Source organism: Coturnix japonica, chromosome 1 (assembly GCF_054131305.1).
Source record: "Coturnix japonica strain WE chromosome 1, WE-NBRP24, whole genome shotgun sequence".
Classification (NCBI taxonomy): domain Eukaryota; kingdom Metazoa; phylum Chordata; class Aves; order Galliformes; family Phasianidae; genus Coturnix; species Coturnix japonica.
This window is the reverse complement of record NC_140663.1, coordinates 25,150,702-25,221,869: the sequence shown is the minus strand read 5'-3', so window position 1 is coordinate 25,221,869 and position 71,168 is coordinate 25,150,702. Positions and strand designations below refer to the sequence as shown.

General features: G+C 44.3%; 2 protein-coding genes and 1 long non-coding RNA gene across 3 annotated transcripts; 1 reads left to right on the top strand and 2 right to left on the bottom strand.

Moving 5' to 3' along the window:
• The first annotated feature begins 18,139 nt into the window (after positions 1–18,139).
• On the top strand, positions 18,140–25,062 carry LOC146762331 (uncharacterized). The gene is made up of 2 exons (XR_014941205.1): positions 18,140–18,286; positions 20,198–25,062. It is a non-coding gene; the product is annotated as an uncharacterized LOC146762331 (long non-coding RNA).
• Positions 25,063–33,618: 8,556 nt separating this feature from the next.
• On the bottom strand, positions 33,619–45,013 carry LOC146762329 (endogenous retrovirus group 3 member 1 Env polyprotein-like). Its single transcript, XM_085533448.1, has 2 exons — positions 41,678–45,013; positions 33,619–36,126 (listed from the first exon to the last, which is right to left on the bottom strand). The coding sequence occupies exon 2, from the start codon at positions 36,058–36,060 to the stop codon at positions 34,498–34,500; it is 1,563 nt and encodes a 520-aa protein (XP_085389574.1). The 5' UTR covers positions 36,061–36,126; positions 41,678–45,013; the 3' UTR covers positions 33,619–34,497.
• On the bottom strand, positions 39,419–41,679 carry LOC146762330 (uncharacterized). The gene has a single exon (XM_085533532.1). The coding sequence runs from the start codon at positions 40,795–40,797 to the stop codon at positions 39,424–39,426; it is 1,374 nt and encodes a 457-aa protein (XP_085389658.1). The 5' UTR covers positions 40,798–41,679; the 3' UTR covers positions 39,419–39,423.
• Positions 45,014–71,168: the final 26,155 nt, after the last annotated feature.

The following is a 71,168-nucleotide window of genomic DNA, read 5'->3' as shown; positions in this document are numbered from 1 at the left end:
GTTCAGTTACATAGATATTCACTTCATTTGCTCATTTATATTACTGTAGAAATCCATAGTTATTTCACTGCTTTGTATAACTATGTAGCTATTTTAAATCCATCTGTCTCACTGACTACCACTCAATATACTGGTTCTTTTACCCTTAGATCTTCCTCATCACTATTGACTTTCATGCCAGAGTACATATGATTTATATTTCCTGAGCTATATTTTTATCATTTTCTGTCCCAGTTTTTGCAGTTATTCAGTCTGTTGTTAAAATGAGTACAAGTAATTATGTTTAATTCTGTAAGTTTTCTTAAAAACAAACAAAACTCCATGCGCTTTGTTTTGAGCCTGTCTTTAAAAATCTCTCCAGACCACTTCAAACATCAGATATGCCTCTGGTACACAGGCTCCTTCAGAAAGAAGGAAACAGACTGCACCAGTAGGTGAATAAGAAAAGCACTTGTCATAGTGATTCATCCATAGCTATCTTACCTTCTTATCAACAGTGTAAGTATTCAAAGGACTTTTGTCTCATAACTCTTCTTCTAAAGTCTAGGAAATATATGCAGCCCAAGAAGAACAGGAAGGAGTTGTTCTTTGTAGTAACACCCTTTACAAAATTTGTTTCAAGATTTAAAAAGCCCCTTGTCACATTCCTTCCATATTTATCTGGCTCTACATTCATGTTGAGTACCAAATACTGCTTCCTAAGAAGTTCTGAGCAGAAAAACATGTGTTTTCCACTGTCTGACAGAGAATTCATTCCTTTCTCATTAGGGCTCTAGTAAATAATCAGGTACATTGTACCTGTTTTTGAAAAAAATTCTGTTTACCAGTTCACAGGAAAAGATTTATAGCTTCCAAGACGTCAGGCTGTAAACCTTGTAAAGAAAAAGCATCCACAGGAAATGTGCATGAACAAACCATGAGAAAGGCTTGAGAGAAGACCTGTTCAATAAAGTTAAATGGCTAAATGTACATCAGAGAGGACAGGACAGAAAAAATGAGAGTGGTGTTTGTCTGCACTAGAGTTTCCAACAGGGCCAAAATGTGCAAGAGAGCCACTGGATGGTATTGAAGAAGCTGTATCATTGAAGTTTATTTTTTGAGACCAGCGGTACTGTTTATGTGTTGAGAAAAATATCTTTAGACAAATACTTAAAAAACTGTACAGTATTACAGAACACAGTCCTAAAATTTGTATGAGAAAAGCAGATGATTCTCAGAAGCTTTGGCTGCTAGGGAGGAATAGATATAAATCATAAGCAGAGGTAGTCATTTTTAAATGTAAACCTTCCACAGCTACATGTGAAAGGTTTTCTACAAACATACATGTTCTGAAAGGACCATAGATATACACATAAATTTGATGTTGTGTACACATAACTGTTATTTCTATTTCCATTTTAAATGGAAATTTCTCTATTCTTACTTCAGTCATTTACTGCATGGGGATCTTGGAAAAGATATTACTAAATAAGAAGCTGCTGACAGAGGACCAAATTTGTCATTCAGTCAGGCTGGGTGATGAATTAAGAGCAAAGGGTTATATAGAATGAATAAGAAATTTAAAATATAGCAGCACAGTGGCTTAAATTATCCCATTTTCTATCATTTGAAAATTATAAAGCAAGCTCACCTTCAAGCTTAGCTTTTGATTTAAAGACTCAAGAAAACCACAGCATACCTATTTCAAAGCTATGGGAAAAAGAATATTATTACTGTATAATGTATTATTTAATAGCTGTCCAGTAATGATCCAGTAACATTCTCAAGATTGGCACAGCCATTTTCATATTTAAGAAGTTCATCTTGAAGAACACTTTTTGAATTATTCAGAATTCATGAAAGGGGGTTCGCAGGTTCAGAAATGGGTTTTTATTGACCCACAGATTCTGAGATGAGGATTTTCATCATGCACATCAGTGTGTCACTTCCTGAACGAAGTAAATTATTTTAGTTCTTCCATTTTTATTCATAGCCTGTATATTCTAATGTCCTGTAAAATAGCTTACTTCTGTCCTACTGAAAAAGAAAGTTCTAGAAAAAAAGTTCTTCACATAGTGAGTGGTGAGGTGCTGGAACAAGCTGCCCAGAGAGGCTCCATCTCTGGAGGTGCTCAAGGCCAAGTTGAATGGGGCCCCTGGCAGCCTGGTCCATTACCACATCTGGAGGTTGGTGGCTCTGCCTGTGGCAGGGGAGATTGGAACCTGCTGATCCTTGACATCTCTTCCAACTCTGGCCATTCTATGATTCTACAAAATAAGACCTCCTTTGCTTCTATATTTGTTGCAGAGTAGAAGGTGATGGGTTGAAAAGCAAGCAGGGCATATAGGAACAATTGTACCAGCTTCTCTATATAAATTATCTTCTTAGCTAGAAATAAGGTGCAATATCGTTGTTTTTTTTTTGTTTGTTTTTGGCTTTTTTTTCCAATTTCAGTGTCAATATTCCATACTAGAAAAGAATTTTCTAGTCTTCAGAATTGCACAGAGACAAGCACAACTGTTGATGTTGACAAAATAATATAAGTGCATGTGCATGTTTATATGGAAGTTTAACATTCTATATATGTACTTTTCAAAAACAGCTGTTTTAAGACTAGGCTTAATAAGAATATAATCATACAGAATTTTACTGTACAGAATATATTGTACAGAATTGTATCATTACTGTAATTAGATTAAATATATAAATTAAAGTTATACTTTAATTAAAGTTACAAGAATAAACAACTTTGAAACAACAGAGTATTATAACCTGTTTGGGTTTTTTTTTGTTTTTTTTTTTTTTTACTCCTTACTCTATTTCATGCACGCAGTCAGCAGAGTGTTTCTCAAGACTGTGCTGTACCATCATCTCTCACCTACTCATTGGATGAAACTGAGTGTACTGCATATGGAATTGGCTGAAAGTGGCCAAGTAATGTATTTCAGACCCTAGAGTGGGGCTCTACATTTTTTTACAATTTGTGAAGCACGGCCTTAAGATGAAGGCACAGTACCCTGCCTACTGATGATCCAAAAGTGAAAGCAGCAAACAGTACAAGGTTTTGTAATTATCTGCCTTGATCTTATAACACTGTCCTATGGTGTCATATCTGATCTTAGAGAAATCAAAGAAAATAATTAATCTCTAATTTCATCATTGGATCATGAGTCTATCAGATATAAAGATGTAATTATATTCAAGAGAGATGGAGAGAAGTAAAATGAACATGGCCTGTGAAATGATTAATTTTGTGTCCTGGAGTCAATTAAGCATAGGATAACTGCAATTCTCTGAAATTACATTTAATGCTGTAATGCACTGTAACAAAGGAGCTGGTGGGAGTACAAAAACAGTACTGCATATGAAAAATTGGTAAAATGTGTACTTCACCATTAAATATAATAATAACCCTTGAATAACATTTGACTTCTTCATGAACAGGAGTGCATAAGTGGTGCTCTATCTGTGTGGGTCTCAGAGCAAAACACAAAAGAGGGATAAATAAGTCATGGTAGAAGGTGTCAAATACATAATAAAAATGAGAAACCTTGGTTACTACAATCTCTGCTTAATGTTCAGTGAACTATGCTGGAATCCTACCATATGGTACAGGAATTTAGCGATGAGAAGTTAACAGAAATCTTACCAATACTCCCCCAAGTAGATTTTTGCCCCTGCCACAGACAGAGTTGCTAATTCGTAGATCAGATTGCCCAGGGCCCCATCCAACCTGTCGTTAAACATCTCCAGGGACAGGACTTCCACAACCTTGCTGGGCCATGTGTTCCACCACCTGACCATTCTCAGTGAAAAGCTTTCCCTTGACATTGACTTGCAGAATCAAACTCCATAACCACAAAGTATTTATAAAGCTGGTATGTTTAATGAGTGATATGCATCCCCCCTGGTGTAAGGAGGATAGCTCCACCTCACTTGCACACCGTTAGAAGAAAGCTACAGATATAGGCTGAACTAATACATAATCAATAGTTTGCAGGAATTTGGATACATATTCATTACATTCCTGAGACCCCATTAGCATGTAGTACCTTCCACCTTGCCCCTGCAGAGTGAATTGTGGGGGAGGTTGTGGAATGAAGGCTCATTGTCTTCCTTGCTGCAAAGTTTTGACCCTGCGCGAGGGGCACCAAACCGGTTTGAACTTGCCCTGTGGACATCTAATCACCACACTGTTCTTGGGCTGTTCCACCCTTATCTCTATGGCCTTCATCCCCCTTGCTATTCCAGACCCAGTGTCTGCGCTCCCCATTCTTCTAACAAACTTTACATAATCTTTTCACTCCCCCTGTCCCAGTTTCTGTGACAGTTTCTTTCTCTCCCTTACTGTGGGACTGTTCTCTTATCCTTCAACATCTTACCTAAATCTCCCTTCCTTTAGTTTAAAACCATTCTCCCTTGACCTATCAAAATCTACCCATGTAAAAATTGGTTCCCCTAGGTTTATAAATTCACTTTAAATATTGGAAGGCTACAATGAGGTCTCCCCACAGCCTTTTCCAGACTGAACCCCAGTTCCTTCAGCCTGTCTTCATGGGAGAAGCTCTCCGGCCCTTGGATCATTCTTGTGGTCCTCCTCTGGATGCTCTCCAAAACTCCACATCTTTCCTGTGCTGGGGACCCCAGATTTGGACACATTTCTAGAACTGGGGCCTCATTAAGACAGAGTAGAAGGGGACAATCATTTCCCTCTCCCTGCTGGTCACTTCTCTTCTGATGGAATCCAGGATATCATTGGCCTTCTTGGCTGCAAACACACTGCTGGCTCACATCGATGTGGTCGAGGATAAAATCAAAGGCCTTCCAGAAGTCCAGGTAAATGACATCAGTTGCTTTTGCTTTTTCCACAGAAGCCAACAACAATCAAGTAACAACTCAATCAGTGATTATTTACACTTTTTTTTCTTTCTTCTGTTGTTGTTTTGATTTTGTTTGTTTGTTTGTTTTAATATAAAGCAATTTCAGTGTTCTGTATGTTTCAGGGTTGTTAATCAAGTATATTTTAAACACAAAGGACATATCTTACAGAGCAGAGAAAACATCTTGAGGTCTGCTATGCTGATTGTACTGGAAAGGTAGCAAAGGTTGTTTCCCAGTAATGACATTTTAATAGACATTTAATTGCAAAACAGACTTGGATCACCAGAAGATACAATTTGGGATTTCAAAGGCAAAATATAGTAATTTTGTCTCCAGAATAGAGTATATGAATATACAGCAGATGAATTATTTTTTAGGCATGAGATTTTTAAAATTGTAGTTTCTCCTCTTATTATAATGATGTAAAAAACCCAAACAAACATATTTTTAATTTAGACCAATGAATCACATACAGTGTGCTTCACATACTGGCTTTCAGCAAAAAGGGTTTTCTCCTTGCTGAGTAATAATAAATAAAGTAATTGAAATTCTCAAGTAAATGATTTCTGAATTCTTTGCCATGCAGAATTCCAATCACAAGATCATGGACAAGATACTGCCATTCATTATGTCTTCTTAATGATTAATCCTTACATTTAATGCCTGGTGGTAAATGAACTTTGCTTTTGTTGAAATTTCATTTAACAGAGTGGCTTTCCTGATGAGACCCAATTAACTAATTGTTGTCTAGAAATGTACTAGTGCTGCTCTGCTAGTAGCACCATTTCAGTCTATGGAAAACCTAAGTCCAGAAAATTAATTTCAAGTTATGAAAACGTGTGAAAAAATAAAAGTTTGAACTCTTTCCAACTTGTCTTCCAAGTTAATGGCTAATATTAGTTTTAAAACAATATTTATTAGAACAAAGGAATCTGTTTCCTTGGAGAGGAAAAAAAAAAAAAAAAAAAAAAGAAAAAAAGAAAAAAAAGAAAAATTGATGTCTCAAATGAAACATTTTCCTGAGATGTCACTGTTGATAGCATCTTGCAGGTAATATTTAATGATTTGTTATTGTAAATAAATAGAACAATTGTTAACTATGCTGTGGAGAATATTTGGTTTTGCTTTTTCTACAGTCGTTCTTAATGAGATTATTCCCAAGCCTTTGATAAATTCAAATAAAATGCTATTCCTGCTGCAAAGAGATAGTTACAGATAAAAGACACTGCCTGTAAACTGGTGGGTAGGCCAATTTCCTGACTACCCTAATTAGCTTTGCTTAATTTGGCACGTTACTTCCTGAAATAATGATTTAATCTAATTAAGATTCTTTCACAAGATATCTTTTAAATGAATTAATTAAGAACTTTATCTCCAAAGCCCAGAAATTAATATAACAAAGAATAATATTGGCATCTTTTGCAAGAGTAGCATTTTAGTTTCCCTCTGAACTGACTCCACTTCTTTCTTCTTCACTACCTTCGAGTAGTTAAGAAGTCAGATGAAATACATCCCCTGATTGCCCACTTCCCTTCCTGTTAATCTTCCCAAGACATGGTTTGCAGTCAACAACTTGCATAGCTTTCAACTATGAAAATGGAATTTGGTCTATCCTATCTTACAAAATACCATGAACACTAATAAAATCCATGTACAAATGAGAGAATAAATCATTATTTGATATTTGATATTGCTGATGAAATCTAGCTCTTTGAGGGTGGCAGGGAAGTGATAAATTACTATTGCTGTTCTGTAATGACGTGGTACTATTGTGGCTATGTTGTGAAATTTTGTTGTTTTTTGTTTATTCCTTTGTCTCCCAGTAGTGCTATTAAGTGGCTTGCAATGACAGAATAATATTTCATAACTTGGATGAATTCTCTGTCTATTAAAGAGAAGCTCAGAATAGCAGAATGAAGAATTATACCTTTCTGAAGTCCTTGGACAGTAGGTATTCAGTAACTGCTACCTGTTGTTCAACAAAATCTTCACTGATGTGTTTTAGATCAGATTCATCCAACTGGGTGAAGACATGGATAAAAATACATGGCTTTTAAAAATGGTAAGACTAAGTGTAAAGTTTATCTTATCTAGATCTTCAGCCTCAGATGAAAGCTGAATATATCCCCTCATTTACTATTCCAGAAGCAAAGCTCAACACATTCAATGGAAGTAAACTTTCAATTTTAACAAAATCTGAATTATGTTAAGAAGTAGAGAAGAACAGTTTTCAGATATATAGACCATATTATTTTATTCAGGTGAGTGAATGGCTTAAGTATGAATATATGAAGTGGAGCAGGATTTTTTTTCAGTTTTCAGCTGTTCTGCTTCTATTATGTCCCCACAGGGCATTTACCACCATCCAAGAGTCAGTACAGAGAGAAAATACTGGCCACTTTTCTCATTTAGCAGTATCTATTGGCAGCAGGATGGTTTTCTTTTCTGCAAATTGGCTTGATTCACCTTCTTTTAATCCTTCATCTTCCGATTTTCCTCCAAGCTATTGCAAGAGCTCTTGAGAATTCAGAATATCTTTCATATGTTCAAACTAGAATGCTCCTCTTGTTAAGTCTCCTGAATGGGTTTCAAGATTTGTTAAAGGTTAAATAATTATTTAAGAATACCACTGAGAGACCTGCCCCAAGACTGGTTAGTTATGACTGTCCGGGCATGTGGGATATTATGGGCAGGTATTTAGGATAGTGGGCAACTCCAGGGTTTTGGAACTTCATCCCTGAACAAGTACAGAATCATGAAAAACTGGTAAAACATTTGCAAAAAATATGCTGTCTGGCAATTTCAAAGACACAAATCACTGCAGAGTAGTGGGAGCCTAACCCATCTCTATCAAGACCTATTAATTGCTGTTCAAGGAGAGGAGGAAGACCTCAGGGCTCAGACAGGAACTATCATTGAACAAAGCGTATTGCTTCCTGTTTTCTAATGATTTATTATACAGTTGGGCTTATTCAGCTCACATCACTTCCTCTTCTAGTGATCTTCTGAGATCTATGTCTTCTGTCCAGTCCATGATCAGTTCCAAGATTCCTGGATATTTTTCTCTTTTATTGATAGAAGATCTCAGACTCTCAGCTACAGAACCCTACGGAACAACACAGAATCTCTCCTGGCTCTTTCTGTCAGAGTCTCCAGGTGCAGCCACCCTTCCCAGCAGCAGTGTAGACCACATTTCTAACATCTCGTGTTGACACCAGAAGCAGTGTAGACCTCATTTCTAACATCTCGTGTTGACACCAGACCAATAGCTACTGCATAAACTATTTCACATTTAATTTGTTTAGGAAGTTATCACTGCTTAGAACTCCATTTCTCGGAGGGTACTTACACCATAGTACCCTGTGGTTGCTTCTGTTAAGAGATAGTGAGTAGTAGCTAAATTGTACTTAGGAAAAATCAAGTGTTGAAATGTTTGTATTGGGTTTCACATTTTTATCACTCAAATATGCCAACATGTTTGGATAAACTGATGTTCTTGCTCCTGGCTGGCCTTGCTGAAGATTTATGCTGTCTGCTTGTTGGTGCAAATAATTGCTTCAAATTAAATCCTTCTTTATTTTAGGGTTTTTTTTTTGTTTTTTTTTGGTTTTTTTTTCCTTTCTTTTTCCAAATCAGTAAACAGTAAAAATTAATCTGCAACAAACATGCAGCTCTGCTATAGATCGCTTAATTTTACCTCATTTATAGTTCCTCAATGAAAGATACCCTGTGTAAGTATGCGACCAACTTTGCCATGGTTACTGGAACACCTCTGAAAGGTGTTCGCATGCATTTTTATTAACAGATATTTGAATTTCAGAGATCTAATCTGAAAATCCCCATGAACAGCTAGTGATTTCTGAAGAAGTATTTGATGAGAAAAATGGCTAGGGTTTTTAATTGACAATACAATCCTGTTTGTGTCATTGAAGCTAATGCAGATTTTATTTTCAGTTCCTGTTTTTTTGTTTTGTTTAAGCATAGTAAGGAATTTGGAAACTCTTTTAATGTTTCATAAACACTGCAAATCATCCAGGTTCTTTACAGAAATGCACAGTTTTAAGAAGTAGAGGTCTACACTGCAACTTTTAATTTCCATGTGAACAGTTAAATATTGATTCTGTGCCTCAGTGTTAAATTCCTGAAAAGCTTAAACAAGCTTATAACATGTCAGTGCTTTACCTACTTCATCTTATTCATTCACTCAGAGTAGTCTGAATCTTTCAAATCTTTTCCTGAGGGGAAAAGCTTACGAATAACCAACCCACTTTTACACTATTTCCTATTTTTTTCTACACCAATCTATTATCTCTTTTGTACTCACACAGACCTGTTTTTCCTAAAAACTTAAATGCTCTGACTGCTGAAAATACTATAATTTCACTATCTGTTAAATTTCATGTCTTCTATTAAATGTCTTAGATTTACAAAGCCAGTTATCGTATTATTCAGCATCAAACTAATTGATTTAAGAATGACATGCAAAAAGCAATACAACACAGAATGAGTTTGCTAAGCAGTCATCAGTGCACTAAATTTATGACCTGTTTTCAAAAAGGTCTATTTGAGAAATGACACTGGAAACATGTGAGCCTGGTTTGTTGGCTATTTCTGTGTATATATATATATAAATATATATATATAATATATATTCTGTGAATATATTTTTGACATATAGCCGTAGCGTTTCTCCATTTTCATACCTTTCTTTTAAGTTTCTAATACAACTAAAAATTATCAGAGGAAGGAATACATAGATAATTAGCATAGCTTGAACCTTAATAAATGTATAAATAAGTGTATACAAATGTAGGTGAGAAGAAAAAAGGTGCTTTTTACACTATTAATGTTTTAGGAATTACATGCAATTGAAAAGCAAATTTGGAGTGCCATGGAATATTTTTATTATTTGCATTTTGTGTTTTATTAAATTACACGTGACACAGACTTTTAGCAGACTTAGAATACATGACACAAAGTTCTATGTAAATTCAATGTTTTTAAAATTAATTTTATGGAGTATCAACACTCTGAAGTTAAGACAGTCACAGATGTCTCAGTTCTAATCAGGGCTGGTGATTTTGCGTGAAGGTGTATATCTGAACTGTTCACACACTGAGAGCAACCAACAGTAGCAGGAACAGCGTTTTTACATAAAGTAACAATGAAATTCTGACTACAAAACACTGAAGTGATAGACTAAGCTAAGAAAAACAATTCTTCTATTTTCTTATTACTACCCATTAAAACTAAGTCATAATTTCAGTTCTTTGAAATATCTTGTGGCATAATTTACATTACTGAGTATGCTATGTTCCATTGCAGTTATAGTATGTAGGCTTGTACATTAATGATCACTTATGTAAAGATCAAGGAAGAAATAACTACATGATTTTGCTTGAGGGTTGATATTAAAGCCCTAACCAGCACTGGATTAGCTCAATGCTGGAGCACAGTAACCAGCAAGACTCTTAAGTGTTAAAAAGAACTTTCTTGACCTCCTTTGATTACTGAAATTGAAGCAAACCCCATGACCATTTATTTTCTGTGAATCACAGGATTTTTGTCATGGAGTTTAACTTTCTAAATTGCTTTGCAGAGGAAAAAATCTTGAACTGCATTCACAGGAACTTGAAACTAAGCTAACAAATAGTACAGTAAATAAAACAAGCAAACAAGAAAGCAAAGAAATAATAATAATAAATCCCTAAAAATCTGCAGAACTAGAAATAGAGAAATGCTGAAATACATTCAGGGAAGACAAGATGAATAAGGCATATGAGGAAAAGCCAAGGAAACTGGCATTATTTAGGCTGAGAACAGGAGGCTGAGTGGAGACCTCATTGCTTTCTACCTGAAAGGAGGTTGCAGTGAGAAGGGCATCCATCTCTCTTCTCTGCTGACGAGTACCGGGAAATGGTCTGAAGTTACATCAGGGGAGGTTTAGATTAGATATTAGGACGAACTTCTTAATGGAAAGGGTAATTAGGCATTGGAACAGGCAGCAGAGTGAAGTAGTGGCATCCTCATCCCTTGAGGTATTTAAAAGGTATACAGATGTGCTGCTTAGCAACATGGTTCAGTGGTGGACTTGTTAGGTTGATGATCTTGAAGATCTTTTTCAACCTAAAGTATTCTTTACTTATGCCTATAATGTGAATAAGCATCACTGACACACTAAGGTGGCTGAATATCCTCCTCTTTCCTTCAATATCTTTTAAGACTAATCGTGAATCAAAAGTGTGCTATGATTTTAAGAGGAACAGAAAAGTAAGAAAGAGAACATTATGAGCACTCCTGAAAGAGTTAGTTAAACTGAAATGCCAAGCTTATAACTACAGCATGGGATATCCAGTTCTCAGGCCATGATAAGGCTTTGAAAGCTCAGAATAGAACCCCTTGCATGAGTAGAAGTATTTTCCCTTTTTTTTTTCTGACTTTGGTTGAACTTTCTGAGGTCACGGATTTCTCAACCTGATTTTCCCAAGAAAATAGGCAAAAATGAATATCTGATGGTATGGGAAGTAATTCTTTGTGTTGTCAATTTTTTGCATGTGTGCTAGAAGAAAAATATTTTAGCCTTGTTTTTCTGTTATTACTTACTCTTCAGCCTTAGAAATTTATTAAAGGAAACACTATTGTGCTTCTTTCATAATGTATTATATATATAATATATATACTTATGAAAGCTTCTGTTGACTTCTACTGAACTATTGGTTGACAGGTCAAACTTCAAGGCTTATAGTAAACAGGGTTTCATCAGGATGGTGACTTAAACCTAACCCTAACCCTAACTTCCTCAGGGGCTGAGAAGTCTTGAAGAGAGATCTTGACAAATTAGAGGACTGTGCAATCCAGCAGTTCCATGAAATTTAGCGCAAGCACCTGGAATTGGGGAACTCTGGCTAAACATACAGACTGAGGGATGAGAGGCTGTAATGGCCCAACATAAAGGGATCTGGATGTTCCAGTTTAGGGCAAGCTGAACATGAGTCAGCAGTGACCTTGGCAGCTGAGAAGGCCAACCATACCTTGGAGTTCATCAGGCTCAGCACTGCCAGCTGGGGGAAGGGAAGGTTTGTCCTGCTCTGTTCTGAACTGTGTGGCCTCACCTTGAACACTGTGAACAGTTTAAGCATCACAATATACGAAGGATATAGACGTTGGAGTGTTTAAAGTAGGGCTATGAAGATGGTGAAGAGTTTAGAGGGTAGTATGTATGAGGAGCAGCTGAAGCCATTCAGCCTACTGCACCTCATGACAGGAGTAGAGGGGCAGTACTGACCTTTCTGTTGACAGCGAAAGGACTCAAGGGAGCAACATGGAGCTGTGTCAAGGAGAGTCAGATTAGGTATAAGAAAAAGGTTATTCACCAGAGAGTGGTCGGGCACTGGAAAATGGTTACCTGGGGCAGTGGTCGCAGTACGTAACTGCAAGAAGTCAAGAAGCATTTGGACAGTACTGTCAGATGTATGGTTTGAATTTTGGGTGGTCCTCTGTGGAGCCAGGTCTTGTATTTGATGATCCTTATTAGTCTCTTCCAACTCAGGATATCTTACAATGTTGTGAAAACTATACATGGTGTTTCCCATATGTTGAGCCTTTTCTTTCATATAAATGTATAGCCAAAACATCTCACTTTATAAGATAATACAGCCATTTATTGCTAAAATTTGACAATTGGTGATTGAATCCTAGCTTTGAAATTACTGACCTTTTACACCACTGGAGTGTACTATGGGCCTGCCTGTAACTAACTGGGTTATACTGGTAAAGTTAAACAAATAATAACAAATGAAAACAGAGTTACTTTACCAGACACTGTCTACCCTTTCCTCCTGGTGACACTGTTATGGCTAAACTGTAAGGTGAAATTATCCTGGATGTTGGCTGGGGTAGAATCCAGGGGAAAATTCTTTGACAGGAGAATTACCCTCACTTTCAAGCTAGAGGGTTGCCAATTTTGCTGCAGGGATCAGAGAACATATCCAGCAACTCCCCTTGCTACAAACACACTCTGAGACTGGGTCTGTATATTGGAAAAAACAAAAAAAGGTTCCCTTGCAGGATCATTAACATTATGGATATATATACTTCATAGTTATATATAGTATAATTAACAGTATAGTTGTGGGGCTACCCTGGATTACTAGACAGGGCTCTGTCTCAGATGAAAGACTTTTGTAAAAATTTCAGCTCTACTGCCTTGTTCAAGCAAATTTCAGTCTTTTAGTGATGTTAGAAAACAAGAAGTCATGGTGACCATGAAAAGAGTGTTTCTTTTCTGCCTCAGTCCAAGCAAAACTTCTTTTATACTGGGATTTTCCTACATTTGAATCATAATTTTAGATGTACACAAAGCTGGAAAAAAGTATAATACTCTAGATATCTTTGTTTGAAATATATTTGCTTCACTGACATTTAGTTAATATGCTTCAGGTTTACTTTATTATGAAATCCTGGTCAGGGTTATAAAATTTTATGTCATATGCATTCTATTCATGATATGTCAAAGAGTTACAGGAAATAAAATGCAATGGTAATGGTATAGTTGCATACAATTACTGTAGAGATAGTATAAAATATTTCTAGGGATGATCTAGGTCTTCTGTAATAGATATTATTCAAGGGTACTGAAAGAGATTGGTTTCTGTCTTGGATAGTAAAAAACTAAATGGAAGTATGTAAATTTATACCTTATTACTCTCAAGACAGTTAATGCCTTTGTAATACAAAATAAACATTATATGAAATAAATCTAGATATAGCTATAGAGCAGCTGAGAGACAGATAACAGTTTTGCAATTATAGCTAGAATGTTTTGAGTCTGTCATTTTCAAGACTGGTACTAACAGTTACCATGTCAGTTATGTTGAGAATGACTACATACTCATGGTTGTGAGTCTTGCTCTCCCCTTGAAAAGTCTCTCTTCTTGAATACCAATAAATGCTGTTAAGATCATGTCATTACACTTTCCCTATTTTATAGTTCTTTTAGTGCTTTGTCTATTTAAGTAATCACTCACCTCTTGAAGCAGCTGTTCATATGGATAATTAAAACCTAAGGAAAATGAAAGGAAGTGAAAGTATAACTTTAAGTCAGTTCAGTTGAAAATATTAGTGGATTTAAAATCTAGTACTAGTCTCTAAGGCTGAATTTTTATGTTTCAATTGATGTACCCACTTCCTCATAAGCTGAAGCCAATTTTTGCATATAAAGTGGACAACAGAATCAAAGAATCATTGAATATATCAAGTTGGAAGGGACTCATAAGGATCACTGAGTCCAGCTCCTGGCTCCAAACAGGACCACCCAAAAATCAGAGCATATAACTGAGAGAACTGTCCAGATATTTTGTGAATTCTGGCACACTCAGAGTCATGACCACTCGCCTGGGGAGCATGTCCCAGTGCCTGACCGTCCTCTCAGTGAAGAACCTTTTCCTAATATCCAACCTGACCCTCCCCTGACACAGCTCCACGCTGTTCCCTTGGGTCCTGTCACTGTCACCAGAGAGAAATTAGAGCTTGCCCCTCTGCTTGTCCTTACGAGGAAGCCATAGGCCATGATGAGATCACCCTTCAGTCTTTTTCTAGGCTGAACAAACCAAGGGGCTTCAGCTCCTCCTCATGTCTTCCCTTCTAGACCTTTCACCATCTCTGTAGCTCTCCTTTGGACAACCTGTAATTTAGATATGCACACTTTACTCAAGGTGAGGCCATACCAATGCAATTACTAGGACAGTTATTTTCCTCAATCAGCTGGAAATGCTGTGCTTGATGAGATCTAGGATAAAACTGGCTTTCTTGGATGCCTGGGCCCACTACTGACTCATGTTGAATTTGCTGTCAACCAAGACATTCCTTTCAACAGAGCTGCACTCCAGCATCATTTCTCTCAATCTGTCTATATAGCCAGGGTTAGCTCTTCCCAGGTGATGAATCTGGCACTTGCTATTGCTGAACTTCATACGATTGGTGACTGCCCAGCTCTCTAATTTGTCAAGATCTCTCTGCAAAGCCTCACAAACTCAACGGAGGCATCAGCTCTTTCCAATTAAGTAATGTCTGCAGACTTATTAATAACATCTTCTAGTTCTACACCTAAATCATTCATGAAAATATTAAAGAGAAATGGACCTGGGGAGCCTCGGTAGTTACCAGCAGCCAGCCTGATATAGCCCCTGATGTAACTATAACCCTTTGGGCCCAACCAATCAGCCAATTGCTCACCTATCACATTATGTTTTTGTCTCTTCTTGCTTGTTTCTCATATCGCATGCTTTGGTGCAGAAGTATTTCAGATCTACTTCATCATACCCAGCACCTCGTGGAGCAGACTGAAGGATCTCACTAGCAAGGAACCCAATAATAGTGATAATTTATCACTAGCAGTGTAAGTGCACTCCAGCTGGGCTATAGGTCTCATCCCCAATCCAGGCACGCTGCCCCTAAGCCCATCTCTAGTGAGCCTTTCCCCTTCAAATCTGGCCTGAAGCCCTGTCAATTCCTGGGTTATAATTCTTTTCCTCCTTTGAGACAGGTGGACTGTATCTGTTGTCAGCAGGCTTGATGCTGAATAGACTGCTCCATGATAAAAAAAAAAAAATCCAAAATTTTTTTACTGGCATGAATCTCTTAGCCATGTGTTGATCAGGTGGGTTTCTCTTTTCTTCTCAATAGTTTTCCCTGTTACTGAATAGATCAAGGAAAACACCACTTGAGCTCCCTGATCCTTGAATTAACTCAACTGCCCTGATGCCCTAAAGTCTGTTCTGATAGTCCTCAGGCTTCTCTTGGCTTCATTGCTGCCAACTTGATCTAAAGAAGCAGATAATAATTAGAGGGCTATGCCAAACCAGGGAGTTTTCTATAATAATTAATGAAAATAGTTATGTAAGTATATGTTCCCTCTCACATATAGCTATCCAGATTTCTTTAAGAGATACATGCTATGTAAGCAAAAAAGACAAATCAGTTTGTGTGCATTACTGTAAGTCTTCATAACTTCAGTCCTGGAACTTTATGAATGACAGGCCAAAAATTTTTCTTGAAAAATATTTTTTTTAAATCAAGAATAACAGCATTAATAGTATGCACCAAAGTACATTATCAAGTAGACACAGTTCTGTTCACTTAAAGCATAGAAAAGCTATTGTGCAAAAAGTTAAAAGTGTGTTCCATGTAATTTTAAAGGCACTTTAAAGACTTAGGAAAGATTATATTGAAGTTAGATAATTTTAAGCTACTGCTGTTGTCAGTTAAAATAGGCAGTTTTAGGACTTCATCTTATCCATAAGTAGACTTCTGAATGAGTCAATGGAGTCACTCTCTTGAGGTACCTATGATTATCAACAGAAAGAGAAGCTACAGAAGGCTGCTCAGACATTGATGGCTACAACACCATGGTGAATCACACTTTCGAGTTCTTTAGTATAAGTGCCTGATGACTGGGGCAAGTCACAGTGTACCAAAGACAAACACTGCCACAAAATATGTATTTTAATTTTTAAATCACTAGATCAGACAATGTACCATTGCTCTCTATTTGTATGTGTGACATTGGATGATGTGTCATCACGTCTTTCATCCATTTATTTTTCTATTATCACAAGAATTTGTCCCATACATATTTCTTTACTGAAACCATTCTATTCTTTCAATCTCAGCATAAAACAAAATAAAATCAATAACAAAGAAAATAAACAAAACCATAATAAAGGGTTTGTTTTAAAAAGATAGCCTTTGATATTCTCTTTTACTGTGTGTGTTGTCTATCAGATTGACTTCCTATGTTTTACTTGTACATTTTCTTCCTTCCAGATGTTTTTGTTGTCATGATTTTATGACTTTTTGTTATCTGTATTCCACATCGTAACATCATGTAGAGCACTGGGAGTTAAAGAGTAAATGCTCCAATTCTGTGGACTGCTAATTTTTCCAGAACCTGGTTCTCAGAAAAGATGAAGACCTATATACCCCAGAAGACTTTTTGTTTCCATTTTCCATGCAGAGGGAAAGACAAAACTGCTCGGAAGTCACAAGACAGTTCTCTCTTTGACTAATCACTTTGACAGTGCGTGCTCCCCAGCCATCTTGTCTTCAGCTTTAGAGTATGATGTGCAGTTTTGGACACTCTCTCTCATTTACTTGGTTTATTAGCTTCAATCCCAATTAGCTTTTATTTCTGCTTTTACAATTAGTAAATCAACTTTCAGACTGTTGATGTTGTATTGTTTCCCTTATTTACTATTATTCATTTTTCTCGTTGTTCCCCCCAGCCCTCCCCCTCCCCGCCTTTTTCACACCAGTGGGCCTGTGGGCCTGCTGTCCCCTTGTCACGGACACCTATAGATCTAGAGATAACTCTTGAGACACTCCCCCATTCCTCTATGTGAGGTTTCTCGGCTGTTGAGGCCCTGTCTGGAGGGTAGGTGGGGCATGAGAGAGCTGTTGGAATGGCTCCCCATCAGGGAAGAGCTGCAGATATGGTCTCTGTCCAGAGCCACAAGACCCTTGGGCTGCCTCACATCTGGTAGTACTGAGAAAAAGTTATTGCATGGCATGTTCAAGATAGGCTTTTTCTGCAAGAACTATCAGCCTTTAATTTGCTTTTTCTTAACCCTATATCCTTTGCTGACAGTGAACCCCTTAACCCCAATTGTTTCCAAACGTTTCCTTTTATTCACTGTGAATTTTCTACTTTGCAGACAAGTCAGCCCATTCCTCCCCTCTCCCTAACATTTTTCACTTTAGAAATATCCTTCTGTTTATGAAGCTTATTACATATGATTTTAGGATCCAGGGTTATTGCCCTTACTCTGTGTGCCAATGAGGCTTTTGCCACCTCAGTTCAGTAAACCCTTTTCTAAAAGCATCCCATGCCTGTGAGCATCTTTCAATCCCAAAGATACTTCCAGAAACACCAATTTAATCTGTCATCAGTAGTATATATTTTAAATAATACTGGTAGACAAGGGTGCTATGAAGTTGCACTATTAACAGAAACTCTGTTCTTTGGCAGAATTCTGTAAATGATGTTTTCTGACTGCTGCAACAGAGCTCACGTGGCCAGTACAGCATCCTACAGTCAAAGGTCTGCTGCCTGCAGTGACCAAGTGCAGGACAGTTGGCTTTTGCTGATTAGAACAAAAAGCTTGGAGACTGCAGCCCCAGGCCAGCCAGGGGATGTCACAGCACAGATGACATCACCTAGGATTCTGGAACACGTGTTGTGTCACAGAGCATTTCTATGACGGTGATGGGCATGCCCCAAGGCGTGCTGCCTGCAGCCACTTGCCATGCCCTGTGTCTGGGAGCAGCCCCAGCAGCACACAGATTTGGCCTCATCCCACTCTGGATTATGGTTAATGTGACCATTTAGTGTTACAAACAGGACGCTATTGAGGACACTTTGGGTTCAAAGGTAAAGTGTTACCAATATGTGTTTGTGTTAAGGTTGAAGGATTACCCCTTTGGATTTGTTTAAAGGTTACTGTTGGAGGATAGTGGTTAGGGTAAGAGTTACCATATTAGGTTAGGTTGAAGGGCTTCCCTTCTGTGGTAAGAATAATCATTAATGGTTCCCATTTTGGATTAGAGTTAAGGATTCCTATTTTGGTTTACAGTTAAGGGCTGCCCTTTTGTGTTAGGATTAAGGGTTAAGGGTATCCCTTTTTTCTTTGGAGTTGAGGGATTCCCTGTTGGGTTAGAAGTGAAAGGTTAAGGGCTGTCCATTTGGGTTAGGATTAAGGGTTACCCTTTTGTGCTGGGGTTAAGGAATGCCCATTCAGCTTAAGTGTTAAGTATTATGATTTGAGGTTAATGAATATCCATTTTGTCATTGACTTATCTCTAGACATGCGTCTGTGATGGAAAAAAAAAGTGTTAACCATTTACAGCTGGTCTGTCCTGGTCCCCTGACTTTCTTCTTGGCTGCCACTTTCCTTTTATCTGAACGTGGAACCTCTGTCTGTGTGTCTGGGTCTCCACATTTTTCCTGGCAGCAGCCTTCTGCTGGGGGGCAGCCATGGCAAACCAGCAGACTCACAAGCACAATTCAGGCAGCCTTAATAGAGGGTAACTTAACAGCCTTGCCCTGTTGCTGGACCTTTACCAGCCCTCGCCCTGTTACCAGCCCTGCTGTGTAGTCCTGTGAAGGCTGGCTTACGGTTTCTCCTTGTTTGAACAGCCCATGTGATTCACACTCCATGTATTAGACTTAAGGATTACTGTTTTGTGGTTTTTTTGTTTATTTGCTTTTTGTTTTTGTTTTTTTTAAGGGCTGGGGGTTGAGCATTTGAATTAGGGTTATGGGTCATCCTTATGGGTTAGGATTAAAGGCTACCATTTTGATTTAGGGTTAAGGGTTACAGGTTGCCTTTTTGGGTTGGCTTTGAAGGTATTCCTTTTTAGTAAAAGTTAAGGGTTACCACTTTTGCATGAGATTAAAGGTTAAGAATTCCTCTTTGCAAATAGGGTTATGGTTAAGGGTTAACCTCTTGAGATAGTGTTAACGGTTTCCCTTTTGAGTTAGGGTTAAAAGTTCAAGGTTAGCCATTAGGGTTAAGACTTACAGTTTCACTTCAGGGTTAAGGTTGAGTGTTACAAATCAGTGTCATTTTATGGGATGTCCTCTTGCAGTCCCCTTGTCACGGACACCTATAGATCTAGAGAAAACTCTTGAGACACTCCCCCATTCCTCTATGTGAGGTTTCTCGGCTGTTGAGGCCCTGTCTGGAGGGTAGGTGGGGCATGAGAGAGCTGTTGGAATGGCTCCCCATCAGGGAAGAGCTGCAGATATGGTCTCTGTCCAGAGCCACAAGACCCTTGGGCTGCCTCACATCTGGTAGTACTGAGAAAAAGTTATTGCATGGCATGTTCAAGATAGGCTTTTTCTGCAAGAACTATCAGCCTTTAATTTGCTTTTCCTTAACCCTAAATCCTTTGCTGACAGTGAACCCCTTAACCCCAATTGTCTCCAAACGTTTCCTTTTATTCACTGTGAATTTTCTACTTTGCAGACAAGTCAGCCCATTCCTCCCCTCTCCCTAACATTTTTCACTTTAGAAATATCCTTCTATTTATGAAGCTTATTACATATGGTTTTAGGATAAAGTGTTATTGCCCTTACTCTGTGTGCCAATGAGGCTTTTGCCACCACAGTTCAGTAAACCCTTTTCTAAAAGCATCCCATGCCTGTGAGCATCTTTCAATCCCAAAGATACTTCCAGAAACACCAATATAATCTGTCATCAGTAGTATATATTTTAAATAATACTGGTAGACAAGGGTGCTATGAAGTTGCACTATTAACAGAAACTCTGTTCTTTGGCAGAATTCTGTAAATGATGTTTTCTGACTGCTGCAACAGAGCTCACATGGCCAGCACAGCATCCTACAGTCAAAAATATGTATGTGATCAGATTGGCCATCAGATGTGAAGCCCGAAGACCGCCACTTCCGAAGAAACAAGAAAAACAAGGAGGAGTGAACCCATCTCTGCAATGGAAAAAGCACAGTAAGTCCAACGAGCAACTATGGAAAGAGAAAAGATGAGGCATGCGTTAAACAAGAAAGAAATGAAATGAGACAAACAAAGGAGATCACATGAGGTAAGACGAAGTCAGTGAAGGTAAGATATAGGGAGACAAGATAGGAAAAAACAGGGAAAGGCAGGAAAGGAAAAGGAGCATGAAATGAAAGGCAATGGAGAAACACGAGAAACCTAATGTGCACAACGAAGGAAGAAGGAAGAAGGAATAAGTGCATGAAAAGAAAGGCAAGGGAGAGAAAGATGAGAAGCCTAAAGACTACCATGTGGAAGAAGCACGGAAGGAATATGAGCATGAAAAGGAAAGAAATGGAGAGAAAGATGAGAAGCCTTAAGTCGGCCACCCAGGAAGACGCAAGAACAACCAGGTGGAGTTATCCCATCCGTGCAATTGAGAAAGTCCTGCAAATGCTTTGAGCAGGTAAGTAAAGAGAGACGAGGCTTGAGTTAAAGAAGAGGGAAGAGAATAGAGACCAAAAAGCAAGAGAGATCACAAGATGCAGGTGAAGGTATGGTCAGAGGAAAGGAAGAGGCAAGTGTGCATAGAAGAGAAAGGCAGAGAAGGAAAAAGAGCATGAAAAAAAGGCTGTAATGGTAAAAGCCTGAAAACGAACCAAGAAGGCATCACATGGCTGGGCATCCATGCCTGGGAGGAGGAAAGGGTAGCTACTGGGCATGCTGCAACCTCTACGAGTGAAGGAACTTGTGCGCTACCTCCCCCTGAGTAGTCCGGGGCTGCTAGCCAGAAGAAGCATCTCTCTGGAACACAGAAAGCGCTTCCAGTCATGCCGGGAAGGAGGAAAGGGTAGCTACCGGGCATGGATCTACCCAGCCATAATACGGGAAGCCCGAAGTCCGTCACTTCGGAAGAAGCAAGCAAAACAAGGAGGAGTGAACCCATCTCTGCAATGGAGAAAGCACAGTAAGTCCAACGAGCAACTATGGAAAGAGAAAAGATGAGGCATGCGTTAAACAAGAAGGAAATGAAATGAGTCAAACAAAGGAGATCACATGAGGGAAGTGAAGACGAAGTCAGTGAAGGTTAGATATAGGGCGACAAGATAGGAAAAAACAGGGAAAGGCAGGAAAGGAAAAGGAGCATGAAATGAAAGACAATGGAGAAACACGAGAAGCCTAATGTGCACAACGAGGGAAGAAGGAAGAAGGAATAAGTGCATGAAAAGAAAGGCAAGGGAGAGAAAGATGAGAAGCCTAAAGACTACCATGTGGAAGAAGCAGGGAAGAAATATGAGCATGAAAAGGAACGAAATGGAGAGAAAGATTAGAAGCGTTATGTCGGCCACCCAGGAAGACGCAAGAACAACCAGGTGGAGTTATCCCATCCGTGCAATTGAGAAAGTCCTGCAAATGCTTTGAGCAGGTAAGTAAAGAGAGACGAGGCTTGAGTTAAAGAAGAGGGAAGAGAATAGAGACCAAAAAGCAAGAGAGATCACAAGATGCAGGTGAAGGTATGGTCAGAGGAAAGGAAGAGGCAAGTGTGCATAGAAGAGAAAGGCAGAGAAGGAAAAAGAGCATGAAAAAAAGGCTGTAATGGTAAAAGCCTGAAAACGAACCAAGAAGGCGTCACATGGCTGGGCATCCATGCCTGGGAGGAGGAAAGGGTAGCTACTGGGCATGCTGCAACGTCTACGAGTGAAGGAACTTGTGCGCTACCTCCCCCTGAGGAGTCCGGGGCTGCTAGCCAGAAGAAGCATCTCTCTGGAACACAGAAAGCGCTTCCAGTCATGCCGGGAAGGAGGAAAGGGTAGCTACCGGGCATGGATCTACCCAGCCATCAGACGTGAAGCCCGAAGTCCGTCACTTCGGAAGAAGCAAGCAAAACAAGGAAGAATGAACCCATCTCTGCAATGGAAAAAGCACAGTAAGTCCAACGAGCAACTATGGAAAGAGAAAAGATGAGGCATGCGTTAAACAAGAAGGAAATGAAATGAGTCAAACAAAGGAGATCACATGAGGGAAGTGAAGACGAAGTCAGTGAAGGTTAGATATAGGGCGACAAGATAGGAAAAAACAGGGAAAGGCAGGAAAGGAAAAGGAGCGTGAAATGAAAGACAATGGAGAAACACGAGAAGCCTAATGTGCACAACGAGGGAAGAAGGAATAAGTGCATGAAAAGAAAGGCGAGGTAGAGAAAGATGAGAAGCCTAAAGACTACCATGAGGAAGAAGCAGGGAAGGGATATGAGCATGAAAAGGAAGGAAATGGAGAGAAAGATGAGAAGCGTTATGTCGTCCACCCAGGAAGACACAGGGACAACCAGGTGGAGTTATCCCATCCGTGCAATTGAGAAAGTCCTGCAAATGCTTTGAGCAGGTAAGTAAAGAGAGACGAGGCTTGAGTTAAAGAAGAGGGAAGAGAATAGAGACAAACAAGCAAGAGAGATCACAAGATGCAGGTGAAGGTATGGTCAGAGGAAAGGAAGAGGCAAGTGTGCATAGAAGAGAAAGGCAGAGAAGGAAAAAGAGCATGAAAAAAAGGCTGTAATGGTAAAAGCCTGAAAACGAACCAAGAAGGCATCACATGGCTGGGCATCCATGCCTGGGAGGAGGAAAGGGTAGCTACTGGGCATGCTGCAACCTCTACGAGTGAAGGAACTTGTGCGCTACCTCCCCCTGAGTAGTCCGGGGCTGCTAGCCAGAAGAAGCATCTCTCTGGAACACAGAAAGCGCTTCCAGTCATGCCGGGAAGGAGGAAAGGGTAGCTACCGGGCATGGATCTACCCAGCCATAATACGGGAAGCCCGAAGTCCGTCACTTCGGAAGAAGCAAGCAAAACAAGGAGGAGTGAACCCATCTCTGCAATGGAGAAAGCACAGTAAGTCCAACGAGCAACTATGGAAAGAGAAAAGATGAGGCATGCGTTAAACAAGAAGGAAATGAAATGAGTCAAACAAAGGAGATCACATGAGGGAAGTGAAGACGAAGTCAGTGAAGGTTAGATATAGGGCGACAAGATAGGAAAAAACAGGGAAAGGCAGGAAAGGAAAAGGAGCATGAAATGAAAGACAATGGAGAAACACGAGAAGCCTAATGTGCACAACGAGGGAAGAAGGAAGAAGGAATAAGTGCATGAAAAGAAAGGCAAGGGAGAGAAAGATGAGAAGCCTAAAGACTACCATGTGGAAGAAGCAGGGAAGAAATATGAGCATGAAAAGGAACGAAATGGAGAGAAAGATTAGAAGCGTTATGTCGGCCACCCAGGAAGACGCAAGAACAACCAGGTGGAGTTATCCCATCCGTGCAATTGAGAAAGTCCTGCAAATGCTTTGAGCAGGTAAGTAAAGAGAGACGAGGCTTGAGTTAAAGAAGAGGGAAGAGAATAGAGACCAAAAAGCAAGAGAGATCACAAGATGCAGGTGAAGGTATGGTCAGAGGAAAGGAAGAGGCAAGTGTGCATAGAAGAGAAAGGCAGAGAAGGAAAAAGAGCATGAAAAAAAGGCTGTAATGGTAAAAGCCTGAAAACGAACCAAGAAGGCGTCACATGGCTGGGCATCCATGCCTGGGAGGAGGAAAGGGTAGCTACTGGGCATGCTGCAACCTCTACGAGTGAAGGAACTTGTGCGCTACCTCCCCCTGAGGAGTCCGGGGCTGCTAGCCAGAAGAAGCATCTCTCTGGAACACAGAAAGCGCTTCCAGTCATGCCGGGAAGGAGGAAAGGGTAGCTACCGGGCATGGATCTACCCAGCCATCAGACGTGAAGCCCGAAGTCCGTCACTTCGGAAGAAGCAAGCAAAACAAGGAGGAGTGAACCCATCTCTGCAATGGAAAAAGCACAGTAAGTCCAACGAGCAACTATGGAAAGAGAAAAGATGAGGCATGCGTTAAACAAGAAGGAAATGAAATGAGTCAAACAAAGGAGATCACATGAGGGAAGTGAAGACGAAGTCAGTGAAGGTTAGATATAGGGCGACAAGATAGGAAAAAACAGGGAAAGGCAGGAAAGGAAAAGGAGCATGAAATGAAAGACAATGGAGAAACACGAGAAGCCTAATGTGCACAACGAGGGAAGAAGGAATAAGTGCATGAAAAGAAAGGCGAGGTAGAGAAAGATGAGAAGCCTAAAGACTACCATGTGGAAGAAGCAGGGAAGGGATATGAGCATGAAAAGGAAGGAAATGGAGAGAAAGATGAGAAGCGTTATGTCGTCCACCCAGGAAGACACAGGGACAACCAGGTGGAGTTATCCCATCCGTGCAATTGAGAAAGTCCTGCAAATGCTTTGAGCAGGTAAGTAAAGAGAGACGAGGCTTGAGTTAAAGAAGAGGGAAGAGAATAGAGACAAACAAGCAAGAGAGATCACAAGATGCAGGTGAAGGTATGGTCAGAGGAAAGGAAGAGGCAAGTGTGCATAGAAGAGAAAGGCAGAGAAGGAAAAAGAGCATGAAAAAAAGGCTGTAATGGTAAAAGCCTGAAAACGAACCAAGAAGGCGTCACATGGCTGGGCATCCATGCCCGGGAGGAGGAAAGGGTAGCTACTGGGCATGCTGCAACCTCTACGAGTGAAGGAACTTGTGCGCTACCTCCCCCTGAGTAGTCCGGGGCTGCTAGCCAGAAGAAGCATCTCTCTGGAACACAGAAAGCGCTTCCAGTCATGCCGGGAAGGAGGAAAGGGTAGCTACCGGGCATGGATCTACCCAGCCATCAGACGTGAAGCCCGAAGTCCGTCACTTCGGAAGAAGCAAGCAAAACAAGGAGGAGTGAACCCATCTCTGCAATGGAAAAAGCACAGTAAGTCTAACGAGCAACTATGGAAAGAGAAAAGATGAGGCATGCGTTAAACAGGAAGGAAATGAAATGAGTCAAACAAAGGAGATCACATGAGGGAAGTGAAGACGAAGTCAGTGAAGGTTAGATATAGGGCGACAAGATAGGAAAAAACAGGGAAAGGCAGGAAAGGAAAAGGAGCATGAAATGAAAGACAATGGAGAAACACGAGAAGCCTAATGTGCACAACGAGGGAAGAAGGAATAAGTGCATGAAAAGAAAGGCGAGGTAGAGAAAGATGAGAAGCCTAAAGACTACCATGTGGAAGAAGCAGGGAAGGGATATGAGCATGAAAAGGTAAGAAATGGAGAGAAAGATGAGAAGCGTTATGTCGTCCACCCAGGAAGACACAGGGACAACCAGGTGGAGTTATCCCATCCGTGCAATTGAGAAAGTCCTGCAAATGCTTTGAGCAGGTAAGTAAAGAGAGACGAGGCTTGAGTTAAAGAAGAGGGAAGAGAAAAGAGACAAACAAGCAAGAGAGATCACAAGATGCAGGTGAAGGTATGGTCAGAGGAACGGAAGAGGCAAGTGTGCATAGAAGGGAAAGGCAGAGAAGGAAAAAGAGCATGAAAAGAAAGGCTGTAATGGTAAAAGCCTGAAAACGAACCAAGAAGGCGTCACATGGCTGGGCATCCATGCCTGGGAGGAGGAAAGGGTAGCTACTGGGCATGCTGCAACCTCTACGAGTGAAGGAACTTGTGCGCTACCTCCCCCTGAGTAGTCCGGGGCTGCTAGCCAGAAGAAGCATCTCTCTGGAACACAGAAAGCGCTTCCAGTCATGCCGGGAAGGAGGAAAGGGTAGCTACCGGGCATGGATCTACCCAGCCATCAGACGTGAAGCCCGAAGTCCGTCACTTCGGAAGAAGCAAGCAAAACAAGGAGGAGTGAACCCATCTCTGCAATGGAAAAAGCACAGTAAGTCTAACGAGCAACTATGGAAAGAGAAAAGATGAGGCATGCGTTAAACAGGAAGGAAATGAAATGAGTCAAACAAAGGAGATCACATGAGGGAAGTGAAGACGAAGTCAGTGAAGGTTAGATATAGGGCGACAAGATAGGAAAAAACAGGGAAAGGCAGGAAAGGAAAAGGAGCATGAAATGAAAGACAATGGAGAAACACGAGAAGCCTAATGTGCACAACGAGGGAAGAAGGAATAAGTGCATGAAAAGAAAGGCGAGGTAGAGAAAGATGAGAAGCCTAAAGACTACCATGTGGAAGAAGCAGGGAAGGGATATGAGCATGAAAAGGAAAGAAATGGAGAGAAAGATGAGAAGCGTTATGTCGTCCACCCAGGAAGACACAGGGACAACCAGGTGGAGTTATCCCATCCGTGCAATTGAGAAAGTCCTGCAAATGCTTTGAGCAGGTAAGTAAAGAGAGACGAGGCTTGAGTTAAAGAAGAGGGAAGAGAAAAGAGACAAACAAGCAAGAGAGATCACAAGATGCAGGTGAAGGTATGGTCAGAGGAAAGGAAGAGGCAAGTGTGCATAGAAGGGAAAGGCAGAGAAGGAAAAAGAGCATGAAAAGAAAGGCTGTAATGGTAAAAGCCTGAAAACGAACCAAGAAGGCGTCACATGGCTGGGCATCCATGCCTGGGAGGAGGAAAGGGTAGCTACTGGGCATGCTGCAACCTCTACGAGTGAAGGAACTTGTGCGCTACCTCCCCCTGAGTAGTCCGGGGCTGCTAGCCAGAAGAAGCATCTCTCTGGAACACAGAAAGCGCTTCCAGTCATGCCGGGAAGGAGGAAAGGGTAGCTACCGGGCATGGATCTACCCAGCCATCAGACGTGAAGCCCGAAGTCCGTCACTTCGGAAGAAGCAAGCAAAACAAGGAGGAGTGAACCCATCTCTGCAATGGAAAAAGCACAGTAAGTCCAACGAGCAACTATGGAAAGAGAAAAGATGAGGCATGCGTTAAACAAGAAGGAAATGAAATGAGTCAAACAAAGGAGATCACATGAGGGAAGTGAAGACGAAGTCAGTGAAGGTTAGATATAGGGCGACAAGATAGGAAAAAACAGGGAAAGGCAGGAAAGGAAAAGGAGCATGAAATGAAAGACAATGGAGAAACACGAGAAGCCTAATGTGCACAACGAGGGAAGAAGGAATAACTGCATGAAAAGAAAGGCGAGGTAGAGAAAGATGAGAAGCCTAAAGTCTACCATGTGGAAGAAGCAGGGAAGGGATATGAGCATGAAAAGGAAAGAAATGGAGAGAAAGATGAGAAGCGTTATGTCGTTCACCCAGGAAGACACAGGGACAACCAGGTGGAGTTATCCCATCCGTGCAATTGAGAAAGTCCTGCAAATGCTTTGAGCAGGTAAGTAAAGAGAGACGAGGCTTGAGTTAAAGAAGAGGGAAGAGAATAGAGACAAACAAGCAAGAGAGATCACAAGATGCAGGTGAAGGTATGGTCAGAGGAAAGGAAGAGGCAAGTGTGCATAGAAGAGAAAGGCAGAGAAGGAAAAAGAGCATGAAAAAAAGGCTGTAATGGTAAAAGCCTGAAAACGAACCAAGAAGGTGTCACATGGCTGGGCATCCATGCCTGGGAGTAGGAAAGGGTAGGTACTGGGCATGCTGCAACCTCTACGAGTGAAGGAACTTGTGCACTACCTCCCCCTGAGTAGTCCGGGGCTGCTAGCTAGAAGAAGCATCTCTCTGGAACACAGAAAGAGCTTCCAGTCATGCCGGGAAGGAGGAAAGGGTAGCTACCGGGCATGGATCTACCCAGCCATAATACGGGAAGCCCGAAGTCCGTCACTTCGGAAGAAGCAATCAAAACAAGGAGGAGTGAACCCATCTCTGCAATGGAAAAAGCACAGTAAGTCCAACGAGCAACTATGGAAAGAGAAAAGATGAGGCATGCGTTAAACAAGAAGGAAATGAAATGAGTCAAACAAAGGAGATCACATGAGGGAAGTGAAGACGAAGTCAGTGAAGGTTAGATATAGGGCGACAAGATAGGAAAAAACAGGGAAAGGCAGGAAAGGAAAAGGAGCATGAAATGAAAGACAATGGAGAAACACGAGAAACCTGATGTGCACAACGAGGGAAGAAGGAAGAAGGAATAAGTGCATGAAAAGAAAGGCAAGGGAGAGAAAGATGAGAAGCCTAAAGACTACCATGAGGAAGAAGCAGGGAAGGAATATGAGCATGAAAAGGAAAGAAATGGAGAGAAAGATGAGAAGCGTTATGTCGGCCACCCAGGAAGACGCAAGAACAACCAGGTGGAGTTATCCCATCCGTGCAATTGAGAAAGTCCTGCAAATGCTTTGAGCAGGTAAGTAAAGAGAGACGAGGCTTGAGTTAAAGAAGAGGTAAGAGTATAGAGACAAACAAGCAAGAGAGATCACAAGATGCATGTGAAGGTATGGTCAGAGGAAAGGAAGAGGCAAGTGTGCATAGAAGAGAAAGGCAGAGAAGGAGAAAGAGCATGAAAAAAAGGCTGTAATGGTAAAAGCCTGAAAACGAACCAAGAAGGCGTCACATGGCTGGGCATCCATGCCTGGGAGGAGGAAAGGGTAGCTACTGGGCATGCTGCAACCTCTACGAGTGAAGGAACTTGTGCGCTACCTCCCCCTGAGTAGTCCGGGGCTGCTAGCCAGAAGAAGCATCTCTCTGGAACACAGAAAGCGCTTCCAGTCATGCCGGGAAGGAGGAAAGGGTAGCTACCGGGCATGGATCTACCCAGCCATCAGACGTGAAGCCCGAAGTCCGTCACTTCGGAAGAAGCAAGCAAAACAAGGAGGAGTGAACCCATCTCTGCAGTGGAAAAAGCACAGTAAGTCCAACGAGCAACTATGGAAAGAGAAAAGATGAGGCATGCGTTAAACAAGAAGGAAATGAAATGAGTAAAACAAAGGAGATCACATGAGGGAAGTGAAGACGAAGTCAGTGAAGGTTAGATATAGGGCGACAAGACAGGAAAAAACAGGGAAAGGCAGGAAAGGAAAAGGAGCATGAAATGAAAGACAATGGAGAAACACGAGAAGCCTAATGTGCACAACGAGGGAAGAAGGAAGAAGGAATAAGTGCATGAAAATAAAGGCGAGGTAGAGAAAGATGAGAAGCCTAAAGAATACCATGTGGAAGAAGCAGGGAAGGAATATGAGCATGAAAAGGAAAGAAATGGAGAGAAAGATGAGAAGCGTTATGTCGTCCACCCAGGAAGACACAGGAACAACCAGGTGGAGTTATCCCATCCGTGCAATTGAGAAAGTCCTGCAAATGCTTTGAGCAGGTAAGTAAAGAGAGACGAGGCTTAAGTTAAAGAAGAGGGAAGAGAGCATAGAGACAAACAAGCAAGAGAGATTACAAGATGCAGGTGAAGGCATGGTCAGAGGAAAGGAAGAGGCAAGTGTGCATAGAAGAGAAAGGCAGAGAAGGAAAAGAGCATGAAAAAAAGGCTGTAATGGTAAAAGCCTGAAAACGAACCAAGAAGGCGTCACATGGCTGGGCATCCATGCCTGGGAGGAGGAAAGGGTAGCTACTGGGCATGCTGCAACCTCTACGAGTGAAGGAACTTGTGCGCTACCTCCCCCTGAGTAGTCCGGGGCTGCTAGCCAGAAGAAGCATCTCTCTGGAACACAGAAAGCGCTTCCAGTCATGCCGGGAAGGAGGAAAGGGTAGCTACCGGGCATGGATCTACCCAGCCATCAGACGTGAAGCCCGAAGTCCGTCACTTCGGAAGAAGCAAGCAAAACAAGGAGGAGTGAACCCATCTCTGCAATGGAAAAAGCACAGTAAGTCCAACGAGCAACTATGGAAAGAGAAAAGATGAGGCATGCGTTAAACAAGAAGGAAATGAAATGAGTCAAACAAAGGAGATCACATGAGGTAAGGGAAGACGAAGTCAGTGAAGGTTAGATATAGGGCGACAAGATAGGAAAAAACAGGGAAAGGCAGGAAAGGAAAAGGAGCATGAAATGAAAGACAATGGAGAAACACGAGAAGCCTAATGTGCACAACGAGGGAAGAAGGAAGTAGGAATAAGTGCATGAAAAGAAAGGCAAGGGTGAGAAAGATGAGAAGCCTAAAGACTACCATGAGGAAGAAGCAGGGAAGGAATATGAGAATGAAAAGGAAAGAAATGGAGAGAAAGATGAGAAGCCTTAAGTCGGCCACCCAGGAAAACGCAAGAACAACCAGGTGGAGTTATCCCATCCGTGCAATTGAGAAAGTCCTGCAAATGCTTTGAGCAGGTAAGTAAAGAGAGACGAGGCTTGAGTTAAAGAAGAGGTAAGAGTATAGAGACAAACAAGCAAGAGAGATCACAAGATGCATGTGAAGGTATGGTCAGAGGAAAGGAAGAGGCAAGTGTGCATAGAAGAGAAAGGCAGAGAAGGAGAAAGAGCATGAAAAAAAGGCTGTAATGGTAAAAGCCTGAAAACGAACCAAGAAGGCGTCACATGGCTGGGCATCCATGCCTGGGAGGAGGAAAGGGTAGCTACTGGGCATGCTGCAACCTCTACGAGTGAAGGAACTTGTGTGCTACCTCCCCCTGAGTAGTCCGGGGCTGCTAGCCAGAAGAAGCATCTCTCTGGAACACAGAAAGCGCTTCCAGTCATGCCGGGAAGGAGGAAAGGGTAGCTACCGGGCATGGATCTACCCAGCCATAATACGGGAAGCCCGAAGTCCGTCACTTCGGAAGAAGCAATCAAAACAAGGAGGAGTGAACCCATCTCTGCAGTGGAAAAAGCACAGTAAGTCCAACGAGCAACTATGGAAAGAGAAAAGATGAGGCATGCGTTAAACAAGAAGGAAATGAAATGAGTCAAACAAAGGAGATCACATGAGGGAAGTGAAGACGAAGTCAGTGAAGGTTAGATATAGGGCGACAAGATAGGAAAAAGCAGGGAAAGGCAGGAAAGGAAAAGGAGCATGAAATGAAAGACAATGGAGAAACACGAGAAGCCTAATGTGCACAACGAGGGAAGAAGGAAGAAGGAATAAGTGCATGAAAAGAAAGGCGAGGGAGAGAAAGATGAGAAGCCTAAAGACTACCATGAGGAAGAAGCAGGGAAGGAATATGAGCATGAAAAGGAAAGAAATGGAGAGAAAGATGAGAAGCCTTAAGTCGGCCACGCAGGAAGACGCAAAAACAACCAGGTGGAGTTATCCCAACCGTGCAATTGAGAAAGTCCTGCAAATGCTTTGAGCAGGTAAGTAAAGAGAGACGAGGCTTGAGTTAAAGAAGAGGGAAGAGAACAGAGACAAACAAGCAAGAGAGATCACAAGATGCATGTGAAGGTATGGTCAGAAGAAAGGAAGAGGCAAGTGTGCATAGAAGAGAAAGGCAGAGAAGGAAAAAGAGCATGAAAAAAAGGCTGTAATGGTAAAAGCCTGAAAACGAACCAAGAAGGCATCACATGGCTGGGCATCCATGCCTGGGAGGAGGAAAGGGTAGCTACTGGGCATGCTGCAACCTCTACGAGTGATGGAACTTGTGCGCTACCTCCCCCTGAGTAGTCCGGGGCTGCTAGCCAGAAGAAGCATCTCTCTGGAACACAGAAAGCGCTTCCAGTCATGCCGGGAAGGAGGAAAGGGTAGCTACCGGGCATGGATCTACCCAGCCATCAGACGTGAAGCCCGAAGTCCGTCACTTCGGAAGAAGCAAGCAAAACAAGGAGGAGTGAACCCATCTCTGCAATGGAAAAAGCACAGTAAGTCCAACGAGCAACTATGGAAAGAGAAAAGATGAGGCATGCGTTAAACAAGAAGGAAATGAAATGAGTCAAACAAAGGAGATCACATGAGGGAAGTGAAGACGAAGTCAGTGAAGGTTAGATATAGGGCGACAAGATAGGAAAAAACAGGGAAAGGCAGGAAAGGAAAAGGAGCATGAAATGAAAGACAATGGAGAAACACGAGAAACCTAATGTGCACAACGAAGGAAGAAGGAAGAAGGAATAAGTGCATGAAAAGAAAGGCAAGGGTGAGAAAGATGAGAAGCCTAAAGACTACCATGAGGAAGAAGCAGGGAAGGAATATGAGCATGAAAAGGAAAGAAATGGAGAGAAAGATTAGAAGCGTTATGTCGGCCACCCAGGAAGACGCAAGAACAACCAGGTGGAGTTATCCCATCCGTGCAATTGAGAAAGTCCTGTAAATGCTTTGAGCAGGTAAGTAAAGAGAGACGAGGCTTGAGTTAAAGAAGAGAGAAGAGAATAGAGACAAACAAGCAAGAGAGATCACAAGATGCAGGTGAAGGTATGGTCAGAGGAAAGGAAGAGGCAAGTGTGCATAGAAGAGAAAGGCAGAGAAGGAAAATAGCATGAAAAGAAAGGCTGTAATGGTAAAAACCTGAAAACGAACCAAGAAGGCGTCACATGGCTGGGCATCCATGCCTGGGAGGAGGAAAGGGTAGCTACTGGGCATGCTGCAACCTCTACGAGTGAAGGAACTTGTGCGCTACCTCCCCCTGAGTAGTCCGGGGCTGCTAGCCAGAAGAAGCATCTCTCTGGAACACAGAAAGCGCTTCCAGTCATGCCGGGAAGGAGGAAAGTGTAGCTACCGGGCATGGATCTACCCAGCCATCAGACGTGAAGCCTGAAGTCCGTCACTTCGGAAGAAGCAAGCAAAACAAGGAGGAGTGAACCCATCTCTGCAATGGAAAAAACACAGTAAGTCCAACGAGCAACTATGGAAAGAGAAAAGATGAGGCATGCGTTAAACAAGAAGGAAATGAAATGAGTCAAACAAAGGAGATCACATGAGGGAAGTGAAGACGAAGTCAGTGAAGGTTAGATATAGGGCGACAAGATAGGAAAAAACAGGGAAAGGCAGGAAAGGAAAAGGAGCATGAAATGAAAGACAATGGAGAAACACGAGAAGCCTAATGTGCACAACGAGGGAAGAAGGAAGTAGGAATAAGTGCATGAAAAGAAAGGCAAGGTTGAGAAAGATGAGAAGCCTAAAGACTACCATGAGGAAGAAGCAGGGAAGGAATATGAGAATGAAAAGGAAAGAAATGGAGAGAAAGATGAGAAGCCTTAAGTCGGCCACCCAGGAAGACGCAAGAACAACCAGGTGGAGTTATCCCATCCATGCAATTGAGAAAGTCCTGCAAATGCTTTGAGCAGGTAAGTAAAGAGAGACAAGGCTTGAGTTAAAGAAGAGGGAAGAGAAAAGAGACAAACAAGCAAGAGAGATCACAAGATGCAGGTGAAGGTATGGTCAGAGGAAAGGAAGAGGCAAGTGTGCATAGAAGAGAAAGGCAGAGAAGGAAAAAGAGCATGAAAAGAAAGGCTGTAATGGTAAAAGCCTGAAAACGAACCAAGAAGGCGTCACATGGCCGGGCATCCATGCCTGGGAGGATGAAAGCGTAGCTACTGGGCATGCTGCAACCTGTACGAGTGATGGAACTTGTGCGCTACTGTCTCGCTCCAATTTAGGAGTGAGGCAAAGGTTCTTTTAATAATGTTATGCCCTGCGTGAGACTAAGAAGAAGAGCATTCAAATGTTGATCCGACCAGTTTATTGGAAATAATAGACAATTGAGGGGATGGGGAAGAGAGAGTGACAAATGCCAAAATTAGGGTGATGGGGAAGGGAAAGTAGGCGACAGAAAAAGTTAGAAAAGAGCAAGAATTACGTTAAAGCGGGTAATAGTCACCTCCTGGATGCAGCAGCGTCCCGTAGCACGTTGTTAACGTTGGTCCGGGGCAAAATAAGCGTAGGGGAGAGCAGCAACGGAGTAGCAGGCTGCAAGCAGCAGATTGGTGAATCGCAGAAAAGATGGTCAGAGTATCGTGGTCTCTAGAAGCAGAGTCTCGGGCAGCGAGGTCCCTCGGAGCAGAGTCTCGAGCAGCAATCCCAGAAGAGAGAATAGGCAGCAGTAGGACAACGGTGGAGGGATCTGAGGTCAGATACCTAGATGCCCACAAAACCGTGGTTTATCCATGCCCTTTTTATCCTTTTTTCCAGCCTTCCAGAGATTTCGGGACGGCTCGGGTCAGAATCTTGTGACTTCCTCAGAGATGTCAATCTTCCTTGAGATGGGCCAACAGGAAAGACCACTTAAGGGCCATTAGTCCTCAGGGATGGCCATCTTCCTTGAGATAGGCCAACACAAAAAGACCACTCAAGGGCCATTGATCAGTATCTTATCTCCCTTTCGTAGCTCCCGGACTTGTCCATCTCAGCAAACTTTGAGACAGTAATGTAAAAAGCATGGCTTCTTACACCACCCCGTGACTCAAAGTTTGCTTAAAAAATAGGCCACTGGTGATCCAAATGGCAAGAAAAAGATAGCAAGCATGAGGAAAAAAGGAGAGGGAGGGGGGAATCAATATGTTTCATGCAATCATTACAAAGGATTTTTCCTGCTTGGTTACAAGTGTTGCGCGGATGTGCTGGACTTCCCCATCACTTGATGTGGTTACAAAATACATAGACGATACAACATGTTGAATAAGTTGAATGAAACAAGGTATCATACATGGAAGAAACAGTAGAGTTGCGACAACACATAATAGATAAAATAAGATGCGTTTTACCCAAGGTCCACCTGGAAGCCAGGAGAAAAGATCAAGGTCCCGGCTTTTCCAAGTTTGGACAGGAACATGTGCTATTTTCCGTATACCTTCAGCAATTTGTTTGACAACTTTACCATTATCATCAATCTTTAGACAACAAGTGGAATCATTTAATTTGCCACAGACACCCCCTTCTTCAGCTAACAAGTAATCTAAAGCCATGCGATGTTGGAGTATTGCCGCCCGCATCTGTGAGGCTTGATCTGCAAGGAGATCAAGGGCATAGGCTGTCTCGTTTGTAATGATTTCTAGGACAGCTTGTAATCTGATAATATGGTTTAGGTTGTAGATGGGTTCTCGAGCACCATTAATCCACTCAGTGGGGTTCCATGTAGCTGGCCCATAGTGTTTGATTATACGTTGAGGGGGCCACTCATCTTTGCCCCAAGTTTGTTTGCTACCACGTGTTATGGAGGTGTCGATAGACCTCCTGTATCTGTTGAGATCATCATATACTTTGACGCCCAATTCACTACCATCCTTTCCTGGGAGCAAAAAGAACATCGGGCGGATTACTCCAACATAACATACCCCAGTCCAATTAACAGGAATTCGTTTATATGCATGATGACCACAAATCCAATAATGTCCTTTTAATGCTATTGAACCATTCTCGAAGGGTCCATTCCATTTGCTAGTTAGTTTATTTACATGTTCTTTAGCCTGAAAGTATGTGGTGTTGAGAGGTCCAAAAGGATGTCCTTCTACATTGCAGTTCCAACTATTACTGGTAACCCTTTCATTTCTGCACCATCTACATCTCCAGGCACCAGCATCAGGGCTCCAGGTACATTCTGTACCCCCAGCTTTATTAAACAAAGTGTTGTTAGTGGAGGACCAAAAATGAGAAAACCCTTGCAACATTCCTGACTGATTGTACCACCCCCATTGACCACCCTTAATTTGTGAAGTAACCTTACCATACGTCCAAGTACAATTGCTAGTCCCAACATAGACGCCACCGGGCTGTGTACGATTCAGACAATACATTCCCATAGCAGGATACTGGACTGGCCATGGAGATGTATTCTTATCTTCCCAGTAGATGTTGTGGTTGGTCCCACTATAGTTGCTTACCAGCCATTTAGGGGCAAGAGGAGTTGACACCCAGGGCCAGGTTTCAAGTCCTATGGGTCCTCCACAGACCCAACAATTACTCAAATTATAAACATTTGCTACTTGTTCAGCTAGTTGAAAAAAGGAGTTTTTTATACCATTTCCCTCTTCCCGAAAGTCTATCAGGGGATAGCTAATAGTTACAGAAATTACAGTCCACATGATACATCTAATAAACAAAAATGAAATTCCACCCAAGTGTTGCATATTACCAAAACACCAATTATAGAAGTCAGCAACAGTTGTGTTCAGTCAGGATCCAACGAAGGTCCTCTGCAAAATAAAACAAGACATCGGCTCGCCCCCTTGGGCTTTGTTAGTATGATCAAAATGAGGGAATAATCCATCGAACATTAATCTTATATTCCTTCTCCTGTGCGTCCTTAGCCCTCCAGGTATACATGTTAAGGGATTCAGTTAAGGTCAGTGGTACTGGACCTACATTGGGCAGGTCAACCAACACAGGTTGGCTAGGAAAATAAGAGGGTTTTTCTAATTTATCAGGATTAAGAGTAATTGGCAAAGGTGGTGGGGCCTTAGGACAGAAGGCATTAAATCGGGGACAGCCATTAATTCCCCAGCGATCATTAACTCTTCTGACTGCATCAGAGGTACGGGCAGTCCAATTGTTCTTTTCTGGCTTCAGAAATTTCTTAAGAAGGCCATTGGATCGTTCCACAATACCATTAGCCTGGGGATAATAGGGAGTGTGAAAAATCCAGAGAATACCTTCCTCTCTGGCCCATTCTTGTACAGCTCCTGAAGTAAAATGAGAGCCATTATCTGACTGGATGGAACTGGGTTTTGGGAGAATGCTAAACCACTTCTTTAAAGCCTTTATAGTATTCTCCCCTGTTGCCCGAGGAACGGATTCAGCTTGTAATAAACCAGAGACTACCTCAACACCTACTAGTACATATTGTTTTCCTTCAGATTTACGGAAAGGACCAATGTAGCCAATCTGCCATGTTTCCCATAAGTGCTTTCCCTCTCTCAAATGGAGAGGATTATCCTGTAAGGGATGTCGGTCCAGGCGGGAACGGCATAGATCACAGGCAGAAATGCAGGTACGACACTGTTCTCCGGTAACTGGCCAACCACGAGACTGGGTTTCACAATGGAGATCAAGAGCACCAGTATGCCCCCTTTTCACATGTAACCATTCCACAAGTCTCTCCCAGTTATCACTGTCTGGTTCTCCTTGTCTTAATGAAGCAATCCTAGCAAGTTCATCAGCTTTGTTGTTCCAATAACTAACAGGGGATCCATCCTCCTGGTGGGAAGCCACCCATGCAACAGAAAATTGTCCCCCTTTAGCAACAGACAAAATCTCCTGCCATTTTTCCTTTTGCCATACTGGGATAAGGTTAACTTCCCAGCTGTTTCTCTCCCAAAAGGGAAGCCACTCTGTACAACCTTTGAAGACGGCATATGAATCAGTATAAATATGCACACGTGTAGTGGACTGTGATTCATGTTGAAACACACTCCATACTGCTACTAACTCACCAACCTGAGCACTCCCCTCCCCTTCAGTAACAATAGTGACATTAGTCCCTATCTGTAGGGCCACGGCCCGATACTTCCGAATTTTCCCTTCACGCTTTGAAGAAGCATCTGTGAACCAGACATTTTGCAACTGGTCTGAATAGGGAGGAGCAACCTGGATGACAGAGGGGAGATCAGCATCAATAGCAGAAAGAACATCATCCTGTATAGTAAGTGTTTTTGAAGCACCTTCAGTGACTGAAAAGATATTACAGTAGTGTTCAATTTGAGCATACCACTTTCTGACAGAAGCTCGTTGTGCCACCCCATCAGGGGGGGCGGTGCCAGACATAACAGACTTGATAACCTTGAATGGACCTCTTAATATTATAGGCTGCTGTTGTATGGTTCTTTCAGCTTCCCGCAAAGCCAGACTAACAACAAACAACCCCTTCTCCATTTGAGAGTATCGTTTCTCTGCATCTTTGAAACTACGGGAATAGAACCTAATAGGTCTGGTGGGGCCTTCTGGACCCTTTTGCCAGAGATGTATAGATAACCCTGATTGAGCAAATCCCCATTCTATCTGTACAGGGTCAGAAGGATGGATAGGACCTAAGGACTGATGTGTGATAGCTTCGAAAATTAGGAGCTGCAGAGCTTCTTCATGGACTGGGGTCCATTCCCATGATACCTTCTTTCGCAACAAGTCATGCAGTGGACGGGCAATAACAGAGAAATCAGGAATGTGTTTTCTCCAAAAGACTAAGAGTCCAAGGGCATGCTGTAATCCCTTTTTATTCTCTGGCATTTTGAGTTGGTCTAAAGCTAGGAGGGTATCCTGTGGGATACAGGCCATACCACCTTTCCACCAGACACCCAAGAATTTCACCTCAGCAGCTGGAGGCTGGATTTTGTCTGAAGGAATTGTTAACCCTAGCTCTTCTAATCGCTTGATTATTCTGTCATGCATTATTTTCACTGGTGCCAATTGTTCACCTCCTATAAGGATATCATCAATGTATTGATAGAGCTTAACCCCTTCTTCCAAGGGAATCTGTTCAAGTTCTTTTGCCAGAGCATGATGAGCCAAAGTTGGGGAGTGTTTGAACCCCTGAGGGAGGCGGGTGAAAGTATATTGCTGACCCTCCCATGTAAAAGCAAAACGGGGTTGATCATCAGGGTGTAGGGGAACCATAAAGAACATATCTTTGACATCAATGGTAGCCATAATAGGGTGAGCCTGCTCCTGGATAGCTGCTATTAATTCTGAAATATTAGGCACTGCAGCAGTCAGTGGTCCAGTATTGGCATTTAGCCTACGATAATCAATAGTCAATCGCCATTTGCCATTTGGTTTCCTGACAGGCCATACTGGAGAGTTAAAAGGTGAATGGGTAGGTACCACAATTCCTTGTTCTTTTAGTTCGGCCAGCACTGGGCTAATACCAGTGCGTGCTCCCAGAGGTAAAGGGTAAGGTTTAACTGAAGTCAGATGGGAAGGAGGGAGTGGTGGTGCTGTCTGTAGTAAACGAATATTTAGGGAGGGGATACCAAACATCCACTCTCTCCCTTCATCATCTGTCCAACTTCTACCCTTCAATACGTCTAGTCCTAATAAGTTAAGCGGGAGAGTTCCCACAACCATAGGGACTTCCCAGGACTGCTCTTCTCCAGGTAGCCTTAGCTTCACTGTGGCCATGGTCTGTGAATGTACACCACCCATGGCATCTGCCACAAATATCTTTTTGCGTGATAAAATTACACCAGCACGATCAGCATCCTCCTTCTTAATAGCTGAGATTTGAGCTCCTGTGTCTACCAGAAACGTTACTGGAACTAATCTAGGTTCAACAACACATGTAATTAACAAATCATTCCCTTTAGTCGTGAGCCTCCTAACAAACATCCATCCTTCACCCCCCCACTCACTTGAAGAGGGTGAAGGAATCAGTTTCCCGACTGCTCAGGTAATTCTTTTGTTACTGCAGGGGGAGCACTAGGAACCAGATTTTCAGGTTTAGCTGGCCAACCAGTCACCAGCCTCTCAAGCCTGTCTGTTGCTAGTCCATTCATTATTTCTCAAGGAATACCCTTTTTCCAGCCCAAAGTCCATAGTCCATGACGTTTATGATCAATGTTTCGCCTACCAGTTCTTTCTGAGGCTAGAGCCTTTTCTATTCTATTAAATTTTGGGCTAGGTGGCCTGAGAGCAAGGGTGGTTGCTGTGAGCCTTACTCCCCTTGGCTCAATTCTGCTGGTGGATGAAGCCACCAGTCCATACTTCCTACCATAATTAATCAATTCTTGGGCAACCTCTCCCCATGTCCATACCTTATAACCTGATTGTAAAGAGCCTGAAGAACCAACTCCCTCTAAAGCAGCTCGAGCTCTCTTTCCCTGGGACATGGCCTGTATTTTACTTTGAAGTTGTATACCTATGGGTTTCAGCGATTCTGGAAGTCCCCTGATTAATGGAGTCATCCGTTCAGGATCAACAGGCATCATCATAGGTGATTTGTGCCGTGGCTGCAATTTCCTGTCATACATCATTTGCAGGCAAGCGGCCTTTTGGACACTTTCAACCAGTTGGTCAACTGTCCCATTAATGGCAAGAGGGTCTCCCCTTTCTAAAGGGTTGAGACCACCAGCCCAGTAAGCAGCCCTCTGTGTTAGAGACCAGGGAGCACGGTTATTACCAGTAGTCAAAAATACTCCTGGCCCCCAATAACCCTCAGCCTCCTTTTCGGTTAACATTATTTGGTCTCCACCAGTTAAGTTGACTCTCCATACATATTCTGTTTCTGATTCCTTTGGAGAGCGGCTAAAATCTTTTTTCAGTTTTGCTAATTCAGTGGCAGAAAAGGGAATTTCTTTAACATTCATTTGAGGATCCAGGTCCTCTCCGTTATCAAAGGTATATTCTGTTTTTATTAGAGGGCGCAGAGGGGCTATTGGGGTTTCAAACTTATCAAAATTTTCTTTTGCTTCTTTTAGTTCTTCCTGAGGATACAGTTTTTCTTGTGGTGCACCATGAATATCAGTGTCACCAGTATCTTTATATGTTAAAATTTCCTTAAAAGCCATCTGTAACAAGGCCGAATTATGTCTCTCTCTTTCCAATTGTACTTCTAGATTTCCAATTTGGTTTTGCAAAGCTTTCACAAGTTCCTGGGTTGCTTTAACTGTTTCTTGTAACGACTGTATAGTCTGGTTTTCTGCCTCAAACTGCTGGTCTCGGAACTCCACGGCTGCTTTTAAAGCAGCACCAAGTACTGCACAAATAAATGATTTGCCTTTCCCGGCTCGGGTACGAGCCCCATGTTGTAAAACGCAAATGCGGTCAGAAACAGCCTGCAAATTATACCAATTTTCACTTGCCCAGTCCATCCCTGATGACGATGGCCGAGACGTGTGCTTTTCAAGGATATCAAACAACATATTTTCACCTTCCATATCAGATGTAATTTTACTCACAACAAAAAATCTACAGGCAACGAAATCTACGCTGAGGGAGGAGGCGATTCCTTATCTCCTCAGAGAGGCAAACACTTAACAAAACGAACAACTGCTCAAAACACTCCTTTACACAAAAGACCAAACGACTCAATCAACATTTCCAAAGAAAGCGTAAACACCTCAATCGGTCCTGGCTATCCTGTCAAGCCACAACGAAAAACTTCAACCTTCAAGCAACAAAAGTTAGAAATAACTTCTAAGTTTCTCAAAAGCAATAAACTTCTTGGAGAAGCACACACCACTTCCCCAAGAGGCGCACACACAAAACTTTTAAAACCAAAGGTACGTCACAAGATACTTAAAAACCACCACAATGCAAAATAGTCTTCCCGGGGAGGCATACACGTGTAAAACAAAAGCAAACAGTCAAAATTAATTCACTCGTCCCCGAGAGGTAGACACGTAAGTAAGAAAGTTTCAGAATGTGGAGCGGTCTTCCTGGAGAGGTGCACAAGTCAAATTAAGTTATCAAAACAATCGCTCCTTGCAACTCCAGGAGAAAGAGACAGAAAAGTTTTAGAGAAACTGGAAGGATAACACTCTCACGACGGGTATCCTGCCGACTACGCCAATAAAAATGTCTCGCTCCAATTTAGGAGTGAGGCAAAGGTTCTTTTAATAATGTTATGCCCGGCGTGAGATTAAGAAGAAGAGCATTCAAATGTTGATCCGACCAGTTTATTGGAAATAATAGACAATTGAGGGGATGGGGAAGAGAGAGTGACAAATGCCAAAATTAGGGTGATGGGGAAGGGAAAGTAGGCGATAGAAAAAGTTAGAAAAGAGCAAGAATTACGTTAAAGCGGGGAATAGTCACCTCCTGGATGCAGCAGCGTCCCGTAGCACGTTGTTAACGTTGGTCCGGGGCAAAATAAGCGTAGGGGAGAGCAGCAACGGAGTAGCAGGCTGCAAGCAGCAGATCGGTGAATCGCAGAAAAGATGGTCAGAGTATCGTGGTCTCTAGAAGCAGAGTCTCGGGCAGCGAGGTCCCTCGGAGCAGAGTCTCGAGCAGCAATCCCAGAAGAGACAATAGGCAGCAGTAGGACAACGGTGGAGGGATCTGAGGTCAGATACCTAGATGCCCACAAAACCGTGGTTTATCCGTGCCCCTTTTATCCTTCTTTCCAGCCTTCCAGAGATTTCGGGACGGCTCGGGTGAGAGTCTTGTGACTTCCACAGAGATGTCAATCTTCCTTGAGATGGGCCAACAGGAAAGACCACTTATAGGCCATTAGTCCTCAGGGATGGCCATCTTCCTTGAGATAGGCCAACACAAAAAGACCACTCAAGGGCCATTGATCAGTATCTTATCTCCCTTTCGTAGCTCCCGGACTTGTCCATCTCAGCAAACTTTGAGACAGTAATGTAAAAAGCAGGGCTTCTTACAGCTACCTCCCCCTGAGTAGTCCGGGGCTGCTAGCCAGAAGAAGCATCTCTCTGGAACACAGAAAGCGCTTCCAGTCATGCCGGGAAGGAGGAAAGGGTAGCTACCTGGCATGGATCTACCCAGCCATCAGACGTGAAGCCCGACGACCACCACTTCGGAAGAAGCAAGTAAAACAAGGAGGAGTGAACCCATCTCTGCAATGGAAAAAGCACAGTAAGTCCAACGAGCAACTATGGAAAGAGAAAAGATGAGGCATGCGTTAAACAAGAAGGAAATGAAATGAGTCAAACAAAGGAGATCACATGAGGGAAGTGAAGACGAAGTCAGTGAAGGTTAGATATAGGGCGACAAGATAGGAAAAAACAGGGAAAGGCAGGAAAGGAAAAGGAGCATGAAATGAAAGGCAATGGAGAAACACGAGAAGCCTAAAGTGCACAACGAGGGAAGAAGGAAGAAGGAATAAGTGCATGAAAAGAAAGGCGAGGGAGAGAAAGATGAGAAGCCTAAAGACTACCATGAGGACAAAGCAGGGAAGGAATATGAGCATGAAAAGGAAAGAAATGGAGAGAAAGATGAGAAGCGTTATGTCGGCCACCCAGGAAGACGCAAGAACAACCAGTTGGAGTTATCCCATCCATGCAATTGAGAAAGTCCTGCAAATGCTTTGAGCAGGTAAGTAAAGAGAGACGAGGCTTGAGTTAAAGAAGAGGGAAGAGAAAAGAGACAAACAAGCAAGAGAGATCACAAGATGCAGGTGAAGGTATGGTCAGAGGAAAGGAAGAGGCAAGTGTGCATAGAAGGGAAAGGCAGAGAAGGAAAAAGAGCATGAAAAAAAAGGCTGTAATGGTAAAAGCCTGAAAACGAACCAAGAAGGTGTCACATGGCTGGGCATCCATGCCTGGGAGGACGAAAGGGTAGCTACTGGGCATGCTGCAACCTCTACGAGTGATGGAACTTGTGCGCTACCTCCCCCTGAGGAGTCCGGGGCTGCTAGCCAGAAGAAGCATCTCTCTGGAACACAGAAAGCGCTTCCAGTCATGCCGGGAAGGAGGAAAGAATAGCTACCGGGCATGGATCTACCCAGCCATCAGACGTGAAGCCCGAAGACCACCACTTCGGAAGACGCAAGCAAAACAAGGAGGAGTGAACCCATCTCTGCAATGGAAAAAGCACAGTAAGTCCAACGAGCAACTATGGAAAGAGAAAAGATGAGGCATGCGTTAAACAAGAAGGAAATGAAATGAGTCAAACAAAGGAGATCATATGAGGGAAGTGAAGACGAAGTAAGTGAAGGTTAGATATAGGGCGACAAGATAGGAAAAAACAGGGAAAGGCAGGAAAGGAAAAGGAGCATGAAATGAAAGGCAATGGAGAAACACGAGAAGCCTAAAGTGCACAACGAGGGAAGAAGGAAGAAGGAATAAGTGCATGAAAAGAAAGGCGAGGGAGAGAAAGATGAGAAGCCTAAAGACTACCATGAGGAAGAAGCAGGGAAGGAATATGAGCATGAAAAGGGAAGAAATGGAGAGAAAGATGAGAAGCGTTATGTCGGCCACCCAGGAAGTCGCAAGAACAACCAGTTGGAGTTATCCCATCCGTGCAATTGAGAAAGTCCTGCAAATGCTTTGAGCAGGTAAGTAAAGAGAGACGAGGCTTGAGTTAAAGAAGAGGGAAGAGAAAAGAGACTAACAAGCAAGAGAGATCACAAGATGCAGGTGAAGGTATGGTCAGAGGAAAGGAAGAGGCAAGTGTGCATAGAAGGGAAAGGCAGAGAAGGAAAAAGAGCATGAAAAAAAAGGCTGTAATGGTAAAAGCCTTAAAACGAATTAAGAAGGCGTCACATGGCTGGGCATCCATGCCTGGGAGGAGGAAAGGGTAGCTACTGGGCATGCTGCAACCTCTACGAGTGATGGAACTTGTGCGCTACCTCCCCCTGAGTAGTCCGAGGCTGCTAGCCAGAAGACGCATCATTCTGGAACACAGAAAGCGCTTCCAGTCATGCCGGGAAGGAGGAAAGGGTAGCTACCGGGCATGGATCTACCCAGCCATAATACGGGAAGCCCGAAGACCACCACTTCGGAAGACGCAAGCAAAACAAGGAGGAGTGAACCCATCTCTGCAATGGAGAAAGCACAGTAAGTCCAACGAGCAACTATGGAAAGAGAAAAGATGAGGCATGCGTTAAACAAAAAGGAAATGAAATGAGTCAAACAAAGGAGATCATATGAGGGAAGTGAAGACGAAGTAAGTGAAGGTTAGATATAGGGCGACAAGATAGGAAAAAACAGGGAAAGGCAGGAAAGGAAAAGGAGCATGAAATGAAAGGCAATGGAGAAACACGAGAAGCCTAAAGTGCACAACGAGGGAAGAAGGAAGAAGGAATAAGTGCATGAAAAGAAAGGCGAGGGAGAGAAAGATGAGAAGCCTAAAGACTACCATGAGGAAGAAGCAGGGAAGGAATATGAGCATGAAAAGGGAAGAAATGGAGAGAAAGATGAGAAGCGTTATGGCGGCCACCCAGGAAGTCGCAAGAACAACCAGGTAGAGTCATCCCATCCGTGCAATTGAGAAAGTCCTGCAAATGCTTTGAGCAGGTAAGTAAAGAGAGACGAGGATTGAGTTAAAGAAGAGGGAAGAGAAAAGAGACAAACAAGCAAGAGAGATCACAAGATGCAGGTGAAGGTATGGTCAGAGGAAAGGAAGAGGCAAGTGTGCATAGAAGGGAAAGGCAGAGAAGGAAAAAGAGCATGAAAAGAAAGGCTGTAATGGTAAAAGCCTGAAAACGAACCAAGAAGGCGTCACATGGCTGGGCATCCATGCCTGGGAGGAGGAAAGGGTAGCTACTGGGCATGCTGCAACCTCCACGAGTGATGGAACTTGTGCGCTACCTCCCCCTGAGTAGTCCGAGGCTGCTAGCCAGAAGACGCATCATTCTGGAACACAGAAAGCGCTTCCAGTCATGCCGGGAAGGAGGAAAGGGTAGCTACCGGGCATGGATCTACCCAGCCATAATACGGTAATCCCGAAGTCCGCCACATCGGAAGAAGCAAGAAAAACAAGGAGGAGTGAACCCATCTCTGCAATGGAAAAAGCCCAGTAAGTCCAACGAGCAACTATGGAAAGAGAAAAGATGAGGCATGCGTTAAACAAGAAGGAAATGAAATGAGTCAAACAAAGGAGATCACATGAGGTAAGGGAAGACGAAGTCAGTGAAGGTTAGATATAGGGCGACAAGATAGGAAGAAACAGGGAAAGGCAGGAAAGGAAAAGGAGCATGAAATGAAAGGCAATGGAGAAACACGAGAAGCCTAAAGTGCACAACGAGGGAAGAAGGAAGAAGGCATAAATGCATGAAAAGAAAGGCGAGGGAGAGAAAGATGAGAAGCCTAAAGACTACCATGAGGAAGAAGCAGGGAAGGAATATGAGCATGAAAAGGAAAGAAATGGAGAGAAAGATGAGAAGCGTTATGTCGGCCACCCAGGAAGTCGCAAGAACAACCAGGTGGAGTTATCCCATCCGTGCAATTGAGAAAGTCCTGCAAATGCTTTGAGCAGGTAAGTAAAGAGAGACGAGGCTTGAGTTAAAGAAGAGGGAAGAGAAAAGAGACAAACAAGCAAGAGAGATCACAAGATGCAGGTGAAGGTATGGTCAGAGGAAAGGAAGAGACAAGTGTGCATAGAAGGGAAAGGCAGAGAAAGAAAAAGAGCATGAAAAGAAAGGCTGTAATGGTAAAAGCCTGAAAACGAACCAAGAAGGCGTCACATGGCTGGGCATCCATGCCTGGGAGGAGGAAAGGGTAGCTACTGGGCATGCTGCAACCTCTACGAGTGATGGAACTTGTGCGCTACCTCCCCCTGAGTAGTCCGGGGCTGCTAGACAAAAGAAGCATCTCTCTGGAACACAGAAAGCGCTTCCAGTCATGCCGGGAAGGAGGAAAGGGTAGCTACCGGGCATGGATCTACCCAGCCATAATACGGTAAGCCCGAAGTCCGCCACATCGGAAGAAGCGAGAAAAACAAGGAGGAGTGAACCCATCTCTGCAATGGAGAAAGCAAAGTAAGTCCAACGAGCAACTATGGAAAGAGAAAAGATGAGGCATGCGTTAAACAAGAAGGAAATGAAATGAGTCAAACAAAGGAGATCACATGAGGTAAGTGAAGACGAAGTCAGTGAAGGTTAGATATAGGGCGACAAGATAGGAAAAAACAGGGAAAGGCAGGAAAGGAAAAGGAGCATGAAATGAAAGGCAATGGAGAAACACGAGAAGCCTAAAGTGCACAACGAGGGAAGAAGGAAGAAGGAATAAGTGCATGAAAAGAAATGCGAGGGAGAGAAAGATGAGAAGCCTAAAGACTACCATGAGGAAGAAGCAGGGAAGGAATATGAGTATGAAAAGCGAAGAAATGGAGAGAAAGATGAGAAGCGTTATGTCGGCCACCCAGGAAGACGCAAGAACAACCAGGTGGAGTTATCCCATCCGTGCAATTGAGAAAGTCCTGCAAATGCTTTGAGCAGGTAAGTAAAGAGAGATGAGGATTGAGTTAAAGAAGAGGGAAGAGAAAAGAGACAAACAAGCAAGAGAGATCACAAGATGCAGGTGAAGGTATGGTCAGAGGAAAGGAAGAGGCAAGTGTGCATAGAAGGGAAAGGCAGAGAAGGAAAAAGAGCATGAAAAGAAAGGCTGTAATGGTAAAAGCCTGAAAACGAACCAAGAAGGTGTCACATGGCTGGGCATCCATGCCTGGGAGGAGGAAAGGGTAGCTACTGGGCATGCTGCAACCTCTACGAGTGATGGAACTTGTGCGCTACCTCCCCCTGAGGAGTCCGGGGCTGCTAGCCAGAAGAAGCATCTCTCTGGAACACAGAAAGCGCTTCCAGTCATGCCTGGAAGGAGGAAAGGGTAGCTACCGGGCATGGATCTACCCAGCCATCAGACGTGAAGCCCGAAGACCACCACTTCGGAAGACGCAAGAAAAACAAGGAGGAGTGAACCCATCTCTGCAATGGAGAAAGCACAGTAAGTCCAACGAGCAACTATGGAAAGAGAAAAGATGAGGTATGCGTTAAACAAGAAGGAAACAAAATGAGTCAAACAAAGGAGATCACATGAGGTAAGTGAAGACGAAGTCAGTGAAGGCTAGATATAGGGCGACAAGATAGGAAAAAACAGGGAAAGGCAGGAAAGGATAAGGAGCATGAAATGAAAGGCAATGGAGAAACACGAGAAGCCTAAAGTGCACAACGAGGGAAGAAGGAAGAAGGAATAAGTGCATGAAAAGAAAGGTGAGGGAGAGAAAGATGAGAAGCCTAAAGACTACCATGAGGAAGAAGCAGGGAAGGAATATGAGCATGAAAAGGGAAGAAATGGAGAGAAAGATGAGACGCGTTATGTCGGCCACCCAGGAAGACGCAAGAACAACCAGGTGGAGTTATCCCATCCGTGCAATTGTGAAAGTCCTGCAAATGCTTTGAGCAGGTAAGTAAAGAGAGAAGAGGCTTGAGTTAAAGACGAGGGAAGAGAAAAGAGACAAACAAGCAAGAGAGATCACAAGATGCAGGTGAAGGTATGGTCAGAGGAAAGGAAGAGGCAAGTGTGCATAGAAGGGAAAGGCAGAGAAGGAAAAAGAGCATGAAAAGAAAGGCTGTAATGGTAAAAGCCTGAAAACGAACCAAGAAGGCGTCACATGGCTGGGCATCCATGCCTGGGAGGAGGAAAGGGTAGCTACTGGGCATGCTGCAACCTCTACGAATGATGGAACTTGTGCGTTACCTCCCCCTGAGTAGTCCGGGGCTGCTAGCCAAAAGAAGCATCTCTCTGGAACACAGAAAGCGCTTCCAGTCATGCCGGGAAAGAGGAAAGGGTAGCTACCGGGCATGGATCTACCCAGCCATAATACGGGAAGCCCGAAGTCCGCCACATCGGAAGAAGCAAGAAAAACAAGGAGGAGTGAACCCATCTCTGCAATGGAGAAAGCACAGTAAGTCCAACGAGCAACTATGGAAAGAGAAAAGATGAGGCATGCGTTAAACAAGAAGGAAACGAAATGAGTCAAACAAAGGAGATCACATGAGGTAAGTGAAGACGAAGTCAGTGAAGGCTAGATATAGGGCGACAAGATAGGAAAAAGCAGGGAAAGGCAGGAAAGGAAAAGGAGCATGAAATGAAAGGCAATGGAGAAACACGAGAAGCCTAAAGTGCACAACGAGGGAAGAAGGAAGAAGGAATAAGTGCATGAAAAGAAAGGCGAGGGAGAGAAAGATGAGAAGCCTAAAGACTACCATGAGGAAGAAGCAGGGAAGGAATATGAGCATGAAAAGGGAAGAAATGGAGAGAAAGATGAGAAGCGTTATGTCGGCCACCCAGGAAGACGCAAGAACAACCAGGTGGAGTTATCCCATCCGTGCAATTGAGAAAGTCCTGCAAATGCTTTGAGCAGGTAAGTAAAGAGAGACGAGGCTTGAGTTAAAGAAGAGGGAAGAGAAAAGAGACAAACAAGCAAGAGAGATCACAAGATGCAGGTGAAGGTATGGTCAGAGGAAAGGAAGAGGCAAGTGTGCATAGAAGGGAAAGGCAGAGAAGGAAAAAGAGCATGAAAAGAAAGGCTGTAATGGTAAAAGCCTGAAAACGAACCAAGAAGGCGTCACATGGCTGGGCATCCATGCCTGGGAGGAGGAAAGGGTAGCTACTGGGCATGCTGCAACCTCTACGAGTGATGGAACTTGTGCGCTACCTCCCCCTGAGGAGTCCGGGGCTGCTAGCCAGAAGAAGCATCTCTCTGGAACACAGAAAGCGCTTCCAGTCATGCCGGGAAGGAGGAAAGGGTAGCTACCGGGCATGGATCTACCCAGCCATCAGACGTGAAGCCCGAAGACCACCACTTCGGAAGACGCAAGAAAAACAAGGAGGAGTGAACCCATCTCTGCAATGGAGAAAGCACAGTAAGTCCAACGAGCAACTATGGAAAGAGAAAAGATGAGGCATGCGTTAAACAAGAAGGAAACGAAATGAGTCAAACAAAGGAGATCACATGAGGTAAGTGAAGACGAAGTCAGTGAAGGCTAGATATAGGGCGACAAGATAGGAAAAAGCAGGAAAGGCAGGAAAGGAAAAGGAGCATGAAATGAAAGGCAATGGAGAAACACGAGAAGCCTAAAGTGCACAACGAGGGAAGAAGGAAGAAGGAATAAGTGCATGAAAAGAAAGGCGAGGGAGAGAAAGATGAGAAGCCTAAAGACTACCATGAGGAAGAAGCAGGGAAGGAATATGAGCATGAAAAGGGAAGAAATGGAGAGAAAGATGAGAAGCGTTATGTCGGCCACCCAGGAAGACGCAAGAACAACCAGGTGGAGTTATCCCATCCGTGCAATTGAGAAAGTCCTGCAAATGCTTTGAGCAGGTAAGTAAAGAGAGATGAGGATTGAGTTAAAGAAGAGGGAAGAGAAAAGAGACAAACAAGCAAGAGAGATCACAAGATGCAGGTGAAGGTATGGTCAGAGGAAAGGAAGAGGCAAGTGTGCATAGAAGGGAAAGGCAGAGAAGGAAAAAGAGCATGAAAAGAAAGGCTGTAATGGTAAAAGCCTGAAAACGAACCAAGAAGGTGTCACATGGCTGGGCATCCATGCCTGGGAGGAGGAAAGGGTAGCTACTGGGCATGCTGCAACCTCTACGAGTGATGGAACTTGTGCGCTACCTCCCCCTGAGGAGTCCGGGGCTGCTAGCCAGAAGAAGCATCTCTCTGGAACACAGAAAGCGCTTCCAGTCATGCCTGGAAGGAGGAAAGGGTAGCTACCGGGCATGGATCTACCCAGCCATCAGACGTGAAGCCCGAAGACCACCACTTCGGAAGACGCAAGAAAAACAAGGAGGAGTGAACCCATCTCTGCAATGGAGAAAGCACAGTAAGTCCAACGAGCAACTATGGAAAGAGAAAAGATGAGGTATGCGTTAAACAAGAAGGAAACAAAATGAGTCAAACAAAGGAGATCACATGAGGTAAGTGAAGACGAAGTCAGTGAAGGCTAGATATAGGGCGACAAGATAGGAAAAAACAGGGAAAGGCAGGAAAGGATAAGGAGCATGAAATGAAAGGCAATGGAGAAACACGAGAAGCCTAAAGTGCACAACGAGGGAAGAAGGAAGAAGGAATAAGTGCATGAAAAGAAAGGTGAGGGAGAGAAAGATGAGAAGCCTAAAGACTACCATGAGGAAGAAGCAGGGAAGGAATATGAGCATGAAAAGGGAAGAAATGGAGGGAAAGATGAGACGCGTTATGTCGGCCACCCAGGAAGACGCAAGAACAACCAGGTGGAGTTATCCCATCCGTGCAATTGTGAAAGTCCTGCAAATGCTTTGAGCAGGTAAGTAAAGAGAGAAGAGGCTTGAGTTAAAGACGAGGGAAGAGAAAAGAGACAAACAAGCAAGAGAGATCACAAGATGCAGGTGAAGGTATGGTCAGAGGAAAGGAAGAGGCAAGTGTGCATAGAAGGGAAAGGCAGAGAAGGAAAAAGAGCATGAAAAGAAAGGCTGTAATGGTAAAAGCCTGAAAACGAACCAAGAAGGCGTCACATGGCTGGGCATCCATGCCTGGGAGGAGGAAAGGGTAGCTACTGGGCATGCTGCAACCTCTACGAATGATGGAACTTGTGCGTTACCTCCCCCTGAGTAGTCCGGGGCTGCTAGCCAAAAGAAGCATCTCTCTGGAACACAGAAAGCGCTTCCAGTCATGCCGGGAAAGAGGAAAGGGTAGCTACCGGGCATGGATCTACCCAGCCATAATACGGGAAGCCCGAAGTCCGCCACATCGGAAGAAGCAAGAAAAACAAGGAGGAGTGAACCCATCTCTGCAATGGAGAAAGCACAGTAAGTCCAACGAGCAACTATGGAAAGAGAAAAGATGAGGCATGCGTTAAACAAGAAGGAAACGAAATGAGTCAAACAAAGGAGATCACATGAGGTAAGTGAAGACGAAGTCAGTGAAGGCTAGATATAGGGCGACAAGATAGGAAAAAGCAGGGAAAGGCAGGAAAGGAAAAGGAGCATGAAATGAAAGGCAATGGAGAAACACGAGAAGCCTAAAGTGCACAACGAGGGAAGAAGGAAGAAGGAATAAGTGCATGAAAAGAAAGGCGAGGGAGAGAAAGATGAGAAGCCTAAAGACTACCATGAGGAAGAAGCAGGGAAGGAATATGAGCATGAAAAGGGAAGAAATGGAGAGAAAGATGAGAAGCGTTATGTCGGCCACCCAGGAAGACGCAAGAACAACCAGGTGGAGTTATCCCATCCGTGCAATTGAGAAAGTCCTGCAAATGCTTTGAGCAGGTAAGTAAAGAGAGACGAGGCTTGAGTTAAAGAAGAGGGAAGAGAAAAGAGACAAACAAGCAAGAGAGATCACAAGATGCAGGTGAAGGTATGGTCAGAGGAAAGGAAGAGGCAAGTGTGCATAGAAGGGAAAGGCAGAGAAGGAAAAAGAGCATGAAAAGAAAGGCTGTAATGGTAAAAGCCTGAAAACGAACCAAGAAGGCGTCACATGGCTGGGCATCCATGCCTGGGAGGAGGAAAGGGTAGCTACTGGGCATGCTGCAACCTCTACGAGTGATGGAACTTGTGCGCTACCTCCCCCTGAGGAGTCCGGGGCTGCTAGCCAGAAGAAGCATCTCTCTGGAACACAGAAAGCGCTTCCAGTCATGCCGGGAAGGAGGAAAGGGTAGCTACCGGGCATGGATCTACCCAGCCATCAGACGTGAAGCCCGAAGACCACCACTTCGGAAGACGCAAGAAAAACAAGGAGGAGTGAACCCATCTCTGCAATGGAGAAAGCACAGTAAGTCCAACGAGCAACTATGGAAAGAGAAAAGATGAGGCATGCGTTAAACAAGAAGGAAACGAAATGAGTCAAACAAAGGAGATCACATGAGGTAAGTGAAGACGAAGTCAGTGAAGGCTAGATATAGGGCGACAAGATAGGAAAAAGCAGGGAAAGGCAGGAAAGGAAAAGGAGCATGAAATGAAAGGCAATGGAGAAACACGAGAAGCCTAAAGTGCACAACGAGGGAAGAAGGAAGAAGGAATAAGTGCATGAAAAGAAAGGCGAGGGAGAGAAAGATGAGAAGCCTAAAGACTACCATGAGGAAGAAGCAGGGAAGGAATATGAGCATGAAAAGGGAAGAAATGGAGAGAAAGATGAGAAGCGTTATGTCGGCCACCCAGGAAGACGCAAGAACAACCAGGTGGAGTTATCCCATCCATGCAATTGAGAAAGTCCTGCAAATGCTTTGAGCAGGTAAGTAAAGAGAGACGAGGCTTGAGTTAAAGAGGAGGGAAGAGAAAAGAGACAAACAAGCAAGAGAGATCACAAGATGCAGGTGAAGGTATGGTCAGAGGAAAGGAAGAGGCAAGTGTGCATAGAAGGGAAAGGCAGAGAAGGAAAAAGAGCATGAAAAGAAAGGCTGTAATGGTAAAAGCCTGAAAACGAACCAAGAAGGCGTCACATGGCTGGGCATCCATGCCTGGGAGGAGGAAAGTGTAGCTACTGGGCATGCTGCAACCTCTACGAGTGATGGAACTTGTGCGCTACCTCCCATTGAGGAGTCCGGGGCTGCTAGGCAGAAGAAGCATCTCTCTGGAACACAGAAAGCGCTTCCAGTCATGCCGGGAAGGAGGAAAGGGTAGCTACCGGGCATGGATCTACCCAGCCATCAGACGTGAAGCCCGAAGACCACCACTTCGGAAGACGCAAGAAAAACAAGGAGGAGTGAACCCATCTCTGCAATGGAGAAAGCACAGTAAGTCCAACGAGCAACTATGGAAAGAGAAAAGATGAGGCATGCGTTAAACAAGAAGGAAACGAAATGAGTCAAACAAAGGAGATCACATGAGGTAAGTGAAGACGAAGTCAGTGAAGGCTAGATATAGGGTGACAAGATAGGAAAAAACCGGGAAAGGCAGGAAAGGAAAAGGAGCATGAAATGAAAGGCAATGGAGAAACACGAGAAGCCTAAAGTGCACAACGAGGGAAGAAGGAAGAAGGAATAAGTGCATGAAAAGAAAGGCGAGGGAGAGAAAGATGAGAAGCCTAAAGACTACCATGAGGAAGAAGCAGGAAAGGAATATGAGCATGAAAAGGGAAGAAATGGAGAGAAAGATGAGAAGCGTTATGTCGGCCACCCAGGAAGACGCAAGAACAACCAGGTGGAGTTATCCCATCCGTGCAATTGAGAAAGTCCTGCAAATGCTTTGAGCAGGTAAGTAAAGAGAGACGAGGCTTTAGTTAAAGAGGAGGGAAGAGAAAAGAGACAAACAAGCAAGAGAGATCACAAGATGCAGGTGAAGGTATGGTCAGAGGAAAGGAAGAGGCAAGTGTGCATAGAAGGGAAAGGCAGAGAAGGAAAAAGAGCATGAAAAGAAAGGCTGTAATGGTAAAAGCCTGAAAACGAACCAAGAAGGCGTCACATGGCTGGGCATCCATGCCTGGGAGGAGGAAAGGGTAGCTACTGGGCATGCTGCAACCTCTACGAGTGATGGAACTTGTGCGCTACCTCCCATTGAGGAGTCCGGGGCTGCTAGGCAGAAGAAGCATCTCTCTGGAACACAGAAAGCGCTTCCAGTCATGCCGGGAAGGAGGAAAGGGTAGCTACCGGGCATGGATCTACCCAGCCATCAGACGTGAAGCCCGAAGACCACCACTTCGGAAGACGCAAGAAAAACAAGGAGGAGTGAACCCATCTCTGCAATGGAGAAAGCACAGTAAGTCCAACGAGCAACTATGGAAAGAGAAAAGATGAGGCATGCGTTAAACAAGAAGGAAACGAAATGAGTCAAACAAAGGAGATCACATGAGGTAAGTGAAGACGAAGTCAGTGAAGGCTAGATATAGGGTGACAAGATAGGAAAAAACCGGGAAAGGCAGGAAAGGAAAAGGAGCATGAAATGAAAGGCAATGGAGAAACACGAGAAGCCTAAAGTGCACAACGAGGGAAGAAGGAAGAAGGAATAAGTGCATGAAAAGAAAGGCGAGGGAGAGAAAGATGAGAAGCCTAAAGACTACCATGAGGAAGAAGCAGGAAAGGAATATGAGCATGAAAAGGGAAGAAATGGAGAGAAAGATGAGAAGCGTTATGTTGGCCACCCAGGAAGACGCAAGAACAACCAGGTGGAGTTATCCCATCCGTGCAATTGAGAAAGTCCTGCAAATGCTTTGAGCAGGTAAGTAAAGAGAGACGAGGATTGAGTTAAAGAAGAGGGAAGAGAAAAGAGACAAACAAGCAAGAGAGATCACAAGATGCAGGTGAAGGTATGGTCAGAGGAAAGGAAGAGGCAAGTGTGCATAGAAGGGAAAGGCAGAGAAGGAAAAAGAGCATGAAAAGAAAGGCTGTAATGGTAAAAGCCTGAAAACGAACCAAGAAGGCGTCACATGGCTGGGCATCCATGCCTGGGAGGAGGAAAGGGTAGCTACTGGGCATGCTGCAACCTCTACGAGTGATGGAACTTGTGCGCTACCTCCCCCTGAGGAGTCCGGGGCTGCTAGCCAGAAGAAGCATCTCTCTGGAACACAGAAAGCGCTTCCAGTCATGCCGGGAAAGAAGGAAAGGGTAGCTACCGGGCATGGATCTACCCAGCCATCAGACGTGAAGCCCGAAGACCACCACTTCGGAAGACGCAAGAAAAGCAAGGAGGAGTGAACCCATCTCTGCAATGGAGAAAGCACAGTAAGTCCAACGAGCAACTATGGAAAGAGAAAAGATGAGGCATGCGTTAAACAAGAAGGAAACAAAATGAGTCAAACAAAGGAGATCACATGAGGTAAGTGAAGACGAAGTCAGTGAAGGCTAGATATAGGGCGACAAGATAGGAAAAAGCAGGGAAAGGCAGGAAAGGAGACGGAGCATGAAATGAAAGGCAATGGAGAAACACGAGAAGCCTAAAGTGCACAACGAGGGAAGAAGGAAGAAGGAATAAGTGCATGAAAAGAAAGGCGAGGGAGAGAAAGATGAGAAGCCTAAAGACTACCATGAGGAAGAAGCAGGGAAGGAATATGAGCATGAAAAGGGAAGAAATGGAGAGAAAGATGAGAAGCGTTATGTCGGCCACCCAGGAAGACGCAAGAACAACCAGGTGGAGTTATCCCATCCATGCAATTGAGAAAGTCCTGCAAATGCTTTGAGCAGGTAAGTAAAGACTTACGAGGCTTGAGTTAAAGAAGAGGGAAGAGAAAAGAGACAAACAAGCAAGAGAGATCACAAGATGCAGGTGAAGGTATGGTCAGAGGAAAGGAAGAGGCAAGTGTGCATAGAAGGGAAAGGCAGAGAAGGAAAAAGAGCATGAAAAGAAAGGCTGTAATGGTAAAAGCCTGAAAACGAACCAAGAAGGCGTCACATGGCTGGGCATCCATGCCTGGGAGGAGGAAAGGGTAGCTACTGGGCATGCTGCAACCTCTACGAGTGATGGAACTTGTGCGCTACCTCCCCCTGAGGAGTCCGGGGCTGCTAGCCAGAAGAAGCATCTCTCTGGAACACAGAATGCGCTTCCGGTCATGCCGGGAAGGAGGAAAGGGTAGCTACCGGGCATGGATCTACCCAGCCATCAGACGTGAAGCCCGAAGACCACCACTTCGGAAGACGCAAGAAAAACAAGGTGGAGTGAACCCATCTCTGCAATGGAGAAAGCACAGTAAGTCCAACGAGCAACTATGGAAAGAGAAAAGCTGAGGCATGCGTTAAACAAGAAGGAAATGAAATGAGTCAAACAAAGGAGATCACATGAGGTAAGTGAAGACGAAGTCAGTGAAGGCTAGATATAGGGCGACAAAATAGGAAAAAACAGGGAAAGGCAGGAAAGGAAAAGGAGCATGAAATGAAATGCAATGGAGAAACACGAGAAGCCTAAAGTGCACAACGAGGGAAGAAGGAAGAAGGAATAAGTGCATGAAAAGAAAGGTGAGGGAGAGAAAGATGAGAAGCCTAAAGACTACCATGAGGAAGAAGCAGGGAAGGAATATGAGCATGAAAAGGGAAGAAATGGAGAGAAAGATGAGACGCGTTATGTCGGCCACCCAGGAAGACGCAAGAACAACCAGGTGGAGTTATCCCATCCGTGCAATTGAGAAAGTCCTGCAAATGCTTTGAGCAGGTAAGTAAAGAGAGAAGAGGCTTGAGTTAAAGAAGAGGGAAGAGAAAAGAGACAAACAAGCAAGAGAGATCACAAGATGCAGGTGAAGGTATGGTCAGAGGAAAGGAAGAGGCAAGTGTGCATAGAAGGGAAAGGCAGAGAAGGAAAAAGAGCATGAAAAGAAAGGCTGTAATGGTAAAAGCCTGAAAACGAACCAAGAAGGCGTCACATGGCTGGGCATCCATGCCTGGGAGGAGGAAAGGGTAGCTACTGGGCATGCTGCAACCTCTACGAGTGATGGAACTTGTGCGCTACCTCCCCCATAGGAGTCCGGGGCTGCTAGCCAGAAGAAGCATCTCTCTGGAACACAGAAAGCGCTTCCAGTCATGCCGGGAAGGAGGAAAGGGTAGCTACCGGGCATGGATCTACCCAGCCATCAGACGTGAAGCCCGAAGACCACCACTTCGGAAGACGCAAGAAAAACAAGGAGGAGTGAACCCATCTCTGCAATGGAGAAAGCACAGTAAGTCCAACGAGCAACTATGGAAAGAGAAAAGATGAGGCATGCGTTAAACAAGAAGGAAACAAAATGAGTCAAACAAAGGAGATCACATGAGATAAGTGAAGACGAAGTCAGTGAAGGCTAGATATAGGGCGACAAGATAGGAAAAAGCAGGGAAAGGCAGGAAAGGAAAAGGAGCATGAAATGAAAGGCAATGGAGAAACACGAGAAGCCTAAAGTGCACAACGAGGGAAGAAGGAAGAAGGAATAAGTGCATGAAAAGAAAGGCGAGGGAGAGAAAGATGAGAAGCCTAAAGACTACCATGAGGAAGAAGCAGGGAAGGAATATGAGCATGAAAAGGGAAGAAATGGAGAGAAAGATGAGAAGCGTTATGTCGGCCACCCAGGAAGACGCAAGAACAACCAGGTGGAGTTATCCCATCCGTGCAATTGAGAAAGTCCTGCAAATGCTTTGAGCAGGTAAGTAAAGAGAGACGAGGCTTGAGTTAAAGAAGAGGGAAGAGAAAAGAGACAAACAAGCAAGAGAGATCACAAGATGCAGGTGAAGGTATGGTCAGAGGAAAGGAAGAGGCAAGTGTGCATAGAAGGGAAAGGCAGAGAAGGAAAAAGAGCATGAAAAGAAAGGCTGTAATGGTAAAAGCCTGAAAACGAACCAAGAAGGCGTCACATGGCTGGGCATCCATGCCTGGGAGGAGGAAAGGGTAGCTACTGGGCATGCTGCAACCTCTACGAGTGATGGAACTTGTGCGCTACCTCCCCCTGAGGAGTCCGGGGCTGCTAGCCAGAAGAAGCATCTCTCTGGAACACAGAAAGCGCTTCCAGTCATGCCGGGAAGGAGGAAAGGGTAGCTTCCGGGCATGGATCTACCCAGCCATCAGACGTGAAGCCCGAAGACCACCACTTCGGAAGACGCAAGAAAAACAAGGAGGAGTGAACCCATCTCTGCAATGGAGAAAGCACAGTAAGTCCAACGAGCAACTATGGAAAGAGAAAAGATGAGGCATGCGTTAAACAAGAAGGAAACAAAATGAGTCAAACAAAGGAGATCACATGAGATAAGTGAAGACGAAGTCAGTGAAGGCTAGATATAGGGCGACAAGATAGGAAAAAGCAGGGAAAGGCAGGAAAGGAAAAGGAGCATGAAATGAAAGGCAATGGAGAAACACGAGAAGCCTAAAGTGCACAACGAGGGAAGAAGGAAGAAGGAATAAGTGCATGAAAAGAAAGGCGAGGGAGAGAAAGATGAGAAGCCTAAAGACTACCATGAGGAAGAAGCAGGGAAGGAATATGAGCATGAAAAGGGAAGAAATGGAGAGAAAGATGAGAAGCGTTATGTCGGCCACCCAGGAAGACGCAAGAACAACCAGGTGGAGTTATCCCATCCGTGCAATTGAGAAAGTCCTGCAAATGCTTTGAGCAGGTAAGTAAAGAGAGACGAGGCTTGAGTTAAAGAAGAGGGAAGAGAAAAGAGACAAACAAGCAAGAGAGATCACAAGATGCAGGTGAAGGTATGGTCAGAGGAAAGGAAGAGGCAAGTGTGCATAGAAGGGAAAGGCAGAGAAGGAAAAAGAGCATGAAAAGAAAGGCTGTAATGGTAAAAGCCTGAAAACGAACCAAGAAGGCGTCACATGGCTGGGCATCCATGCCTGGGAGGAGGAAAGGGTAGCTACTGGGCATGCTGCAACCTCTACGAGTGATGGAACTTGTGCGCTACCTCCCCCTGAGGAGTCCGGGGCTGCTAGCCAGAAGAAGCATCTCTCTGGAACACAGAAAGCGCTTCCAGTCATGCCGGGAAGGAGGAAAGGGTAGCTACCGGGCATGGATCTACCCAGCCATCAGACGTGAAGCCCGAAGACCACCACTTCGGAAGACGCAAGAAAAACAAGGAGGAGTGAACCCATCTCTGCAATGGAGAAAGCACAGTAAGTCCAACGAGCAACTATGGAAAGAGAAAAGATGAGGCATGCGTTAAACAAGAAGGAAACAAAATGAGTCAAACAAAGGAGATCACATGAGGTAAGTGAAGACGAAGTCAGTGAAGGCTAGATATAGGGCGACAAGATAGGAAAAAGCAGGGAAAGGCAGGAAAGGAGAAGGAGCATGAAATGAAAGGCAATGGAGAAACACGAGAAGCCTAAAGTGCACAACGAGGGAAGAAGGAAGAAGGAATAAGTGCATGAAAAGAAAGGCGAGGGAGAGAAAGATGAGAAGCCTAAAGACTACCATGAGGAAGAAGCAGGGAAGGAATATGAGCATGAAAAGGGAAGAAATGGAGAGAAAGATGAGAAGCGTTATGTCGGCCACCCAGGAAGACGCAAGAACAACCAGGTGGAGTTATCCCATCCATGCAATTGAGAAAGTCCTGCAAATGCTTTGAGCAGGTAAGTAAAGAGAGACGAGGCTTGAGTTAAAGAAGAGGGAAGAGAAAAGAGACAAACAAGCAAGAGAGATCACAAGATGCAGGTGAAGGTATGGTCAGAGGAAAGGAAGAGGCAAGTGTGCATAGAAGGGAAAGGCAGAGAAGGAAAAAGAGCATGAAAAGAAAGGCTGTAATGGTAAAAGCCTGAAAACGAACCAAGAAGGCGTCACATGGCTGGGCATCCATGCCTGGGAGGAGGAAAGGGTAGCTACTGGGCATGCTGCAACCTCTACGAGTGATGGAACTTGTGCGCTACCTCCCCCTGAGGAGTCCGGGGCTGCTAGCCAGAAGAAGCATCTCTCTGGAACACAGAAAGCGCTTCCAGTCATGCCGGGAAGGAGGAAAGGGTAGCTACCGGGCATGGATCTACCCAGCCATCAGACGTGAAGCCCGAAGACCACCACTTCGGAAGACGCAAGAAAAACAAGGAGGAGTGAACCCATCTCTGCAATGGAGAAAGCACAGTAAGTCCAACGAGCAACTATGGAAAGAGAAAAGATGAGGCATGCGTTAAACAAGAAGGAAACGAAATGAGTCAAACAAAGGAGATCACATGAGGTAAGTGAAGACGAAGTCAGTGAAGGCTAGATATAGGGCGACAAGATAGGAAAAAGCAGGGAAAGGCAGGAAAGGAGAAGGAGCATGAAATGAAAGGCAATGTAGAAACACGAGAAGCCTAAAGTGCACAACGAGGGAAGAAGGAAGAAGGAATAAGTGCATGAAAAGAAAGGCGAGGGAGAGAAAGATGAGAAGCCTAAAGACTACCATGAGGAAGAAGCAGGGAAGGAATATGAGCATGAAAAGGGAAGAAATGGAGAGAAAGATGAGAAGCGTTATGTCGGCCACCCAGGAAGACGCAAGAACAACCAGGTGGAGTTATCCCATCCGTGCAATTGAGAAAGTCCTGCAAATGCTTTGAGCAGGTAAGTAAAGAGAGACGAGGCTTGAGTTAAAGAAGAGGGAAGAGAAAAGAGACAAAAAAGCAAGAGAGATCACAAGATGCAGGTGAAGGTATGGTCAGAGGAAAGGAAGAGGCAAGTGTGCATAGAAGGGAAAGGCAGAGAAGGAAAAAGAGCATGAAAAAAAAAGGCTGTAATGGTAAAAGCCTGAAAAAGAACCAAGAAGGCGTCACATGGCTGGGCATCCATGCCTGGGAGGAGGAAAGGGTAGCTACTGGGCATGCTGCAACCTCTACGAGTGATGGAACTTGTGCGCTACCTCCCCCATAGGAGTCTGGGGCTGCTAGGCAGAAGAAGCATCTCTCTGGAACACAGAAAGCGCTTCCAGTCATGCCGGGAAGGAGGAAAGGGTAGCTACCGGGCATGGATCTACCCAGACATCAGACGTGAAGCCCGAAGACCACCACTTCGGAAGACGCAAGAAAAACAAGGAGGAGTGAACCCATCTCTGCAATGGAGAAAGCACAGTAAGTCCAACGAGCAACTATGGAAAGAGAAAAGATGAGGCATGCGTTAAACAAGAAGGAAATGAAATGAGTCAAACAAAGGAGATCACATGAGGTAAGTGAAGACGAAGTCAGTGAAGGTTAGATATAGGGCGACAAGAAAGGAAAAAACAGGGAAAGGCAGGAAAGGAAAAGGAGCATGAAATGAAAGGCAATGGAGAAACACGAGAAGCCTAAAGTGCACAACGAGGGAAGAAGGAAGAAGGAATAAGTGCATGAAAAGAAAGGCGAGGGAGAGAAAGATGAGAAGCCTAAAGACTACCATGAGGAAGAAGCAGGGAAGGAATATGAGCATGAAAAGGGAAGAAATGGAGAGAAAAATGAGAAGCGTTATGTCGGCCACCCAGGAAGACGCAAGAACAACCAGGTGGAGTTATCCCATCCGTGCAATTGAGAAAGTCCTGCAAATGCTTTGAGCAGGTAAGTAAAGAGAGACGAGGCTTGAGTTAAAGAAGAGGGAAGAGAAAAGAGACAAACAAGCAAGAGAGATCACAAGATGCAGGTGAAGGTATGGTCAGAGGAAAGGAAGAGGCAAGTGTGCATAGAAGGGAAAGGCAGAGAAGGGAAAAGAGCATGAAAAGAAAGGCTGTAATGGTAAAAGCCTGAAAACGAACCAAGAAGGCGTCACATGGCTGGGCATCCGTGCCTGGGAGGAGGAAAGGGTAGCTACTGGGCATGCTGCAACCTCTACGAGTGATGGAACTTGTGCGCTACCTCCCCCTGAGGAGTCCGGGGCTGCTAGCCAGAAGAAGCATCTCTCTGGAACACAGAAAGCGCTTCCAGTCATGCCGGGAAGGAGGAAAGGGTAGCTACCGGGCATGGATCTACCCAGCCATCAGACGTGAAGCCCGAAGACCACCACTTCGGAAGACGCAAGAAAAACAAGGAGGAGTGAACCCATCTCTGCAATGGAGAAAGCACAGTAAGTCCAACGAGCAACTATGGAAAGAGAAAAGATGAGGCATGCGTTAAACAAGAAGGAAACGAAATGAGTCAAACAAAGGAGATCACATGAGGTAAGTGAAGACGAAGTCAGTGAAGGCTAGATATAGGGCGACAAGATAGGAAAAAGCAGGGAAAGGCAGGAAAGGAGAAGGAGCATGAAATGAAAGGCAATGGAGAAACACGAGAAGCCTAAAGTGCACAACGAGGGAAGAAGGAAGAAGGAATAAGTGCATGAAAAGAAAGGCGAGGGAGAGAAAGATGAGAAGCCTAAAGACTACCATGAGGAAGAAGCAGGGAAGGAATATGAGCATGAAAAGGGAAGAAATGGAGAGAAAGATGAGAAGCGTTATGTCGGCCACCCAGGAAGACGCAAGAACAACCAGGTGGAGTTATCCCATCCATGCAATTGAGAAAGTCCTGCAAATGCTTTGAGCAGGTAAGTAAAGAGAGACGAGGCTTGAGTTAAAGAGGAGGGAAGAGAAAAGAGACAAACAAGCAAGAGAGATCACAAGATGCAGGTGAAGGTATGGTCAGAGGAAAGGAAGAGGCAAGTGTGCATAGAAGGGAAAGGCAGAGAAGGAAAAAGAGCATGAAAAGAAAGGCTGTAATGGTAAAAGCCTGAAAACGAACCAAGAAGGCGTCACATGGCTGGGCATCCATGCCTGGGAGGAGGAAAGGGTAGCTACTGGGCATGCTGCAACCTCTACGAGTGATGGAACTTGTGCGCTACCTCCCCCTGAGGAGTCCGGGGCTGCTAGCCAGAAGAAGCATCTCTCTGGAACACAGAAAGCGCTTCCAGTCATGCCGGGAAGGAGGAAAGGGTAGCTACCGGGCATGGATCTACCCAGCCATCAGACGTGAAGCCCGAAGACCACCACATCGGAAGACTCAATAAAAACAAGGAGGAGTGAACCCATCTCTGCAATGGAGAAAGCACAGTAAGTCCAACGAGCAACTATGGAAAGAGAAAAGATGAGGCATGCGTTAAACAAGAAGGAAACAAAATGAGTCAAACAAAGGAGATCACATGAGGTAAGTGAAGACGAAGTCAGTGAAGGCTAGATATAGGGCGACAAGATAGGAAAAAGCAGGGAAAGGCAGGAAAGGAAAAGGAGCATGAAATGAAAGGCAATGGAGAAACACGAGAAGCCTAAAGTGCACAACGAGGGAAGAAGGAAGAAGGAATAAGTGCATGAAAAGAAAGGCGAGGGAGAGAAAGATGAGAAGCCTAAAGACTACCATGAGGAAGAAGCAGGGAAGGAATATGAGCATGAAAAGGGAAGAAATGGAGAGAAAGATGAGAAGCGTTATGTCGGCCACCCAGGAAGACGCAAGAACAACCAGGTGGAGTTATCCCATCCGTGCAATTGAGAAAGTCCTGCAAATGCTTTGAGCAGGTAAGTAAAGAGAGACGAGGCTTGAGTTAAAGAAGAGGGAAGAGAAAAGAGACAAACAAGCAAGAGAGATCACAAGATGCAGGTGAAGGTATGGTCAGAGGAAAGGAAGAGGCAAGTGTGCATAGAAGGGAAAGGCAGAGAAGGAAAAAGAGCATGAAAAGAAAGGCTGTAATGGTAAAAGCCTGAAAACGAACCAAGAAGGCGTCACATGGCTGGGCATCCATGCCTGGGAGGAGGAAAGGGTAGCTACTGGGCATGCTGCAACCTCTACGAGTGATGGAACTTGTGCGCTACCTCCCCCTGAGGAGTCCGGGGCTGCTAGCCAGAAGAAGCATCTCTCTGGAACACAGAAAGCGCTTCCAGTCATGCCGGGAAGGAGGAAAGGGTAGCTACCGGGCATGGATCTACCCAGCCATCAGACGTGAAGCCCGAAGACCACCACTTCGGAAGACGCAAGAAAAACAAGGAGGAGTGAACCCATCTCTGCAATGGAGAAAGCACAGTAAGTCCAACGAGCAACTATGGAAAGAGAAAAGATGAGGCATGCGTTAAACAAGAAGGAAACGAAATGAGTCAAACAAAGGAGATCACATGAGGTAAGTGAAGACGAAGTCAGTGAAGGCTAGATATAGGGCGACAAGATAGGAAAAAGCAGGGAAAGGCAGGAAAGGAAAAGGAGCATGAAATGAAAGGCAATGGAGAAACACGAGAAGCCTAAAGTGCACAACGAGGGAAGAAGGAAGAAGGAATAAGTGCATGAAAAGAAAGGCGAGGGAGAGAAAGATGAGAAGCCTAAAGACTACCATGAGGAAGAAGCAGGGAAGGAATATGAGCATGAAAAGGGAAGAAATGGAGAGAAAGATGAGAAGCGTTATGTCGGCCACCCAGGAAGACGCAAGAACAACCAGGTGGAGTTATCCCATCCGTGCAATTGAGAAAGTCCTGCAAATGCTTTGAGCAGGTAAGTAAAGAGAGACGAGGCTTGAGTTAAAGAAGAGGGAAGAGAAAAGAGACAAACAAGCAAGAGAGATCACAAGATGCAGGTGAAGGTATGGTCAGAGGAAAGGAAGAGGCAAGTGTGCATAGAAGGGAAAGGCAGAGAAGGAAAAAGAGCATGAAAAGAAAGGCTGTAATGGTAAAAGCCTGAAAACGAACCAAGAAGGCGTCACATGGCTGGGCATCCATGCCTGGGAGGAGGAAAGGGTAGCTACTGGGCATGCTGCAACCTCTACGAGTGATGGAACTTGTGCGCTACCTCCCCCTGAGGAGTCCGGGGCTGCTAGCCAGAAGAAGAATCTCTCTGGAACACAGAAAGCGCTTCCAGTCATGCCGGGAAGGAGGAAAGGGTAGCTACCGGGCATGGATCTACCCAGCCATCAGACGTGAAGCCCGAAGACCACCACTTCGGAAGACGCAAGAAAAACAAGGAGGAGTGAACCCATCTCTGCAATGGAGAAAGCACAGTAAGTCCAACGAGCAACTATGGAAAGAGAAAAGATGAGGCATGCGTTAAACAAGAAGGAAACAAAATGAGTCAAACAAAGGAGATCACATGAGGTAAGTGAAGACGAAGTCAGTGAAGGCTAGATATAGGGCGACAAGATAGGAAAAAGCAGGGAAAGGCAGGAAAGGAGAAGGAGCATGAAATGAAAGGCAATGGAGAAACACGAGAAGCCTAAAGTGCACAACGAGGGAAGAAGGAAGAAGGAATAAGTGCATGAAAAGAAAGGCGAGGGAGAGAAAGATGAGAAGCCTAAAGACTACCATGAGGAAGAAGCAGGGAAGGAATATGAGCATGAAAAGGGAAGAAATGGAGAGAAAGATGAGAAGCGTTATGTCGGCCACCCAGGAAGACGCAAGAACAACCAGGTGGAGTTATCCCATCCATGCAATTGAGAAAGTCCTGCAAATGCTTTGAGCAGGTAAGTAAAGAGAGACGAGGCTTGAGTTAAAGAAGAGGGAAGAGAAAAGAGACAAACAAGCAAGAGAGATCACAAGATGCAGGTGAAGGTATGGTCAGAGGAAAGGAAGAGGCAAGTGTGCATAGAAGGGAAAGGCAGAGAAGGAAAAAGAGCATGAAAAGAAAGGCTGTAATGGTAAAAGCCTGAAAACGAACCAAGAAGGCGTCACATGGCTGGGCATCCATGCCTGGGAGGAGGAAAGGGTAGCTACTGGGCATGCTGCAACCTCTACGAGTGATGGAACTTGTGCGCTACCTCCCCCTGAGGAGTCCGGGGCTGCTAGCCAGAAGAAGCATCTCTCTGGAACACAGAAAGCGCTTCCGGTCATGCCGGGAAGGAGGAAAGGGTAGCTACCGGGCATGGATCTACCCAGCCATCAGACGTGAAGCCCGAAGACCACCACTTCGGAAGACGCAAGAAAAACAAGGTGGAGTGAACCCATCTCTGCAATGGAGAAAGCACAGTAAGTCCAACGAGCAACTATGGAAAGAGAAAAGCTGAGGCATGCGTTAAACAAGAAGGAAATGAAATGAGTCAAACAAAGGAGATCACATGAGGTAAGTGAAGACGAAGTCAGTGAAAGCTAGATATAGGGCGACAAAATAGGAAAAAACAGGGAAAGGCAGGAAAGGAAAAGGAGCATGAAATGAAATGCAATGGAGAAACACGAGAAGCCTAAAGTGCACAACGAGGGAAGAAGGAAGAAGGAATAAGTGCATGAAAAGAAAGGTGAGGGAGAGAAAGATGAGAAGCCTAAAGACTACCATGAGGAAGAAGCAGGGAAGGAATATGAGCATGAAAAGGGAAGAAATGGAGAGAAAGATGAGACGCGTTATGTCGGCCACCCAGGAAGACGCAAGAACAACCAGGTGGAGTTATCCCATCCGTGCAATTGAGAAAGTCCTGCAAATGCTTTGAGCAGGTAAGTAAAGAGAGACGAGGCTTGAGTTAAAGAAGAGGGAAGAGAAAAGAGACAAACAAGCAAGAGAGATCACAAGATGCAGGTGAAGGTATGGTCAGAGGAAAGGAAGAGGCAAGTGTGCATAGAAGGGAAAGGCAGAGAAGGAAAAAGAGCATGAAAAGAAAGGCTGTAATGGTAAAAGCCTGAAAACGAACCAAGAAGGCGTCACATGGCTGGGCATCCATGCCTGGGAGGAGGAAAGGGTAGCTACTGGGCATGCTGCAACCTCTACGAGTGATGGAACTTGTGCGCTACCTCCCCCTGAGGAGTCCGGGGCTGCTAGCCAGAAGAAGCATCTCTCTGGAACACAGAAAGCGCTTCCAGTCATGCCGGGAAGGAGGAAAGGGTAGCTACCGGGCATGGATCTACCCAGCCATCAGACGTGAAGCCCGAAGACCACCACTTCGGAAGACGCAAGAAAAACAAGGAGGAGTGAACCCATCTCTGCAATGGAGAAAGCACAGTAAGTCCAACGAGCAACTATGGAAAGAGAAAAGATGAGGCATGCGTTAAACAAGAAGGAAACAAAATGAGTCAAACAAAGGAGATCACATGAGGTAAGTGAAGACGAAGTCAGTGAAGGCTAGATATAGGGCGACAAGATAGGAAAAAGCAGGGAAAGGCAGGAAAGGAGAAGGAGCATGAAATGAAAGGCAATGGAGAAACACGAGAAGCCTAAAGTGCACAACGAGGGAAGAAGGAAGAAGGAATAAGTGCATGAAAAGAAAGGTGAGGGAGAGAAAGATGAGAAGCCTAAAGACTACCATGAGGAAGAAGCAGGGAAGGAATATGAGCATGAAAAGGGAAGAAATGGAGAGAAAGATGAGACGCGTTATGTCGGCCACCCAGGAAGACGCAAGAACAACCAGGTGGAGTTATCCCATCCGTGCAATTGAGAAAGTCCTGCAAATGCTTTGAGCAGGTAAGTAAAGAGAGACGAGGCTTGAGTTAAAGAAGAGGGAAGAGAAAAGAGACAAACAAGCAAGAGAGATCACAAGATGCAGGTGAAGGTATGGTCAGAGGAAAGGAAGAGGCAAGTGTGCATAGAAGGGAAAGGCAGAGAAGGAAAAAGAGCATGAAAAGAAAGGCTGTAATGGTAAAAGCCTGAAAACGAACCAAGAAGGCGTCACATGGCTGGGCATCCATGCCTGGGAGGAGGAAAGGGTAGCTACTGGGCATGCTGCAACCTCTACGAGTGATGGAACTTGTGCGCTACCTCCCCCTGAGGAGTCCGGGGCTGCTAGCCAGAAGAAGAATCTCTCTGGAACACAGAAAGCGCTTCCAGTCATGCCGGGAAGGAGGAAAGGGTAGCTACCGGGCATGGATCTACCCAGCCATCAGACGTGAAGCCCGAAGACCACCACTTCGGAAGACGCAAGAAAAACAAGGAGGAGTGAACCCATCTCTGCAATGGAGAAAGCACAGTAAGTCCAACGAGCAACTATGGAAAGAGAAAAGATGAGGCATGCGTTAAACAAGAAGGAAACAAAATGAGTCAAACAAAGGAGATCACATGAGGTAAGTGAAGACGAAGTCAGTGAAGGCTAGATATAGGGCGACAAGATAGGAAAAAGCAGGGAAAGGCAGGAAAGGAGAAGGAGCATGAAATGAAAGGCAATGGAGAAACACGAGAAGCCTAAAGTGCACAACGAGGGAAGAAGGAAGAAGGAATAAGTGCATGAAAAGAAAGGCGAGGGAGAGAAAGATGAGAAGCCTAAAGACTACCATGAGGAAGAAGCAGGGAAGGAATATGAGCATGAAAAGGGAAGAAATGGAGAGAAAGATGAGAAGCGTTATGTCGGCCACCCAGGAAGACGCAAGAACAACCAGGTGGAGTTATCCCATCCATGCAATTGAGAAAGTCCTGCAAATGCTTTGAGCAGGTAAGTAAAGAGAGACGAGGCTTGAGTTAAAGAAGAGGGAAGAGAAAAGAGACAAACAAGCAAGAGAGATCACAAGATGCAGGTGAAGGTATGGTCAGAGGAAAGGAAGAGGCAAGTGTGCATAGAAGGGAAAGGCAGAGAAGGAAAAAGAGCATGAAAAGAAAGGCTGTAATGGTAAAAGCCTGAAAACGAACCAAGAAGGCGTCACATGGCTGGGCATCCATGCCTGGGAGGAGGAAAGGGTAGCTACTGGGCATGCTGCAACCTCTACGAGTGATGGAACTTGTGCGCTACCTCCCCCTGAGGAGTCCGGGGCTGCTAGCCAGAAGAAGCATCTCTCTGGAACACAGAAAGCGCTTCCGGTCATGCCGGGAAGGAGGAAAGGGTAGCTACCGGGCATGGATCTACCCAGCCATCAGACGTGAAGCCCGAAGACCACCACTTCGGAAGACGCAAGAAAAACAAGGTGGAGTGAACCCATCTCTGCAATGGAGAAAGCACAGTAAGTCCAACGAGCAACTATGGAAAGAGAAAAGCTGAGGCATGCGTTAAACAAGAAGGAAATGAAATGAGTCAAACAAAGGAGATCACATGAGGTAAGTGAAGACGAAGTCAGTGAAAGCTAGATATAGGGCGACAAAATAGGAAAAAACAGGGAAAGGCAGGAAAGGAAAAGGAGCATGAAATGAAATGCAATGGAGAAACACGAGAAGCCTAAAGTGCACAACGAGGGAAGAAGGAAGAAGGAATAAGTGCATGAAAAGAAAGGTGAGGGAGAGAAAGATGAGAAGCCTAAAGACTACCATGAGGAAGAAGCAGGGAAGGAATATGAGCATGAAAAGGGAAGAAATGGAGAGAAAGATGAGACGCGTTATGTCGGCCACCCAGGAAGACGCAAGAACAACCAGGTGGAGTTATCCCATCCGTGCAATTGAGAAAGTCCTGCAAATGCTTTGAGCAGGTAAGTAAAGAGAGACGAGGCTTGAGTTAAAGAAGAGGGAAGAGAAAAGAGACAAACAAGCAAGAGAGATCACAAGATGCAGGTGAAGGTATGGTCAGAGGAAAGGAAGAGGCAAGTGTGCATAGAAGGGAAAGGCAGAGAAGGAAAAAGAGCATGAAAAGAAAGGCTGTAATGGTAAAAGCCTGAAAACGAACCAAGAAGGCGTCACATGGCTGGGCATCCATGCCTGGGAGGAGGAAAGGGTAGCTACTGGGCATGCTGCAACCTCTACGAGTGATGGAACTTGTGCGCTACCTCCCCCTGAGGAGTCCGGGGCTGCTAGCCAGAAGAAGCATCTCTCTGGAACACAGAAAGCGCTTCCAGTCATGCCGGGAAGGAGGAAAGGGTAGCTACCGGGCATGGATCTACCCAGCCATCAGACGTGAAGCCCGAAGACCACCACTTCGGAAGACGCAAGAAAAACAAGGAGGAGTGAACCCATCTCTGCAATGGAGAAAGCACAGTAAGTCCAACGAGCAACTATGGAAAGAGAAAAGATGAGGCATGCGTTAAACAAGAAGGAAACAAAATGAGTCAAACAAAGGAGATCACATGAGGTAAGTGAAGACGAAGTCAGTGAAGGCTAGATATAGGGCGACAAGATAGGAAAAAGCAGGGAAAGGCAGGAAAGGAGAAGGAGCATGAAATGAAAGGCAATGGAGAAACACGAGAAGCCTAAAGTGCACAACGAGGGAAGAAGGAAGAAGGAATAAGTGCATGAAAAGAAAGGTGAGGGAGAGAAAGATGAGAAGCCTAAAGACTACCATGAGGAAGAAGCAGGGAAGGAATATGAGCATGAAAAGGGAAGAAATGGAGAGAAAGATGAGACGCGTTATGTCGGCCACCCAGGAAGACGCAAGAACAACCAGGTGGAGTTATCCCATCCGTGCAATTGAGAAAGTCCTGCAAATGCTTTGAGCAGGTAAGTAAAGAGAGACGAGGCTTGAGTTAAAGAAGAGGGAAGAGAAAAGAGACAAACAAGCAAGAGAGATCACAAGATGCAGGTGAAGGTATGGTCAGAGGAAAGGAAGAGGCAAGTGTGCATAGAAGGGAAAGGCAGAGAAGGAAAAAGAGCATGAAAAGAAAGGCTGTAATGGTAAAAGCCTGAAAACGAACCAAGAAGGCGTCACATGGCTGGGCATCCATGCCTGGGAGGAGGAAAGGGTAGCTACTGGGCATGCTGCAACCTCTACGAGTGATGGAACTTGTGCGCTACCTCCCCCTGAGGAGTCCGGGGCTGCTAGCCAGAAGAAGCATCTCTCTGGAACACAGAAAGCGCTTCCAGTCATGCCGGGAAGGAGGAAAGGGTAGCTACCGGGCATGGATCTACCCAGCCATCAGACGTGAAGCCCGAAGACCACCACTTCGGAAGACGCAAGAAAAACAAGGAGGAGTGAACCCATCTCTGCAATGGAGAAAGCACAGTAAGTCCAACGAGCAACTATGGAAAGAGAAAAGATGAGGCATGCGTTAAACAAGAAGGAAACAAAATGAGTCAAACAAAGGAGATCACATGAGGTAAGTGAAGACGAAGTCAGTGAAGGCTAGATATAGGGCGACAAGATAGGAAAAAGCAGGGAAAGGCAGGAAAGGAAAAGGAGCATGAAATGAAAGGCAATGGAGAAACACGAGAAGCCTAAAGTGCACAACGAGGGAAGAAGGAAGAAGGAATAAGTGCATGAAAAGAAAGGCGAGGGAGAGAAAGATGAGAAGCCTAAAGACTACCATGAGGAAGAAGCAGGGAAGGAATATGAGCATGAAAAGGGAAGAAATGGAGAGAAAGATGAGAAGCGTTATGTCGGCCACCCAGGAAGACGCAAGAACAACCAGGTGGAGTTATCCCATCCATGCAATTGAGAAAGTCCTGCAAATGCTTTGAGCAGGTAAGTAAAGAGAGACGAGGCTTGAGTTAAAGAAGAGGGAAGAGAAAAGAGACAAAAAAGCAAGAGAGATCACAAGATGAAGGTGAAGGTATGGTCAGAGGAAAGGAAGAGGCAAGTGTGCATAGAAGGGAAAGGCAGAGAAGGAAAAAGAGCATGAAAAGAAAGGCTGTAATGGTAAAAGCCTGAAAACGAACCAAGAAGGCGTCACATGGCTGGGCATCCATGCCTGGGAGGAGGAAAGGGTAGCTACTGGGCATGCTGCAACCTCTACGAGTGATGGAACTTGTGCGCTACCTCCCCCTGAGGAGTCCGGGGCTGCTAGCCAGAAGAAGCATCTCTCTGGAACACAGAAAGCGCTTCCAGTCATGCCGGGAAGGAG

What these genes read in the sequence shown, in the direction of transcription:
- LOC146762329 (XM_085533448.1), bottom strand. Translation starts at nt 36,060, where the DNA reads ATGCAACACTTGGGTGGAATTTCATTTTTGTTTATTAGATGTATCATG.
- LOC146762330 (XM_085533532.1), bottom strand. Translation starts at nt 40,797, where the DNA reads ATGGAAGGTGAAAATATGTTGTTTGATATCCTTGAAAAGCACACGTCT.